Here is a 62,260-nt window from a genome sequence, read left to right on the forward strand (position 1 = left end):
TATCCCGTAGGAGACACCCTCCCCTTTCCGGGGGTATATGATTTGTCCTGGCCCAGAGCAGATTTTGGGGCGTGTACCCCCAGTTACTTATTTTTTCCTGTTTTTGTCCAGTTTGATTTTGGATAGATGCCCTCCCATGTGCCCTGCACCCAGCAGAGGCTCTGGGCCAGGCAGGACGCAGTGGCATCTGGTAGGGGACACCCTCCCCTTTCCTGGGGTATATGATTTGTCCTGGCCCAGAGCAGATTTGGGGGCGTGTACCCCCAGTTACTTATTTTTTCCTGCATGTTTTTGTCTGCTTTGGTTTTGCATAGATGCCCTCGTGAGTGACTGGTGCCCAGCAGAAGCTCTGGGCCAGACGGGACTCAGTGGCATCTCGTAGGGGACACCCTCCCCTTTCCTGGGGTGTATGATTTGTCCTGGCCCAGAGCAGATTTTGAGGTGTGTATCCCCAGTTACTTATGATTTATGATTTTATGACATCATTATGTATTTATGATATCGGAATCCTGATGATTTTGATTGTATAAATTTATTGTCAGTCTTGACGGCAAGAGTCTCCTGATTACAGCGATATATCATACAGGGTACCCCATTATTTATTTTGGGGTTCAGGGGCATTTTAAATTTGGCTTGACGTTGCTGTAGCTGTCAACTTTTCTTCTTTGTTAGTGACTGAAATTTCACACAAATAAGGAACTGGGAACTAGGAACCAACTTCAGCGTCGTGAAAAATGGATGGTGGAGGATGAAAGGCACAGGGCAAGGATGACGGAGAAGGCAGCAGCAGAATGGAGGTGAGTGACGGTGATGTGTGTGTGTGTGCGTGTGTCTGCGTGTTCCCGCCCCCCGCTGTCTCCCGCTGCCTGCTCTTTCCGCTGGCTCAATCGCCCTGCCACCCCCTACCCCCTATCCTTAAATGGATTTATAAATGACAAAAGCTCAAATACTTTTTGTTTGCAGTTTGTGTGGCTGTTTGACCTGTGGTCATAACATTGTTGTAGTTATTTTGAGATTGTATGAGACTCTTTGTTTGTAACACTTTAATCCTGAATTTAGCTCTTGGATCTTAAATCTCTCACTCACTCTCTCTCTCTCTCTCTCTCTCTCACACACACACACACACACATCATTCGTATATGCATAGTGGAGCAGTGGGGAGGGGTGGATATAGTGCTGGAGAATGCATAGGTTGAGTTAGGTTTTATTATTATTGTTGAGATTTTTAATGTTTTAATGTATTTGTATGTTTTTATTTTGTACATCGCCCAGAGTGGTTGGACAGCCAGCCAGATGGGCGACTAATAAATTTAATAAATAAATAAATAAATAAATAGGTTACAGCAGCCCTGCAAAGTAGCCTAGTGTGGCTGTACAGATATTGGGGGGTGGGCTGAGAGGGAGTTGTGTATGACAACCCTGAAGTGTAGTCCAGTGTTGTTCAGTCTCTTGGTTTTGTGTTTTTTCTTTTTCTTTTTTGAAAAGAACTTTTAAATTGACTGTAGCAGCAGATTTATTTCTTTAATTTATTAAATTTATATCCCACCATTCCTCCCAGAAGGAGCCCAGGGCAGCAATGGGTAGAGGGATCATTGCTTTCCCACTCATGGGAGAAAAATAGAGGCTTCTTGTATTTCGGTTGATGCTGGTGGTATAAATCCTTAAATGGGTTTATAAATGACAAACGCTCAAATACTTTTTGTTTGAAGTGTGTGTGGCTGTTTGACCTGTGCCCATAACATTGCAGTGGTTATTTTGAGATTTGATGCGACTCTTTGTTTTCAACACTTTAATCTTGAATTTAGCTCTTGCTTGTTTAATCTTAAATCTCTTTCACTCACTCACTATCTGAAATTAGTCCTGTGTTGGCGACTGCTTTCCACTTTTGTGAAAGCCTTTGCTGTATAGGGAAGAGGCATTTTCATCTTTTGCAGAAAACAGAAGGTCTTCATCAAACATTTGCAGGGGCAGCGAACATTTGCAGTTAGTGTAATACCATATTACACTAATGAGGTGGCCAAGTGGTTTTTCTGTTTGTGACCAGTAGTGTAGCAAATTAAAAAGGGCAAGGTCTCTTCATGATAGTCACAGCCATGCCCCTCCTTCTTTTTTTGCTGCTGCGTTGAGAATAAGATCCTTTTAATGCCTTCTCCTATAACAATAGACATCTCTAGCTCAGTGCTGACTGACAAGGTTTCAGATAAGGATCTCTCCCAACCCTAATTGCTGGGTATTGAATGTGGGGACTTTTGCATGCAAAGCATGTTCTCTGCCATTAAGCCATGACCCTCTTGTAAAGGTAAAGGCATTCTTGATGGTAATATAACATTTAAAATACACTGCTGAACTATTTCTGTTACTGCTGGTGCTAATTTGCACAGGATCCCATCTCTTACCTCCCGGTTTAAAAAGCAGGGAAATTCACTAATAGGCAAAAAACCTTGCGGTTTAAGAATGTACCTATAGCCCACAGCCATTTCTATCAAACTTTAAAAAGCAGGGAAATTGGGCAGCTATAGTGAATGCACCAGGGGAGCAGGAGACCTGAACTCCTCTCTGAGATATTGGACTGCCCTACAAATTGGTCAAAATGCAAACACCATTTGGGTTGGTCTTTCACAGTCCAATCCACTTCCTGTGTAGCTTGGAAGAATTTGGTAACATGTGCCTCTGAGCATATGGTGACTGGTGGCAACACCTACAATCAGCCCAAAGAATAGAAAGAAGACATGTGCTGTGCTGATCTTGTTTTAGCAGGGAGGATGCAACATTATTCAGACAGTTGATATAGTTCAGATGGTCACTTTGAATATGTCTGATTTCCTTTGCAATTTTAATGAAGTTTCCTATAGGAAATCATTTTCTTTTGTTTCTATTTCTGTGAATATGTGAAGTACAGCAACACTTTGCAAAAGTTACACTAAAAAAACTCCAAACATAACAATGGCACTGACTTCTGCAGAATAGTCTCCTGTGGACCTCAGGAGTGTGTCAATTTGCACAAGATAAAACAGTGGGAGGTGAAATATATTCTAGCAGAATGCTAGGTGTGCTCTATGTTTTTAATTGACCGTGCCCATCTTGTCTTAAATGAAGTGGTTTAAACATAGCAGGATGAAAACATGCATCCTTTTTTTCCCAACAGCTAGAGTAATTGCTGACATAACAACATATTGGAATCAGTCTGATTTTACATCAAACTGCAGTTTCAGATTCAACTGTTAGGGCATCCAAAATAGAAATAGAACATAACCTCCAGTCTGAAACACAAAAGGCTGTCTTCACCATCATATGACACTGACCACTAAAAAGGCTTTGAAATTAATAAAAATAAATTTGACACAGATTTCTGGGATGAATAATGAGGAAAATAAAATGTTCTAGTTTAGTTTCTCTGTACAAACATTAGTAAGACAGGAAAGAAGCAAAGTAAGAAGAACACCAACAAACATAGAAATATATAATTCTCTATCTTTGAAGATGGCAGGTGTTGCCACCACTCACCATATGCTCAGAGGCACATGTTACCAAATTCTTCCAAGCTACACAGGAAGTGGATTGGACTGTGAAAGACCAACCCAAATTGTGTTTGCATTTTGACCAACTTGTAGGGCAGTACAATATCTCAGAGAGGAGTTCAGGTCTCCTGCTCCCCTGGTGCATTCACTATAGCTGCCCAATTTCCCTGCTTTTTAAAGTTTGATAGAAATGGCTGTGGGCTATAGGTACATTCTTAAACCGCAAGGTTTTTTGCCTATTAGTGAATAATAATATACTACCTTTCCCCGTCTTATTTACAAATCTTACCCTGCCCCGAATCTATGGCTGCACCTGACTGAAAATGGTTTTCACTTTCAGGATCTGGAGGACACCTTTAAATCGATGCTGAGGGGCCTGCTATCAGAGGCCCCAACTACTGGGTGATGTGCCACTTCATACAAGGATTCAAGCACAAGAGTGATATTACAGACAAAAACGTAGCAGTCCAGAGGCTCCGCACAGCCATGTCTCATTTTGGCAGGTACTGGCAGGGAGAACAAGCGAGGGATCTCCCTCTCCAAGCGGGAGAGACTCTGTGGCGGGGGCTGCCAGTCTGTGTCGGTGGCCCAGATCAGCCGCTTGATTCTGAGGTGCTCTTTCCCTCCAGAGGAGCTGAGTTTTTACATCATGTCGGAGAAAGAGGAGGAAGAGGATCTGGCTGCCAGCAGCATCAAGGCTGCTGGCGTACGCCATGAGGCTGCCCAACCTGACTGTAAGTATGTCACCTTTTTTCATCTATTTTGAGTATTTATATCCTCCTTTATGGCCCTGAGAAGCTCTCAGAGCAGTTTAAAAACATGCTGACCAGAAAAAAGACATTCACGGCTTCTGTCAGGAACAGAAATGAATATCCTGGTCTTCCTTTGGAGCCAGGATGACTCAGGTGCCATTTCCTGCCCTCTTCCTTGGGGTTGCCCTTTGCCCTCCGCCTACTAGGCAGCAGAGCCCACAGAGGTCCATTGAGGCAAGGGAGTGAGCTGAGCAGCCTGACTTTCCTTAGTTCTGAGGCAGCGTTTTCTTTCCTCTGCAGGTGTCCATCCATGATGCCCTCTCTGCTTCTGCTCTGCGAAAAGAGAGAAGGTAACATCTCTATCCTGGAGCCGCAGAATGAGGCCACTGACCTCACTTTCCAAATGAAATCCATGATCTGTAGCCTGGGGATGGGTCACCTCATTGCTGTACCACACTTGCCTCAGGCCATTCCTCCTAGCCACTGTGTCTTGAAATCCCTGCCCTGGACAGAGGCCACAAAATAGGGGGTGGGGTGAGAGGAGTGTGTGGCGGGCCTCAAGTGGGAGGGGCCAATGGCCACTGCAGGAGGAGCCAAATGATCTGACAACGGTAGTGATGAGGGTGATGGACAGCAGTCCCATCTGGCTGTACCAGGGCATTGGGCCCCCATCAACAACCTAAGTGTGCCGGGTGCCAGGTCCAGGTGCGGCTAAATCAACAATTCTATATAAGCTTATTTACTTACTTATATGTTTAATTTATGATTGATGTTGTGATGGTTATTGCATCCTGAATGTGAGATGATGTGGGGTTGTTTTTTCCTCTCCTTCGCTTTTTTCCTTTTTCTTTTATTCCTTCTTTCTTAAATTTGTTATTTAAAAAAATAATAAACATTTGAAAAGATCAAATACAGCAGCTGTAATGAAGACTTCACTCGTTTTACTTTCTCTTCCACCCAGAGGAACTCCAGATAGAGGACCTGGAATAACAAAACGTAAGGGACAAGCCCCCAGAGAGGAGTTCCTCTTTTCAAACCTTGATCCAGACATTTTGTGGACAGCGATGATGGAGAGACCCTTGTGCGTGGGTTTTATTGAGGTTTTGCTGTGTGTTGTTACGTTATCATGCATACTACATTTTCCCTATGAGTCCGGCCATCACAATGGGTTTTAGCTCCACCTATCGTGCGAAGGCAAGAATGTCTTTGAAGTCAAGACTAGGGGCGTCAGGCCCCTCCCACTCTCCAGTTCATTCTTGCCTTCGTACGAACAAGATTGGAATTATAGCATAGCATTGAGCTAAGTCTCTCATATTTGTTTGTGTTTTTGTCTTCAAATCCTTCCTTTTTTCTGTTTTGTGTGTAGCTCACTTAGGGTCCCCACAGAGACCGCGGCTGCGGCTCTCTTCGCTATTTTCCCAACCCTGAGCTATTCATTTCGATTTTCTTTCCTTCCTTGACTGGGGGCTCCCTCTGAGACCACGGCTGCGGTTCTCTTGTTTTTGGCCGTTTTTGAGATCCCCCCCCCCGGCTCTGTTGCATCCAGTGTCTGGGGGCTACCTCAGAGACCACGGCTGCGGTTCTCTTTGTTTTTGATAGTTGTTGAGCTTCCCCCCCCCGGCTTTGTTGCCGCGGCTGCGGCTCTTCCGATCTCAGCGGGAGCTTGCGGCTGCAGCTCCCGCCGTTCCCCGTCACCCGATTTAGCCTGCCCGGGTCCGTTTTTCTCCCCCTTTAACCTGTGGCTGCGGCTACTCCATTAGTTCCGTTACCTCAGCTCACCCTCGCTACGTGGCTTTAATTTCCCACTGCGAAGGGCTTTTCAGACGGCGACGGCGGCTCTCTCTGTGGCAGCTGCCGCTTTTCCCTTACTGCACTGTTCCCTCCTGGGGGTTTTTTAGAGCCGCTAGTGCGGTTTTCGGCCCCGCGGTTCCTCCTGCGAGACAGCGCTGGGCAGACCTTCCCCCAGTTCGCTTCCAGACGGCCGCCATTGCTTCTTCTCTCTCCGTCATTTTTTCCTGCTCTTTTTTTCCGGGCGCCATTTTTGGAATTCAAATTTCCCGCCTTTTTTGTTACCCTTATTAACCATCGGATACCTCCCTTGCAGGCTATCTATCCGTATGTGTGTTGTATACGTGCTGCAGACAGACTTACACAGGGCTGATTTTCACACTATTTTACTGTGGCTGTAATCCTAGTGGCTGGATTATATTATCAAGGCTGGAGCCCCAATCCTAGTGGGCTGGATTATTTTATCAAGGCTGGAGCTTTTATCCTAGTGGCTGGATGGTATTATCAAGGCTGGAGCTTTACTCTTAGTGGCTGATTTGTACTAAATCTGATTTATATTGGTCCTGCCCCCTCTGAGGTCGTGAACCAAACCTGAAACCCAGCCTACAGCACTAATCTGAGTGTACCAACTCTAAAACAGCCTATATTATATTAACGCTGATACCTCAGTGCATTCTGCCCCCTCTGTGGCAGTGCACTTCGCCATCTGCCAGTGTATCCTACCCCCTCCGTGGTAGTACGCTGTGCCAGTTCGGGTCTTTACATTCTGCCCCCTCCGTGGCAGTGTACTGCACCCAAGTTAATATAAGATGGCAGAACAGCCAGGCATGTCGCCATCAACCCATATGGTGCCAGGCATGCACCACAATCAGCCAAGCCACAACATCCTAACACGACTAAGACCAGACATACCAAAGCACTGGCTAAGACAAAACATCTTTCCAGCCATAGTAAACCAAAGCGCCCACGTTATGTCTCTGTGCCAACCACCACCACAGCACAGGCACACATAAGCGATATTCTCCATTCCCCTGCTGCTGCCTCTGACGAGGAAGAGTTTGTTGGCTTTCCCCCGTGTTCGCCTAACGAACCTCCCTCCGTTTTACCGCCCCAAACATCTGTTCCAATAGTTCCTCAGGCACATACATCTGCCACATCCGGTCTGCAGCTGTCTCCTGATTTCCTCTCCCAACTTCAAGCCATGCTGGCACTTTTCACCCAAATGCAGTCACTACCACAAGTTCCTGCCATACCTCCACTTAACATGGTCCAACGTGCGTGCCATGAAGCTCATTCTTCCGGTTCACCAGATCCCTTTGATGTAGCCAGAGGCAGATGTACGGACGAAGCCTCGTATGCGGAGGAGTCAACCTTCACTGACCATGTTGAAGGAGACGACTGGAGCGACTATTCAGATCATGAGGAGGATACATCGTATCGCTTGTTTAATACCTCAGACTATCAGCCGCTAGCACGCAGGGTAGTTAATACCCTTAGTCTCCAAACTGCGCCTTCAACTTCGCCCGCCCCAGCTATCAAAGGGGCCAAGGTTCTCAAATCCCCTGCACCTACTGAACACTACATCCCGGTGCCGGACCTAATTACCAAATTAGCCTCTGAAGAATGGGCCCATCCACTCAAAGCTCGACGCTTCAAGAACCTGGCTGACAGACTTTACGCCCTAGCCCCGGACTTTGCCACCAAGTTAGATGTCCCTGGCATAGATGAACCTATCGCTCGCCTCGTTTCACGATCGCTTTTGCCCAGGGAAGGGGAATCCCACCTAAAAGACACTACTGAGCGACAAACAGACTTCGCCCTCCGCAAGAATCACGAGGCCACTGCCCTAGCCATGCGTGCCTCCGCTTCAGCCTCCATCTTCTCCAGAGCATCTATGATGTGGCTGGATGACCTTCTAGAGGATGCTAACCCTGATCCTGTCACCCTCAGAAGAGCACTATTGAAATTGCGCAAGACAGCAGCTTTTGTGGCCGATGCCACTCTGGATGCCACTCAATTAGGGGCACGAGCCATGACGGCTCAAATAGTCGCTCGTCGCACCCTCTGACTTTGCCACTGGCAAGCTGATTCAGCGGCCAGATTGAATCTGTCCAGGGCTCCTTACTCCGGATCTCTACTGTTCGGCGAGGAAGCTCTAAAGGCAGTGCTGGTTGATCCAAAAGACGCCCACAAACCGGTTCTGGCCACAGTCAAGAACAGCGACCACAGGCCTTTCAGGCGATTCCGTTCTAACCAGCCCTTTCGAGGAACGCGGCCAGGAGGACGAGGCCGCGACTTCAGACCATATGACCCCAACGCATTCAGGGGCTCCTGGAACCGACGCTTCCAGGGCAGAGGTCAGTACCAAGGGCGCAGGGGCAACTCATCGTCCTCATATAAGGGAGGCCCTCGCCTACGCAAGTAGTCTTAACGCCCTCCCCATAGGTGGCAGATTACTTAATTTTGGAGATCGATGGCTGCGCCTTACTACGGTCTCCTGGATCAGGGACCTTTTCAGTTATGGCTATGCCATAGAGTTCTGGGCAACCCCTTCAGACAGATTCCATCCGTCCCCTTGCCCAAGGGCACCAGCCAGGCACAACATTATGCAGACAGCTATACACCACCTCTTGGACATAGCGGCGATAGAGCCAGTTCCCACAACTGAGAGGGCGGAAGGGGTGTACTCCCTCCTATTTGCTGTGCCAAAACGAGATTTATCATGGAGGGCGGTATTGGACCTCAAGTTTGTCAACCGTTTTGTAACATATCGCAGGTTCAAACTGGAATCACTCCACTCCATTACGGAGAGTCTGCATGAAGGAGACTTCCTGGCTTCTATCGACCTTAAGGAAGTGTATCTCCATGTGCCCATTTGCATAGCCCACAGAAAGTTTCTTCGATTTGATTTTGGCCACCAGCATTTTCAATATAGAGCGATGCCATTCGGCCTCTCCTCTGCTCCAAGAGTGTTTACCAAGGTGCTACTCATCCTAGTGGCTTACCTCCGGACCCAAGGGGTTCATATCTACCCATATTTGGATGATTTGCTAATACGGGCCAAGTCGGAGGAACTGGCTCATCATCATTTAATGATCACCCTCAATGTTTTGCAGGCCTACGGCTGGCTTGTCAACTTCGACAAAAGCCATCTCCAACCAACCCAACGCCTACTACATCTAGGGGCAATGTTGGACACCCTGCAGGCAATGGTCTTCTTGGCTCCAGATCGCATCACTGCCATCACAAGCATCGCAAGGTCCCTGATGCAACAAACATCCGCAGACGTCATGCTTCTCGCCAGAGCGCTCGGGATGTTTATATCTACAATCCACATTGTGCCATGGGCTCAAGCCCACACTCGGCCCCTTCAATGGATTCTGTTGCCTTTTCAAAAAGACATTGCCAGCTCCAACCATCGCAAAGTTCGCTTGAGCCCCGCTCTGCGCCTCTCCTTCCGCTGGTGGACCAAGGTTCAACACCTCTCCAAGGGCACGTCGTTCAGAGAACCCCGCAGAACCGTTGTAACCACAGATGCCAGCCTCATAGGTTGGGGAGCCCACTGCAACTCCCAGTACATTCAGGGGGTTTGGTCCAACACAGAGCAATCCCAAAGCATCAACTGGCTGGAACTAAAGGCTGTCCACTTAGCTCTATGTCATTTTCAGTCTCTGTTCCCTTTGCATCATGTGCTCATTCGAACAGACAACACGTGTGTAAAATCACATTTGAACAGACAGGGGGGCACCAGGTCTCGTCCTCTGCAGGACTTAGCCTCCCTCATCTTTGTCTGGGCAGAACAACATCTACAATCCCTGAAAGCAGAGCACCTCAGAGGGATTTGGAATGTGACAGCAGACTGGCTCAGCAGACAACAGGTCTTTCCGGGAGAATGGAAACTTCATCCAGCCATTTTCCATCGTCTCCAGTGTCGGTTCGGCGCCCTATCAGTCGACCTGTTTGCCTCCAGTCGCAATTGCCAGCTTCCCAGGTACTTTGCCCGATACCTGGACTCAACAGCAGAAGCAGTGGATGCTCTGACAACACCGTGGCCAGACGGTCTATTGTACGCCTTTCCTCCCATACCATTGTTAGCCAAAACCTTGAGGAAGGCGCGAACCGAAAGGGCACAGCTGGTTCTGATAGCACCATTTTGGCCACGCCGACCGTGGTTCTCAGACCTTCTGGCAATGTCAATGATGGATCCTTGGACACTTCCAGTAAGGCCAGACCTTCTATCCCAGGGTCCAGTACTGCACCAGGACCCTACTTGGTTCAATCTAACAGCGTGGCGTTTGAACGGGGACATTTGAGGTCAGCTGGACTGTCTGACGCTGTGATTGATATTATTTTGGCCTCGAGAAGACCATCTACCACCCGTATTTATCAACATACCTGGGTGGCTTTCGCCAAGTGGTGTCAGTCCCACCACCATGATCCATCCCAAGCCACTGTGCATCAGGTGCTGCAATTTCTCCATAGCGGCTTTATGATGGGACTTCGACCCAACACTCTACGTCGACATGCGTCCACTCTGTCGTCCATTCTCTCAGTGTCCTCTCCTGGAGATCATATTTCCTCACATCCGTTCATCAAACGTTTTTTGAGGGGAGTCGCCCTACGCTCTCCGGCTGTTGTCCATCGGTTTCCCTCATGGAGTTTGCCGAAGGTTCTGCAGGCTTTGCAACGCCCTCCGTTTGAACCCATCAGGGCTGTGCCTCTTCGTATACTGTCCTTCAAAGTCTTGTTCCTGATCGCAATCACATCTGCTAGACAAGTTTCGGAGTTGGGCGCATTGTCTTCCGCTCGCCATCTCTGCGTCTTCCATACGGACTCTGTTGTACTGAAAACTGATCCTTCCTTCCGTCCCAAGGTTGATTCAGTGTTCCATTGCAACCAGGACATTGTTTTACCTTCCTTTTGCCCGAATCCTACCCATCCTCTCGAGAAGGCTTGGCATTCATTAGATGTCCGGAGGGCTCTCAAGACCTACCTGTCTAGGACCCAGGATATACGACGAACTGAGTCTCTGTTTGTATCCTTTCATCCAAGGTCTATGGGGCATAAAGTTTCCAATCCTACCTTATCCCGTTGGTTAAGGGCATGTATTACTTTAGCATATGAGTCTCTGAAGCTGTCAGTTCCAGCTAGTATAACGGCTCATTCTACCAGGTCAGCTGCCACTTCGGCTGCTTTTGCCACTAATGCTCCTGTTGCCGATATTTGTAGGGCTGCAGTCTAGTCTACCCCACACTCGTTTATAAGGCGTTATAAAATTGATCGCTATGCCTCTGCTGACGCTTCTTTTGGCAGACGAGTGTTGCAACAGGTTCTTAATGACGATTAACACGTGGGTGGTCCCTCCCTGTTTGGGCTGCTGGGGTACATCCCGTTGTGATGGCCGGACTCATAGGGAAAATGGACCATTGGTCTCACCTGAAGGGTGATTTTCCTATGAGGACGGACATCACGACCCTCCCAGTTGGAGGATGACTATATATTTTCTAATGTGTCCTATATTACTGTTACGCTATTATATTTAAATTTAAAAGTGAAGTCAAGACTTCTAGTTCTGTTATACCGCTATGTTGGAGTCATGTTACTATGCATGGTACTATTGTGTTATTTTCCTGCTGCGAGGCCTGTTGGCCTTGTTCTTGTATTTTTAGATATCTCTCCTTAGACTCGCTACGAATGAACTGGAGAGTGGGAGGGGCCTGACGCCCCTAGTCTTGACTTCAAAGACATTCTTGCCTTCGCACGATAGGTGGAGCTAAAACCCGTTGTGATGTCCGTCCTCATAGGAAAATCACCCTTCAGGTGAGACCAATGGTCCATTTTATATAATAAAATTTATAAACAGTTCTGAGTGTGCATTTAATGTTTCTTAGAATATAGGACCATAGAATTGTAGAGTTGGAAGGGGCTTGTAAGGCCATTGAGTCCAACCCCCTGCTCAGTGCAGGAATCCAAGTTAAAGAATCCCCAACAGGCGGTTCTCCAGTTGCCTCTTGAGTGCCTCCAGCGTCGGAGAGCCTACCACCTCCATAGGTAAACATGTCCGGTTCCTTCCGTCTCTCCTCAGAGGGCTTTGTTTCCAGTCCCTGATCATCCTTGCTGCTCTCCTTTGAACCTCTTCCAGTTTGTCTGCCTCCTTCTTCAAGTGCAGTGACAAAACGGGAAGCAATACTCAAGATGAGGCCTAAGCAGTACTAAATAAAGGGGAACTAGTACTTCACGTGATTTGGAAACTACTATTCAGTCTTTTTTTGTGTAATGTGCTGGAACTCGTATCTTGATAAATGTTAAATCTTGATAATGGTAACTCGTCTCCCATCCCTCCCTGGAGGCGGCAGAGAGTCATTGGACCAGGTGGGACTGCTGGGATGTCATAGATGGGTGGGCAATGAGTAGGGAAGGAAAGATCTGTCCATCTCAGTTCTCTCATTTTCTCACTTTTCTAATGTTAAATTCAGTCTTCAACATTTCTGCAGCAATCTGTGAATTTTTTTAAAAAAATCCTCATGAAAGTCACCATTTTAGTGTGAATTTCTCCAAATAAACACATTTTTGTAGGCAGTTTTGACAAAGGTACACATTTTTTTGCAAGCCATTTGTCATCACATGCCTTTTTGCATGTTATTTCCACGCATATATTCATTTTTATGCAAACTTTCCCCTAATATATGCATTTTTGCAAATGTTTAGTTGGAACTGCATCCCCAAAATTCTAATAAAGATGAATTTCAAAGGATGGCTGTGTTTGTTCTCATATTGTTTTGGAAAGTGTGAATTTGATCAATTCTGCTTGAAATGTGAACTGAAATTCTCACCCTTCCCTAGCAATGAGTAACGCAGGGGGGCATAGCCAGTTGTCCCAGTTTTCTCCCCATCTTCCTCACTTGCAAAGATACCGTGGACACTTCAGCATTGCAGTTGTACAAACACTGAGCACCTAAGTAATCTGAAACATGTGTGGAAGGGGTCCCTGATGTCCCAGTTGCTTCTCTGCAGGGAGAAAAGGTATGTACCCCTCTTCCTTTGCACCTAAACACTGCTGTTCTATTAAAATTTAACACCTAGGTATCTTCCCTTGCTGTCACCATTGCTAGTATGGATTCATGCCACACTAACTATCAATTACTCAAGAGCCCCACTGAATTCCATGGGGAATGCTCCCGGAGCAGGATTGCAGCCTGAATAGGTTAGTTGACTCGGCCGCATAGGCGACTCAGAAATAAATATTATTATTATTATTATTAGTCTACAATGTGTCACACCGGACTGTTAACAAGGGAATGCATAAATTTCAAGACCTAAGGAAACAAGATTATTCCCCTACCACAGAAAATTAAAGAAAAAAGATCTGATATACAAGCAGGATATTAAAGCCTACAAATATTGGACTTGCCGGAAGCCTGAGGAGGGGAGAGTGTTCTTGCACTCGGGTCCTGCTTGCGGGCTTCCCCCAGGCACCTGGTTGGCCACTGTGAGAACAGGATGCTGGACTAGATGGGCCACTGGCCTGATCCAGCAGGCTCTTCTTATGTTCTTATGTTCTTATGTACAGTTCTGGTCGCCTCATCTCAAAAAGGATATTCTAGAGTTGGAAAAGGTTCAGAAGAGGGCAACCAGAATGATCAAGGGGATGGAGCGACTCCCTTACGAGGAAAGGTTGCAGCATTTGGGGCTTTTTAGTTTAGAGAAAAGGCGGGTCAGAGGAGACATGATAGAAGTGTATAAAATTATGCATGGCATTGAGAAAGTGGATAGAGAAAAGTTCTTCTCCCTCTCATAATACTAGAACTCGTGGACATTCAAAGAAGCTGAATGTTGGAAGATTCAGGACAGACAAAAGGAAGTACTTCTTTACTCAGCGCATAGTTAAACTATGGAATTTGCTCCCACAAGATGCAGTAATGGCCACCAGCTTGGATGGCTTTAAAAGAAGATTAGACAAATTCATGGAGGACAGGGCTATCAATGGCTACTAGCCGTGATGGCTGTGCTCTGCCATCCTAGTCAGAGGCAGCATGCTTCTGAAAACCAGTTGCCAGAAGCCTCAGGAGGGGAGAGTGTTCTTGCACTCGGGTCCTGCTTGTGGGCTTCCCCCAGGCACCTGGTTGGCCACTGTGAGAACAGGATGCTGGACTAGATGGGCCACTGGCCTGATCCAGCAGGCTCTTCTTATGTTCTTATGTTCTTATGTTCTTATGTACAGTTCTGGTCGCCTCATCTCAAAAAGGATATTCTAGAGTTGGAAAAGGTTCAGAAGAGGGCAACCAGAATGATCAAGGGGATGGAGCGACTCCCTTACGAGGAAAGGTTGCAGCATTTGGGGCTTTTTAGTTTAGAGAAAAGGCGGGTCAGAGGAGACATGATAGAAGTGTATAAAATTATGCATGGCATTGAGAAAGTGGATAGAGAAAAGTTCTTCTCCCTCTCATAATACTAGAACTCGTGGACATTCAAAGAAGCTGAATGTTGGAAGATTCAGGACAGACAAAAGGAAGTACTTCTTTACTCAGCGCATAGTTAAACTATGGAATTTGCTCCCACAAGATGCAGTAATGGCCACCAGCTTGGATGGCTTTACAAGAAGATTAGACAAATTCATGGAGGACAGGGCTATCAATGGCTACTAGCCATGATGGCTGTGCTCTGCCACCCTAGTCAGAGGCAGCATGCTTCTGAAAACCAGTTGCCGGAAGCCTCAGGAGGGGAGAGTGTTCTTGCACTCGGGTCCTGCTTGTGGGCTTCCCCCAGGCACCTGGTTGGCCGCTGTGAGAACAGGATGCTGGACTAGATGGGCCACTGGCCTGATCCAGCAGGCTCTTCTTGTTCTTATGACTTTACATGTAGGTCCTCTATGAATCCAATGTGTGCCTGTCTGCCAGGAAGGACTGCCCTGGTGGGGTGCAATCCATGCTCCTGTACTACACATAGGCTGTGTACATTGAATTGTCATGTGTACCACCCCCAGCACCATCCTACATTCCGAAATAGCATTTTGAAGTTGACAAAGTGTTTTAACGCTCTTTTTAGCTTCATAACAATCCTGTAAAGTAGATCATAGTGCAATTTTAGTGAAATGTGATAATAAGACAGCCTTTGAAGTGCCACAGAACTATTGCATTGTTTCTGCTGCAAACCATGGCTAGTTCGCTCCCCTTAATTTAAAAGTGAACCAGAGGAATATACACCCAGTAGCATGCAATGAGTCTGTGGCAGAGAGAATGGATGTTAAATTAGGCCTCCAGATATTCTGGACGATTGGGTTGACAATGTTTTTGCTAATTGGTTTACTGAGTAGGGAAATGTGCAGGGATTATAGCCTCAGAAATAAATGGGAAGAGCATGTACAAAGTGCACCTGCCTCACCAATGAGGAATCTCTACTTGCATTTAATAAGGTAATTCTACAACATCCATGTTCTTCTGCCTGGAGATGGATGGGAGATGGATAGTTTTGGATTGGGATTGGCTGAGCAGTGAACATAAGAACATCAGGGCCTGTGAGATCAGGCTCACCTAGTCCAGCTCACAGCCTGAACCCCACAAATTGGTTCTAATAGTGAGGAGACCGGGGCCAGAGCCAGAAAGAGAAAGGCACCACAAGTCATGAGACAGCTGCCAGGTAGCCTGATATTTTCCACAGGTCGCTCCTCATGCTGTGAATGACACAGGGGTTTTGTAAAACAGGCTTTCAGGGCCTGACTGCTGTTTGTTTATAGAAGAAACAGGACAACTGACACCATAAGGTTTGGGTATTTGTGGGTTCAGGGGTGAGGAGCATGCAAACGGGTAAAAAAGCACAAGAAATCAGAATAGCTACTCCCGCCATTTTGTTCTTGACTGAAAATATCCCTTAGACTAAAAATAATCCAAAATGGGTTGCGGTCAGTAATTTAAATATTTAATAGTCATGAAGTAAAATAAATGCAACTACTAACAAGAAAACACTCCAATGCCCTTACGAGGCACGTATCTGTTTAAGATCAGTGCTCCTGGAGTAGATAGGCCAGATGCGTTTCCACCTTTTAGTTTTCTTCAGGGGCCAAAGAAGGAAAATAATCAAGAAACAGCGTATGAATCACAGTGGATAATACCTCAGATAGCCTCTCAAAATCACAATATATGTGGTTTTAATGGCACTCACAGAAAGGCTTTAATGCAGCCATTCTCAACTAGAACATGAATCAGGCTTGTCCAAATACAAGACTCTATCAATCCTCCACAAAACATACAAAATAATCTTCATCTTGCACATTCCAGAAAGATCTGTGGGCCTATCAAGAAAACCAAAGTTTACAGTTGGAGGAAGCATAACCAGGAGCATATATAGAAAATCTGTCATCTTCTTCAGAGATTAGGAGGGTAGGACAGTCCAGGGCAAGGAACAAGCTGGCGCTTTGTCTATTTTGTTGGTGGGTTTTATTTAGTTGGTCACTGAAGAAGCCCAAAAGGCAGAAACGTGTCTGGCCTACCTGCTCCAGGAGCATCAGGGTAGAGCAGGGCTTTGTGATTAGTTTTTGTGTTTATATTTAAAATGAAATGGCCTGCCTTCAAGTTGATCCCAACGTATGCCAAGTTCCTTCACTTTCTTCTCATTCTCAGTCATCTCCTCCTGAAGTTTGGCAATATTGCCTTCCATTTCCTTTAGCACATCAGCAGCGTGTGTCTTGGTTTCTTCAGCTAGCACAAATTGATACGCAACATACAGGCGACTCAGATGTTCTGTCTCTCGCATGACCTTTTGGTATTCCCAATATGAAGATCGCTCCTGCACAGGATAACCGGTAAGATAAGCTATCATTCAGAGCTATGATAAAACAGTGTGCTAAGACTATAAAGCATGGGCAACAATGCTTAAACAAAATTAATGAATTTGTACAGCAGTTCAATGAAAATCACTAGACTCCAAGAATATATTCCTCCAGTCTAAGTTGGGTATATCAGAATTCCAGAGGAAAGCGAGAGTAATGAAGCACATAGACAGAAACCATTTCGAACAGGACGAAACAGAAATGATTCAATGTCTGGGTTAAAAAGATATTTGCAAGCTATTTTTTAAAAATTAATATATATGAATGCCATTATTCATCAAAATTGGTTCTTGTGAGGTTCACACAATTAAAATATCAAAACAATAAAATCACATATTTGCAACTTTCTCTGCATTTTCTTATCACAGCTAGCGTTCACTTCAGAAAGAGGTTTTCCACATCATCTCCTCCTTTCTACACGCCCACGTTCAGTTTTACTCCAATGAATCTGCTGCACTGCCCTGCTCTCTGTACAAAGGCACTCAACACATCCATGCCTATGGCAATTAAAACACATGAACATTTTTTTAACATAACCTGGCTCTTCAAGCAGGCTTTTGGGCTGGGTTAGGTTTTATTATCTTTGTTTGAGATTTTAATATTTCAATGTATTTGTATGTTTTTATTTTGTACGTTGCCCAGAGTGGCTGGATAACCAGCCAGATGGGCAACTAATAAATTTAATAAATAAATAAATAAATAAATAAGGTATTCTTATGCATTCACCTGAACACAGGAACTCTTAAACTGTGGATGGGGACACCAAATGCTCTTAGGAACCATTTGCAGACCTCCACGCTAATTGTGTGAAGATCTAAAGAGAAGCCCACACCCCTGCTCCCATCTATGGTTTAAGACCGTGCATGTTCTGACAAACACCTTAACACACCTAGAGTGAAATTCTCATCCAAATTAACTAGTTAGTTTTCTCAGCAAAGTACTTCAGCTTAACTTCACTTCAAGTTCTGAAATGAAGCAAAAAAGCTTCAGGCTGCAGTCCTTAACACATGTACCTGAGAGTAACTGAACAAAGTGGATCTTACTTTTGAGTAAACATGCCCAGAATTGCAATGTAAAACTTTTTTTTAGTTTCAATAGGAAGTACCTCTTTCAGTTTCTGCAACGTGGGTGTGATTTCTTCCTCTACAATCTGTAAACAAAATAAAGAATAAACTTAATTTTGAATTTCCCATATGTGTCTCCATCCTACTTTCAGCAGACGATGTAACTGTGATGGACATTGAGGAAAATTTCAATTAAAAATGGAAGGGTAAATAAAACAAGGAACAAGTAAGTCATTAAGATAAGGGGCGAGGTGGGAAGCACCAGCGCTAACGTACATTTCATTCCTCTTAATCAACAGCAAAAGTATAACTAATACAGAACCAAAGAAAATTGATTGATTATAACAATCATGTACCATGCAAATTTCTTTAAGTTTTGCCTCTTTTTCTCAATGGTTTTCTGGGCAACTATTTTCTTGCATTCATACATCCTAGTGCCATCAGCTTCCTCAATCACAGCCAAAATCTAGAACAAAAAAAAATGCAATCTCAGCCAATATAAAGAAGCAATTCCAAAAAGTATAAAGGATATAACAAACAGGGGGAAAAACACCTCTAGCATATTTACCTCTGGAGGCTTCATATTGAAAATTTTGGAAATTTGTCCCTAAAGAAGAAGCAAAACAAACCATTAATATCTGATATACTTTTAAATATTGTTTTTATTACTTATGTAGTACCATCTAAATATACAGCAGACTTTTATAAATTGCACCCAAGTGGTGTCACAGAGCCACTGACTTGAAACTAGCAAACGCTAACGCAGATCTCTAGGGTGTGGGGCGAGAGGATGTGCAAAGATATAGGCAAAAACAGGATTCTGAACCAAGTAGTGTTGTCACCTGTCCTCACTAGAGTCAAGATCTCGGTGGGCCGAATATCCCTGGTGGAGGACCTCCATTGATTCATTAATGCACGGGTCACCTATGTAGTTTCTCTGGGTGCATGTAGTCCTTCCTTGGCATCCACAGGTTCACATGCCCTGCTGAAATTAGGCTTAAAAGAAGCTTTCCTTACCTAAGGCTTTCCCCAAGCTTAATTTGCCATGTAGGAATGATTGGGGGGGGATCCAAGTGGTCCCACAAGAGTTTCTTCGGGTTGCAAATACCTGTATGCCCCAAAAGGTTGGGTATTTCTACTAACAGATTAGTGGAGGTGACCTAACTCTCACTGCCTCATGATCTCAAAGAGACCCACTCTTTGTATTTCTTCAGCAGCTTTAAAAGAGGATCAGAGTGATCTGTTCTGTTTCTTCTAATGCAGAGTTGGGATTAGATCCCCATTCACATATCTTTGAACAAACATGAATCAACCATGAACAAGAATTACTGCACTACTCATGAAACAGTTGACTGACTGGATCCTGGATTGAATGGGGGCAAAAGCTAGAATGAGAGGACAAACAGCAAAGAAGCATTTGTATTAAATAGAAGTTAATCTCAAATCAAATATTAAGGGTTTGAGTTTAGTATCTTTGTTGTCAAAACTTTGCATTCATTTCTGAACTAAACTTGATCTCAACTACATTTGATAGTTTTTCTTATGTTTATCTGGCAATAGACAGAATACCAGCCATCAACAAACAACATGCTTTTCAAATGTCTTCTAGTCAGTAATGCTCAATTCTCGGCATAAAGCCTAGTTTCAAGAAAACAAGTAGTTTTATGTGCAGTTACAGCCACTTTAGTGTCGTAGTAGGTGCACATTCAGAACTACTTATTCAAATAGCTCAGCTTCATGCATATTTATTTGTGAGTCCAGCTAATTCCGATAGCGTTTAATTATCTTAAGATGTGAAGGCCGTGGCTTAAAGAGCAAAGTATTCTTAAGGAACAAAGGCCGCTCTTCGACAGCATTCAAAGCTTAGATTCAAAGCACTACATTTTTAATAGTAAACCAAAAGGAGAATAGGTGCAGTACACAGTTTTTAAAAAGAAAAAGTCCCCGCCTGCAAACATATTGTCTAAAATAACCAATACAATAAGTGGGGAAAAAAGAGAACAAGGATATATTTATAAAGATATATACCTACCTGCATGCAAGTAAAGTAATGCTCATGATTCTACAACAAAGGCTCTTACCATATATGGAGCGAGAAATGCCAGATGTCCAAGCTGGATTTAGAAAGGGAAGAGGCACCAGAGATCATATCACAAACATACATTGGATAATGGAACGGAGCAAGGAATTTCAGAAGAAAATCACCCTGTGCTTTATAGACTACAGCAAAGCCTTTGACTGTGTAGATCATGAAAAACTATGGAATGCTTTAAAAGAAATGGGGGTAACACAGCATCTCATTGTCCTGATGCGCAACCTATACTCTGGAAAAGAGGCTACTGTAAGGACAGAATATGGAGAAACAGATTGGTTCCCCATCGGAAAGGGTGTGAGACAGGGGTGTATTTTATCACCCTATTTGTTTAATCTGTATGCAGAAGATATCATATGGAAAGCGGGATTGGACCAAGATGAAGGAGGTGTGAAAACTGGAGGAAGAAACATCAATAATTTAAGATACGCAGACGATACCATACTACTAGCAGAAACCAGTAATGATTTGAAATGAATGTTGATGAAAGTTAAAGAGGAAAGCACAAAAGCAGGACTACAGCTGAACATCAAAAAGACTAAAGTAATGACAACAGAAGTTTTATGTAACTTTAAAGTTGACAATGAGGACATTGAACTTGTCAAGGATTAACAATACCTCAGCACAGTCATTAACCAAAATGGAGACAATAGTCAAGAAATCAGAAGAAGGCTAGGACTGGGGAGGGCAGCTGTGAGAGAACTATAAAAGGTCCTCAAATGCAAAGATGTATCACTGAACACCAAAGTCAGGATCATTCAAACCATGGTATTCCCGATTTCTATGTATGGATGTGAAAGTTGGACAGTGAAAAAAGCAGATAAGAGAAAAATCAACTCATTTGAAATGTGGTGTTGGAGGAGAGCTTTGTGGATACCATGGACTGCGAAAAAGACCAATAGTTGGGTGTTAGAACAAATTAAACCAGAACAGTCACTAGAAGCTAAAATGATGAAACTGAGGTTATCATACTTTGGACACATAATGAGAAGACCTGATTCACTCGGAAAGACCATAATGCTGGGAAAAACAGCAGGAAGTAGAAAAAGAGGAAGGCCAAAGAAGAGATGGATTGATTCCATAAAGGAAGCCACAGACCTGAACTTACAAGATCTGAACAGGGTGATTCTTGACAGATGCTCTTGGAGATCACCGATTCATAAGGTCGCCATAAATCGTAGTCGACTTGAAGGCACATAACAACAACAAAATTGTTTGCATTCACACAATTGATTAGATACTTATTCCTGCCTCCAATCACCACCTTGAGAAGGAAGAAACAAGGGCCTATTATATATCATAGCTTTTTTTGTAGTCTGATGTTACAGTACTTAGGCAAGTAAAGTACTTGGCATGTGCCAAAATAAAGGATTTCAGAATATACTGGTCTATTTACAGTTCTGTTAAAAGATATAAAATACTTAGAAACTCATGGAATCCATCAGTAGCTCATCTGCCTTGTGACTGTTATCTCATCATGCTTCTCAAATCCTAGGGGACTCCGCTTCTTGTCAAAATTATCAAAGGTGATTGATACAGTAGCTTCAGTAATCCCAGCCTGGCCATTTTTATAAACAAGACCTTGCAAGTTGGAAGCTCGCACCTGAAACATATTAAAAGATCAATAAATTCCTGTATTTATTGCAGTGGAAAACAAATGGGCATGCTTGAGCTATAGGGCTGTGTCTAATGGTAACTTTATTAACATGCTATGATTCTACATACATTTAGGCTTCAATGCAGTACACACTTACCTGGAAGTAAGTCCCATTGAACCCAGTGGACAGCCAGCCAGATGGGCGACTAATAAATTCTATAAATAAATAAATAAAATAAATGGCTATTCAACATTCTTTTAACATATGAGTCAGTCAGCCCTGCTTTGAACAATCCTCGGAGCAAAGCCATGTTATTTGGGCCATCGGGGTTCATTCCCCCCCCCCACGGCGTATCGCTTCTTTAACCCTTTGGCAATAATCTCCTGGATGTTCTTCTGGTTTCTGCTTCACTTCCCCTACTTTTTGCCAAACTCACTTGTCGTTTCCCTGCTTCTTCCATCCCTTGTAAAAAGGCCTGTTTGTATTTTTCCAGTGCTCAGTGGTGATGTGCGTTATTAATGTCCCAGCTGGGATTTTGTGTAAACAAAAGATGGGTCAATTCTGGGACTTGTGCAGTGGTTGGGTCGCCCTGTCCTCGTACTTGTATTTGGGTTAAAATTAGCCCTGCTTTTCCCATTTATTTCTGCTACCTCTGCATCTGTTAAAAGGGCTTTAATCAGAGCTTGAATGTCAGTCCATGAGGGCCTGTGTGTCATGAATATAAGGTACGCTTTACTCCATCAGGGTCATCTCAGAACCTAGGAGTCTGAGATTTCCAGTTTAACAAATCTGAAGTGGAGAAAGGGACATGGACCCACCAGCTCTCGGTCTGCTCTGCTCCATGAACAGGGATTTCCCGCAGAGGGAACATTCCTGCTTCTTCAACACCATTAGGAGCTGTTGGGGAGATCGGGGCTCTGGCCACTTCTCTAGAAGGCGGTTGTGAGGGAGGGGTGAGTCCCCATGTTCTCCATCCTTCATACAGAAGATTGCCTGGGGTTGTTGGATGTTTTCGCAAGTTGTAGGGAGATCTCTGTCTCTGTCGCTCTTTTTCCTCATGCAACGTTACTGCTTTTCCTCCTACCGCGCCCTCTAAAGGGCATGTTCTGGGGTAATCTAGGATATAATCCCGGAGGCTGGAGTGAGGGATCATCTAAGATATCCTTCTCACCAGCTCCCTTATAGGGAGGGGGAATGGCTGCAGCCAAGGCCAATTGAGCAGGGGTAGTTTTACATCCTTGGGGCCCATTGTAGAATAAAAGCAAATATTGGACTTGTCCTGGAAATTCATCCTCTAATTGGAGTGTCAATTTCTTCAATTTATTTTTATCAAAGCTTCCTGCTTCTGGCCACTGATCCTCAGGACCCCAGGAGGCAGTGTATATTGGCCATTGATTTTGGCACAACTTTATCAGTTTCTGTTTTGAAAGGCCTGCGTCTCCTCCAGGCTTCTGCCAGTTTGCTAAAGTGCAGGCTAGGGGAGTGCCAGGCTTTGGCTTACTCGTGCTACTTCCCATGGTTCGGGAGTCTGTTGTGTGTGGGTGTGCAAGCCTTCTTTGCCTTGCCTCGCAAGGACTTACGCAGGGAGTACTTTCCAACTATGTGGAGCTTCAACAATCAATCACTTCTCACGCACCTCCACGTCCCACTGGTCTGGGAGCAGCTTGCCACGAGGGGCTACGCTACCCACATTGGCAGTCAGACAGGCTCAGACAGGCTCAGACAGACCAGGCGTCGTACACCGTGCAAGGGTCAACAGACGTTAGCCCTAGCCAGGCACGTGACTCATCTTCCGGCCACAAACACACCATTCAAATTGTCATTCTCACAGCTCCAGAGTTCCCAGACACAGCACAACCTATCTAGTACCCTCCCAGGTACTTTCTTTCTTAATTACAGTCCCGCACACATACACACACACACCGGGGGGGGGGCAGGGCAAGCTGATGCCCAAGGGCCCCCGCACGCCTGGAGCCGGCCCTGGGCTCAAGAGTGCCACGGAAGAGGTCAGCGTTCATTTCCTCAAAGCACTCACGGGTGATGTGTTGGAAGTGGGGCAAGAGCAACTCCTGTTTTGTTCTTTTTGTTTAAGCTCCAGAGGGAAGATAGAGCTAGGGTCCTCCAGATGGATAGGCTTTGTTTACCTTTTACCTGTGATGCTCTGACTGACTTCCTTTTGTCGCTAGACTGTGACGCCTTTAGGGAAGCTTACCTGCCCCTCCTCCTTCCGCCCTTTCCCTTTTTTTGTCCTCCGGCTGACCAGGAGAGAGGAGACATCCATTTGTCTCTGCTCTGTCTCTTAGCATGGGGCTAACTCCCACACCTGGGCGTTATGCCTCCAGCTTAGCTAGTTAGTTAGAATTACGTGGGAGGGGTGTGAGTGTATGTGATTTGGCTAAACTGGACGGAGGCAGGGAGTGGGTTTTGTAGATTTCATTAAGCCCTCCCGCCGCCCCTCTCATTTGAGCCGTGCCCCGGATGAGTCCAAAGGGAGCGGCTTGCAAGCACTACAGCTTTTGCACCTTCAGAGGCTGTCACCCCAACCCCGTAACTCCTCCTCTCTAATTATTATTAATAAGCGGGCCAGGCAAGCGGTGAAGTTTCGGGACGTAAACTCCAGGGGGAGCCGCTGAGCTCTCTGGTATGGCCTACCTGGTCCGAGCCAGGGGCTTCTACCTGGCATATGATTAAACTAGTTCCGCCCGGCCAGAGGGCGCTGCTTCCTTTGAGCGCATGCGCAGCTGCTCCCAACCCTGCCGCTTGCTCTTGTTATCGGGAACTGGCAGCGGCCAAGGAAAGGACTATTGCCAGCAGTTGTTGCTCCTGTTGCCGCTGCCACCGCCTTCGTCAGGGAACGGTCTCGCTGGGCTTGGCAGGTAAACCTTGATATCCTCTCCCTCCTCAGAGAGATTGGCTTGTCTGGGCACCCAGCACCTGTGGCACCTTCTTACCACGGAGCTGGAGCATCCCTGTGGCTGTGGCTGTGCCCCCCCCCCGGCTCCTCTCCTGCATTACCTTTGAGAAACACATAGCTACTGAGCAGCCAAGACGCCTCTTTAGGGCCTTTCCTGTAGACTTCGCCTCCTTTATTCTCTGTTTGCAAGGCACCCAGGATTAATATGCTCTATATGGCCAGGGGCTCTTTTCTTTCCTCCCTCCCTCAGAAATCTTTTTCCACCCCCTCCCCAGGTTTTTAACCACCACCCCTTTTGGCGGGCTGATTGCACATTCAAGATCACTTTCAGGCTCTGAGTTATTCTTTAACTGGCCGGAGTTACCTTGCCCACCTAAGGTCAGGAGTGACTCCTCTCTGTCTCCTCCCTCCCCATGCATTAATGAGGGTATTCAGCAGCCATTTAATGATGGCACAAAATATGTGGAAGAGCAGGTTGAATATGGTGTGATCCGGATAGTATTTACACTACTATACTACATAGCACAGAATTCCATAGACTATCCCTACTCTTGTATAGGGGAGGGCTGGACATCAAGTATCGATTGCTCTTTTTTAGTTTTGAAACCCTTGGCACTCTAAGTAGCTTTGCATTCAACTAGATACTGATAAGTGCCTATCGGGTTCCTAGCACTCATAGCCTTCCCAATGGGTGGCCCAGACATCTACAGACCCTCACATTTGTCAGGCTTTCCCTTGCTTTCCAGAAAGCCAGAACTTGCACACGTAAAGCCTGTAAACATGCAGAGTAATACTTGTGTCTTAATAATGTCTGGCCAACCCGAGTCTACTACTGTATTCCTCAACAACACTTGCGGTTTTTAGTCCTTGCCTTCCTGACACCACCAGTTATTTATTTGATGCTATTTCGAACTCCCTTCATTGTCTGCCCCTATATTCCATCTTGAAGCCAGAATAAATTCTACAAGAGAAATATATACAAACTTAATTAGCATAACCTTATTCCCTGCTTAACCTTGACTGATGGAGAACTAGAATTTGGGAAGATGATGGAGAGGACTTTGCATAAAAAAAGTCAAATGAATTTAAGAGACAGATTTCGTAAGTGAATATGCGTATATCAGTGATAGTTGCTAAAAAATTGTGGAGAGTTGAGAGTAAAGGTTTGTTCCTTGAAGTAAATATTGTCAGTTTGTCATTAAAACACTGTCTTCAAAGTTTTTATGTGAACATGGCAGTTTTGCTGGATATAATGCAGAATGTATGCATCATTTTTAAACTTAAAGTGTTCACTGTAATAATTTATTTATTCATAGGAGCCCTATTTTCGATAGCATGTTAATACCTTGTAACTAGAAATTTCAAATACTGTTAAGTACTACAGATTTAAGATAATATTATTATGAAAGTGAGGTTAAGTTGGGTGAGGGAAAAATGGAGTTTTGTGTTCCTTCACAAGTGATGTTAAGAGTTCAGAGTGGTGGCTAGTGTGGAACTATTTTCTGAAGTAGCGTTTGATTTGGAAAAGTTGTGAAAGCAACTTTTATTTTTGTAGACTTTCTCTTTTGTTTTGCACCAGAAAATAAAAATGTAATTTCCATGGGAAACTAGATGTGAAACACTAAGAGACCCTGATACAACTTTGATATCTTCTACCTTCAAGAACTGGAGTGCCATAAATACCAGTTTTGGGACATTTCCCATCATTTCAGTTTGCAGTAATTTTAAATTCTTCCTTGTCTGCTTTATTAATAAATTCTGGAACAATATAAAATAAGGAGAAAGAAATCTTGTATAGCTGTAAAATTACTTCTAACATAGATGGAAGGTTGATAATGCATGCATTTGAATATCATTACCTCATGAGCTTAATCTATTATACGTGAAACTGGAGGTTTGGTTTGCAAAAACTGAAGCACAATTATGCTTTTTTAACTTCTGGCAGTTCATATATGTTTTATGTCTTCTGTCCATGGATACATCAAGCCCTTTGTCTCTTCCCTCCCCTCCCTCCCATTTAGTAGTGCTAAAGTTCTGTTATGCTAGGTTAACATTACCTTGAGAATAAAGAGGGATAAATAATTTATCCTAGTCATTACGCTTTTAATAAATAACTAATGTGTGTGCAACTTGCATCTGATACTTAATACTTAAATCTCATTTTAAAGGGACCATTTTTGGTGGAGTATAGTCAAGTGTACCTCAGAATTTTCCTTTTCATTACAGGAAAAATATTGTGAATGTTATGAGATCTCCTTGGCATCCTGCAAACCAATGTCTTTTAATGATTTCGGAATTACCTAGAAACATTTTAATGGATATTTGAGAGCACACTATAAAGTAGTATTCTACTATGCACAAATTGTTATGGACACAGGTATGCAAATTTAATTTGCCCAACGCAAGAGGTAGACAGTATTACTCCTAGCTTGGTTAGGAAACTATTCCTGCTTCATTGTCCTAGTGCCATGAACATTCCCTCTTGACAGCTCCTTCAGTTAATCTCCAGTCCTGGTTGCCATGTTCTTTGGATACATAGGCTACTGCCACATTTCTTTACCTGAAGTAGCTGATCTTCATACTGTGTCCTGGTTGGACTGAAGAACTGTAATGTTAGATTGAGCAGAGAGGTTTAGGGGTAATGGTTATAATGGGGAAAAAGGGAGAAGTTTCATGGCTGTCATTTGGACTTTGGCCCTATACCACTATTTTCTCTTAGTCTGTGAAAGAGATTTTATTTTATTACTACGCTTAAGTTCCACTTTACTTCAAAGGAGCATAAGATGGCATACGTGGTTCTCTTCACAATAGCCCTGTGAGGTAGGTTAGGCTGGGAGACAGTGACTTGGCCCAAGGATGGCCAATGAACGTCATGGTTGAGTGGAGATTTGAACCTGGTCTCCCAAGTTCTAGTCCAACACTCTAACTGCTAAGTTATACCACACTAACTCTTACATGCTTGGCCATAGTGGAAACTTGAGTTTTAACATCAAAAGTGCAGAAGGCAACAGGAATAATAGAACATTTCCTACCAAAAACACATTAACTCAAAGGAAAATTGCCCTTTACTCAGAGTAAAAAACATACCTTTGAGCTTGGCAAAGTAATGTGTCTATTCTAGCAGATGGCAATGATTAAAAGAATTTTGTTAGGGAAGTTACATTTAAAGTATTGAAGGAAAAATACATTCTTTGAAATTCAAGGTAGGCAAGATTCTAAGCTTTAAACCTTTAAACAGCTTAGGAAACAGTTAAAATGTGGAGTTCTTTCCAGAAATAGTCCATTGCTGTTCCTGCATCCTAAAGTAAACTTATTCTGCAGTTCTGTTATATTCTCTACAATAAAAGTGCTTCAAGTCACACTTTTCAAAATGCTGAGTTACACGTTAATGCTTTAAAAAAAAAAAACTGACAGAAATGGGCATTAGGGTCGCAGACAAGATTAGAAACCTCATTACTAACAGAAACACTAAACTGGGATTAATGCACTTTCACTGGCAATGCGCACTTGTTCCCTCAAAACATTCTTATTTTAAAAAGCTGAAGTGCTCACTTTCATTATACAATGTTTCTTAAATTTGTGGTAACCCAGTGCAATTTAGCAGTTGGAATTAGATTTTTTTTTAAATAATCCATTGCAAACAGGGCAAGCATTCACGAGGCAGATTTTCATGCAAGCAGTGAAGGTATTCTGTGCTGGTTGGATGCAAGGGCCAGTGATGCCAAAAATTTGAGGGATCTTAGCAAACTTCCGGAATCATCACTGAAGACTTAATTCCTTTGCCTATAACATTTTTTTAAAAAAAATTTCTACTGATTTGATGATACCTTGCCTTGCTTTATTGGGATAAATGAGGCTGTCTTGCAGGGTTTTCATGTGAGAGGACTGATCTAAATATGGTGGTCTCTGGTATCTGTATATATGGGCACCTGCACAGAGTGGGTGTATTGTTGGAAGAAATCTGTGAATCTTAAAATAGCAAAAACAGCTCTAAATCAGAAAGGCCTCTTGAGAAGTCCCATGTGTTTACCAGTTTATGCTATGTTCTTAATCCCTTGTATATATGCATCCCTTGTACAGTATCTGTGAGCCTTAAATTGAATGCCTCTGTTTAAATAAGTTGGGGATTTTTGTGTCTGTGGCCCTGCCCATACAGAACAAAGCACAAACCCTTATAAATCTGATGCTAGTGGGCAAGACATTGGAAGACAAGCAGGGCCAGCTCCAAGGCTGATGGGGTCCTGGGAAAAGTGCGTTCTGGTCAACCCCTCACTCTTTTGGCCCTGACAGCAGTGGCAGGCAGTTGCAGCATGTTTTGATATATCTATTTCTGAAAAGAGATGTGAAGGTCCAGAAAAAAAATGGATTTTTTTTTTTAAATCCCCATTTCCCCCCAAAAAATGGAAAAAAAGGAAACAGAACAACAACCACCCTCCTGTTTTTCCCCTGAATTTTTCTGGTTTTTTTGCACACTTTCACATTTCTATTTCTGATATATAAATTAACATTCTGATGTACTGAAAAAATTAATAATATATATCTGGAATGGTCATTATTTTTTTTAAAAGTTCCAATGTATATATTAAATAGAATATGATGTCATAGTCTCTTCCTATTATTTGATTTTAAAGAGTTTTATTTTAGAAACTTAAAAGGTTGCGTGACTTTAGGATGCAGATGGAAGATTACTAGTTGGAATGCTCCATCATGACAAAAGCACCCCACCTGCAGAAAGCTATCTGAAGGAGAAATGATCCAGCCTGGTCTCCTCAATGATTCCTCTGTTTCATATGTCGGGAAAATATTAAAGTGTACATTTCTTTCTCTTACCTTACCATTGTATTCGGAAGTGGTACCCTCTTAAAGAGGGTTCTGTTACATGCATTTTCTGAAAGTGTGGACAGGCTCCTTGCTTGCATGTTGTTATCTTTGGATCACTATGTCTATCACTCCAATGCCTGGTGCTTACCAAACTAATGCCCATAACATAATTTAATAGGCACTTATCCAGAAATTATACAGAGACCAGTCCAAAACTGTTTGTATTCAGAGCCTCTTTCATTTAGTTTATTTCAGGTTTTGGCAAAATTGAGACTGAATCATGTTTTAAGGCATCTTCAGGGGCTAATAGATTGTTTAAGTAAACCTTGAGTGATGTGCTATCATTTTCACCTTGTTTATAGAACTAAAACATAAATACACTTTAAATGGCAGTTTGTTTTTGAAAGGTTTTTACAACTTTCTGTCACTGTTTTAATTGGGATTTAAATAGTGAATTTCCTTGTTTCTTAGAATGTCTCCACGCATGAGGCTTAAACCGGCTTTTCTGTGAGAATGTAAAACTACCCTGGCAATAACAGACACCATATTTCTCTTCTGCCCTGCATTAATGGTGTTGACATATGACACAACTCTCTCTGCAGAAGTTCTAAGGTCCTTTTTACTTAAGAAATCCCAAGGCCAAAGTAAGAATGTAATGTTCAGTAGCAACACAAGGCATTTTTTAAAAAAATCAGAATGTGCCCAAAACTGCTTCTTGTATCCATTTTTTTGGGTTGCATCAAAGTGTAAATCGCTCCTCCTTATAGGTAATTTTGGTTACAGGATTGTAGTCAAAATGGGGCCACCGAAGCGAGAGGGAATGATTGCCTGTTTCCCAAAAGTACAAAAAAGATTTAAGAAGAAATACGCTAAGCCCCCCCCCCAAAAAAAACCCCAGCTTAATTCAGACTGAGCATGCTGAGTGGACTTGGAGGGACAAATGGAAAAGGGGGAGGGAATGTAATGGAGTATCCTGGAAGAGGACATGACTTGGTGAAGCAGACTTGCTGAAACAGAGTCAGCATGGCTTCTGCAAGGGAAAGTCCTGTCTCAGTAACCTATTAGAATTCTTTGAGAGTGTCAACAGGCATATAGATAGAGGTGATCCAGTGGACATAGTGTACTTAGACTTTCAAAAAGCGTTTGACAAGGTACCTCACCAAAGGCTTCTGAGGAAGCTTAGCAGTCATGGAATAAGAGGAGAGGTCCTCTTGTGGATAAGGAATTGGTTAAGAAGCAGAAAGCAGAGAGTAGGAATAAACGGACAGTTCTCCCAATGGAGGGCTGTAGAAAGTGGAGTCCCTCAAGGATCGGTATTGGGACCTGTACTTTTCAACTTGTTCATTAATGACCTAGAATTAGGAGTGAGCAGTGAAGTGGCCAAGTTTGCTGACGACACTAAATTGTTCAGGGTTGTTAAAACAAAAAGGGATTGCGAAGAGCTCCAAAAAGACCTCTCCAAACTGAGTGAATGGGCGGGAAAATGGCAAATGCAATTCAATATAAACAAGTGTAAAATTATGCATATTGGAGCAAAAAATCTGAATTTCACATATACGCTCATGGGGTCTGAACTGGCGGTGACCGACCAGGAGAGAGACCTCGGGGTTGTAGTGGACAGCACGATGAAAATGTCGACCCAGTGTGCGGCAGCTGTGAAAAAGGCAAATTCCATGCTAGCGATAATTAGGAAAGGTATTGAAAATAAAACAGCCGATATCATAATGCCGTTGTATAAATCTATGGTGCGGCCGCATTTGGAATACTGTGTACAGTTCTGGTCGCCTCATCTCAAAAAGGATATTATAGAGTTGGAAAAGGTTCAGAAGAGGGCAACCAGAATGATCAAGGGGATGGAGCGACTCCCTTACGAGGAAAGGTTGCAGCATTTGGGGCTTTTTAGTTTAGAGAAAAGGCGGGTCAGAGGAGACATGATAGAAGTGTATAAAATTATGCATGGCATTGAGAAAGTGGATAGAGAAAAGTTCTTCTCCCTCTCATAATAATAGAACTCGTGGACATTCAAAGAAGCTGAATGTTGGAAGATTCAGGACAGACAAAAGGAAGTACTTCTTTACTCAGCGCATAGTTAAACTATGGAATTTGCTCCCACAAGATGCAGTAATGGCCACCAGCTTGGATGGCTTTAAAAGAAGATTAGACAAATTCATGGAGGACAGGGCTATCAATGGCTACTAGCCGTGATGGCTGTGCTCTGCCACCCTAGTCAGAGGCAGCATGCTTCTGAAAACCAGTTGCCGGAAGCCTCAGGAGGGGAGAGTGTTCTTGCACTCGGGTCCTGCTTGCGGGCTTCCCCCAGGCACCTGGTTGGCCACTGTGAGAACAGGATGCTGGACTAGATGGGCCACTGGCCTGATCCAGCAGGCTCTTCTTATGTTCTTAAGCAGACGTTTTGCTGCATTTGTACTTTATGATTTCATCTTTTCACAACTAAGGACATTGCAGTCTACTTACATTAATTAATGCTATAGAAACACCAAATACTAGGATCAGATTGTGTTTAATCTGACCTGCTTGGATGTCATTGTAAACCATAGTTTCTTATTAGTTTATTATGGCAGGAACAATCTGTACCAATTTGGGCTTGCATGCTCCCCCTCACTTATCCTCCTCTGGCATGGCTGCGAAGAGGAAATAAAAAGCTTCTCTTTTTTAGATTAACCACAGTTTAGCATTTTATCCAAACTAAATAAACTTTTTAACCCATGATTTTGAAGTTGGCTTGTTTCGAATAAACCATCGTTCAACCTTACAAACTGAATAATCATGATGATATTCGAATCAGCTTAATGCTGCTTTTTTGTGAAGATAAAATGAATATCTTAAGATGCCTGCCCCTCAAACTGTACTGTTTGCACTGCTACAATTTACAATCTGTACTGTCACAATAGTCCTGTTACAGTAGTTTTGGAGTAGTTCTTTTCCCTCACTATTTGTTTTGCTGGCAGCTGAATTAGAACAATGCATAGCTGTAAAATACAGATACAGGTTTATGTGCAATGCTGTGTCTAGAAACATTAAATCATTACTGTAATTTGTTTACATCCTCTTCAGTGTCAGTTATGTACATTCCAAATCCTTTGTCTAAATGCAGCTGTCTCTGTTGTTGAAAATGCCTGAAGCCTCAATATGTGCTTGATGGGAGAGGAGAACGGAGAGGAGAAGTTGCATCAGGTGGCAGCTAACTCTCTTGGGCCCCATACGCTAGAAGGGTTTGGATTACTGGCTATATAAAATAAAGCTTTCGAAGTGCAGTGTCTTGGGAGGCTTTGATCATAATAATCTTTATTTTATGTACTGATTATTATTAAAGATATTTATAAGCTGTTTTTTTAGGAAGAAAGCCTGACTGAATACAGTGGGATTTCACTTCTGAGTAAATGTGCATAGAATTGTGCTGTAAGGAAGTATTTGCCTCTAAATAATATTTTGCATGACACATGCACAACCATGACGATATCTGAGCTGTTGGGTTTGGGCCAGTTTTGTCTTTAAACCTTCAGGGTGATAAATTGTCTTGCAGTTTCCAGCTCACGTAAGTTCTGTATATTTGAGTTGTGATTTATAGAAATATGTCTTTTCAAGTAGACTATACAGAAAACTGAGGTTCAGACACGAATACAAAACAGGATTCATTTTAACAAGTATAAGAAGCTTTAATACTCATTTGTGTAGGCACTGAGAAATGGGGAACCCTGTATGTCTGCCTTTGTGAAATGTAGTAGAACATTGTTTCTGTTGTAGACTAGAATGAAAAGTGTTGATACAATTTCACCATGAAGCAGTGTGCTGTACATTACTTTGGTAGTTTTACCCTCTGCCCCTTTGTCCTTGTCTGCCTAAGTGGACTTAGTGTGGTACAAAAACTGAGCATTTTACAGTTAAGCACAACTGTAGAAGTGCATCTTTTTAAAATGAGGTATGCAGGTTTGTTGAAACTGTAGGTTTAGACTTGCTTCTTCCTTCCAAAGCAAACATTTGAGATTGGATTGGATGTATTTGGTTATACCTGTAGAAAACCAGCAGGACTACCAGGAAGTCCCTGTTTACTGCACAGACTTGGTGGGGGGTTTCTTGGCAGAACACTTTGGAAGTCAGGAGATGCATCATTCCATAGAAAATTACAGTGTTTCTTTTGTGTTCATGTTTCTAGGGTTATTTTCTTGACAGCCAAGCTGGAGTACAGTTGTCAGGGTAGTAATTTACTGCGCACGACATCTGCATGCAGAGTATGTAACAGGAGTGAGATTAACATTTTGAACAGAACTAAGACACAGTATACTTTTGAAAAAAATTAATAAATGACTGAAATATATTTTAAGTTTTTACCTTAATATTAGTAAGCAGCGAAGTCTCCCCGTTTTCTTTTTTAACAAACATATATTTGCCATAGTGGTAACTTTTACAATTTGTCCTGCTTAAAAGTAGCTGGAAGGTCATTGCTATCACTAAATAGTTCTCCTATTTTTGGTTTAAGCATACTACTTTTATTAGTATTTTATGTATTGGTTATATTAGTATCCTATCCTTTCTGTAAGGATCTCAGAGTCTCATCTTGCCTTAATAGCATCCTTGTGAGGTAGGTTGTCCAAAGGCACCAGTGGACTTTATGGCTAAACAGGGATGTGAATCTGGGTTTCCCAACCCAGCACTCCAGCTACTGCACTATGTTGATTCCCCACACTGGTGTTATGTTGTTACATCAGTGAGGGCACATGTGTTTCCCAAATCTGCCTTTCTCTCTCTTTTCCTTTTGCTGTTTTCATACTATAACAACTTCTCTTCCCATACTGCTGCTGAGTGCTACAGAACTGAAACATAAGTGCAGGAATAAGTATTGGCCACCAAGAAGTTGCAGATTTTTAAAAAATATGGGCTCAAAAATCCTAATCTGTTGGTACTTTTATCTTGGAATATCAGTTTCTAAAAATATCTTATATCTGACATGATACAGTCTTCCTGCAGATATTTTAAACCTCAGTGCATATGGGGAATTGCTTGTTTCAAAACAACCGTGCTTTTTGATTTCTCTACCAGAATGGAGTAAAAACCAATGATATCTGTTATGTGAATTAGATAATTTCCTTTTTTTAAAAATAAATAAATACAACCCCCCTTTTAAAATAATAGTCTGGTTAAAATAAAAGATGAATACAAGCACTGAATAGTGATGCTAGGTTGGGCCCAAAGCCCATCTGCTAATCCAGCATTCTGTTATCACAGTTGCCTATGGGAAACCCATAAGGAGGCCATGAGGGCAATACCCTCCTGCTGTTGTTCCCCCAGTGACTGCCAGGTATTCATCGAAATGCTGCCTCTGATTATAGAGGCAGTATATAGGCATTATAATTGGAGCCACGATACCTTCAACGAATTTGTCTAATCCACTAGACAAAGTCCAGAGTTTAACTACATCATGTCTATACACAGCATTCCATGTGTAGTCACATCATAAAGGCGTTATGATATTGGCCATTTTTATTGTTGACTTTAACAGTGTTTAGCAATATGCTCCTCAAATTATTTTTTGCATCTTTTATTGTCTGCTCATATGGCTTTTGCCAAAGTTTGTCCTGTTTTGCTCTCATTTGGACAAGACTTCCGTTTTCTGAAGGAAGCCTTCTTGCCCCTAGCAGCTTCCTTCGGCCTGTTAACCATGCTGGCATCTTCTTCGCCTTGGTAGGACCTTTCCTCATATGTGGTATACCTTCTAGCTGTGCTTCTGTTGTGGTTTTGAATAGGTCCAAATACTCTGGAATGATCTGGCCTTCTTCCCTTTCAACATCCTTTTTACCAACCCCCTCACTTTTTTACTTTTGAAGTCAAATGTGTTGGAGATTCTTGGCTGTGTTGGAGGTCCTTCGCAACTGTCCAGACACATATTTTGAATGTGATAGTACTGTTTCCAATATGTTTAACAGCACTTTCCAGGTCATGGGTGTTACTTAAGATTTGGTTATTCTGGGCCTTGGTATGCCTGAGAGAGCATCCACTTCAGCAGACTGTAGAGCAGCCATGATGGACTAAAAGGGATGACAAGAATAGAAAAATTGAACTTTGTACTTTGTGCAGGCAGGAACTTTTTGCTGAATTTTGCTAATAGTTATGTGGGACTTTGGCATCTTGAGATTATGATGACCTAATAAGGTTAAAGAAAACATCGTGCCATCAGCCTAGTAGGATGCTAAAGAATGTGAGAAGAATTGCCATAGACACAGAATTATAAGTGTTTGGAATGTTTCAAAAGAATGTGCTAGAATGTGTCAGGGTGAACATGACCTTGTGGAGGAAGTGGTGGAGCAGCAGGGGTTGCAGTTGCATTTTCCCTCAAAGATATTATGGATTGGGGTCCCAATCCCCCTAAACAGATTGTGGATATTCATAATCTAAATTTTAAATACATTTGCCTACATGAGTAATGAAATTGTCATAAAAGGTGAGAAATTATCTTGGTCTGTAGTTCCTGACTGGTATAAAGGTGTTCGACAAATCATTCTGTCGTTATGCTTGGTACCTATCTTATTCTTCACATGCTGTCACCCAGCTGAACACAAAAGGATCCTTGCCACAGCTCTGGCTGGGTAACTATGAACTTTATTTCAATATGTTAGGACACTTATTTAGGTCATGCTGTGGAACTTAGAAATTCTGTTTAGTATGTGGTCTGGACAATGTTAGGAGACCAAATTTTCCGTTAGGATTGGTATTACACTTTGAATGAAGCATTGTAAATTGATTCGTTTTGGCTACAATCTTGAGTCTGTAATCTTTGCTTTACCCTTTGGCCCACTGGGATGTTAATGAGCAAATTTGAACCCTGACTAGATGACCAAATTAACAAAGTTCAAGGCTGCTTCTGTTCTGATTGGTTTCATGACCAACTGTTCTAAGACACAGTAATTTAGGCTATCTAGAAATGTTACCTCTCGCAACGGAGTGTACCCAGTATGTATAAGAGTAATTGAAGCCATTCATCACTACAATACTTCCTCCTTTGGATGCCTCATTGATTTCCTTCTCCATCCCAGGATCAACCTGAGTATTTTGGTCAGGGGACTGATGATATGGCCCTCATCTTAAAACGGTTTGTGGACATGGTGTTGTCACCCGCAGCAGTTCTATGGAAGAGTCTGTCTGTATATGTCATTTGATATACAGAGTGGTACTGTCCATAGAATGCCCTACTCCCTGTCCTTTCTAAAGAGCAGGGGTGGACAACCTGTGGCCCTCCAGATATTGGATTACAGTTCCCATAATCACTGACCATTGGCCATGTTGGCTGGGGCTGATGGGACAGCAACATCTGTGGGGCCACAGATTGCCCTCCTGTAGAGTTCTCTCCATCCCACCAGTTCCATTGTGTCCACTATGTTTATATTCTCCTTTTAAAAAAAAAAAGTATTTCAGCTTGCTCATATAGTACTTGGCGTGTAGCGCTAGCAAATGCACATGTATATATGATATCCCTCTGCAAATGTCTCTAGAATGTGCTTTTCTCCCTACAGCCCTTCTGTCTCTTCAACTGCCTGTCATGTCCCCCTAACCTTATTAAACTGAATCAGTGGGCGTCACCTTGAGCTCCTTTCTGTGTAATGAAGATAACTATGGGGAAAATCTTCGTGCATTATAAATATGGCATAGTACTATAATGTCGTGTTTGATCCTTTTAGTTTCTGAGTGTCATATACATTGATGACTCAGTATGAAAATTTGGGATATCCAATGTTAGTCATAATTAGAGTAGGCTCAATGAAATCAATGGACTTAAGTAACTTATTTCAGTAGGTCTACTCTGAGTATGACTTAGTTGGCTATCACCCAGTGTAGCTATAGCTAACTACACCATTTGCCTCTCATTTCCTAAGTGCGATCTCAATTAAACAAGCAATCAGTTATGTGAACATGCATATTAAATAGGCCATTAGAGTGTGTGTTCAGTAAAATGAACATAGGAGAAAACAATATACTTTTAATTATGTCCTCTTAGTTTTTGTAAATGCATAACTAAACCTTTGAATATCAATGTGTTCATTTACATCCTCCTGCGGAAGTTAAAGAAAGCGGAGTAATGCTTGATTACTTTCTTAGGCTGTTAGTCTCTTCTTCCACCTCAAAATAAAATATGTGATTGGAGCCGCAGTTGACAGAACTAGCAAAATGAGAATTTCTACTCTAATGTAAAGCAAGCATGGCTTGGATGCTAACTTTCCTTGTGAATAGAGTTCCAGCTGATGGAACTGGGCTTTCCTGCTCCTCCTCCTATCTGCCTGCATGCCCATCTGCTTCTGGGCCTTGAAGGATATTGGGAATGGAGTGAGGTGTGATGCAGGAAGACTGCAGATGGAGGAGTTGGCAGAAATGGCCTCTCTTGTGTGAATGGAGGATCCAAGCCTTTGTCTTCTAATGGCTTCAACTTACTTAGCCCCAGAATATGTGTGTAATGTTTGATTCCTTAACCTCAGCATGGTTGGGTATGTTTCTTGCTTGTATGAAGTTCAGGGATGGGTGACATAGTACAGTACAGTAATTCAAACATTCTTTGTCTTATTTTAGGACATCATGTGATGAATCTTTTACTATGGCCAATGACACTTTGGAAGGTTTTCATGAAGTGAATCTAGCATCACCCACTACTCCAGATCTTTTAGGAGTGAATGAATCTAACACTTCTGACCAAACTACCTCACCTACTGTGATCTACCGGCTTCATCCCTCAGCTGTGTGCTCCACGCCTATTCAGCCGAGTGCCCTGGATGTTTCTGATCTTCCTACACAACCTGTCTATTCATCTCCCAGGCACCTAAATTGTGCCGAAACATCAGGTATCAGGTTGGTTGTGAGAAACTTCTATTGCTGATCTAAACAAGCTTTGCAATGAGTTACTTTATTATTATGTGTGTCTCTGTGTGTTTTGGATTTCAAAGCAGTATTCTACTTTTTATGCAGCAATAAATTGCTAAAATATATATGCCCTTTTCTTTCAGCATCAATGTTACAGAAACTGTACCTTGTTCTACCTCGGGACTCCAGGGTGGGTCGTCCAAATACAATAATTCTAGAAAGGAATGCAGTAATGCAGAGAGAGAATTTTTGCAGGGAGCAACGGTAACAGACTCCATTGAAGGAAGTGATGATGTTTTGGGGCTGAGCACAGATAGTCTGTCTCGCATGCGGAGCCCATCGGTACTGGAAGTGAGAGAAAAGGGCTATGAAAGATTGAAAGAGGAACTTGCTAAAGCTCAGAGGGTAAGATTAATTTATATTGTATATTTTGCAGTTCTGTGCAAGTGCAATTTAGTGGTGGAACAAGATTCAGCATCCTGAAAATCCTGGATTTCATCCATTCCCACCTCTCATTACAAAACAACAAAATACTCCCTGCCAGAAAACTTCTGTACTTCTTTATTTATTCTGAACGTTATTGGTATATTAGCAATTGTTCATGAAGCACCCAACAAAAATAAAACGGGCAAAATCAGGCCATCAGTTTGGCAAAAGATCTAAAATAAAACCAGACGGATCTCCACACTTCAGTCTTGGTAAAGAGACCTTACACTCAAAAGTTGTGGTGGGGAAAAAAATATTTGCTTGACTTTGGAAGGAAGCAAGCAACAAGGCCATATGCAAAGCTCTCCCATGGAGGCTTGTAATATTGTGATGATTACTGTAAATGTCCTGTTCTTTGTGGAATCTAATATTGCATCTGAACAGAGCATCATGTGTAGATGTTGGGGTTAAGTAGGACTTCATATGGAAGACATTCCATGAGATACTCATGGCCCAGAGTGTCAAAACCAGTACCTTTAATGGGCCCCAGAAACAGACTAGTAAGTGGCAGAGATGCTGCTAGATAGGTATAATATGATTCTCTCTGCTTGTGCCATCGAAGGCCAGGCTGCTAAATTTTAAACTAACGGAAATTTCTGAAGGGCAACTGTACATAAAGTCCATTGCAGTAGTCATATCTAGAAGTTACTGATGCAGAGGAACGACAGTGGCCAAGTCTCTGTGATCATAGAGACCGGCAGGAAACTGCATGGGCAATATTTGGTGAAATCTCAAAGGTTGTGGGATAAGATATCAAGATGGCTTTTAGTATTTATGGGGCAGTGGTCCTGTACCACCTTCTCACAAATAGCTGAAACGATCTAAACAATAAATATTTGCTAATTCAGTGATTTATACAGGTTCAAAAACAGCTTTTGGGTACAGGGTGTTTTCAGCATTAAAGTACTTAATTATGAATAGCTGGGTTACAAATAGCCATCTTGCAAAGTTTTCACTGCTCTCTCTTACTTTGTAACAGTTTTCTAAGAAACAGTCCTGTTAAATGCTTCCCCCTGCCCCAACTTTTCTTGATAATTACAAACAGCTATTCAGCCCAAGTCTTTCCATTCAAATGAAGAATATTTTTGCACCAGGATCTTGATGCTATATATTCCTGTTCTGCAATCCTGAATCTGTAACTTGTACTTCTGTTGATTGATTTTAGTTTGAAAAAGCATCTGTAAGTGGATGCAAATCTTTGGTTTTCCTTCTCATAAAAATTACATATGGCCATAGTCACCCTGGGCTCCTGCTGAGAGGAAGGGCTGGATGTAAATCAAATAATAAATAAATAAACAAACAAATAAACAAGTCAGATGTAGAAATGCTGTACATTACAGGCATTGGTGTCTTAGTAAAAGGCAAAGGTGTCCCCGCACTTGTAGTGCGAGTCGTTTCCGACTCTTAGGGTGACGTCTTGCGATGTTTACTAGGCAGACCATATATATGGGGTGGGATTGCCAGTTCCTTCCCCGGCCTTTCTTTCCCCCCCAGCATATGCCGGGTACTCATTGTACCGACCACGGATGGATGGAAGGCTGAGTGGACCTCGACCCCTTTTACCGGAGATTCAACTTCCTCCTTCCGTTGGAATCGAACTCCGGCATCCGTAAAATAGACGTTAGAAGTAACAATCCTCTTGCTTGTGTGTTTGATGTTGGGTTTTTTGCTACTTTGCAGTTCTGCTGAGTTGTATTTGAGTGAGCTTTGCAATCTTTTGATGGAAGGTAATATAATAATGCTGAACAGTATTGCTTGTTGTGATATTACCTTCATCATCCCAAAAGTATCCTTTTACCCTCTTATGGATGGAACTCCTCTCTATTCTGTGAACTTGGAAGTCCTTGTCTTATGCATATCTTCTAACTATTGGCTGCCCCCTAGTGCTGTAAACTGTAATGGCTGTTTGTACCTCTTTATTTACACTGGTAATGGTAGATGAAAATGTTAATGGGCATTTTACTATCCCCCCCCCCATTCTGATTGTCTGCAGAGAGGCAAGAGTTGCTTGGCTGTATTTCCTGTTTTGCCTGAAACTACTGGCTATACACCATTAGTATTTACTATGAAAAGCTGCATTTAGCTGCATTGCGCTTTTTAAATAAGTGCTGTGATGCTATCGATTTTTACTGGTGTTTAAATGTTCTTAAACAGAAATTGAGTGTGACTGGTTCTATGGCTTAGTTGGTTTTTTTTATGGTTGTGAATTGTTTTTTATGATTTTTGTGATTGGTGTGTAATTTTCATGTAGTTTTATAGAAGCTAATTTGTGAGGACATTTGTCCTAAAAAGCACATTATATTTAAAATACAATGTAAATTGTTTCCTGTAAAGTTCCCGATCTAGCAACCTTCACTTATCTGGCATTAAAGGTTCAATTTAATTTAGGTCACTCTGCCTTGATTTGATTTGTTTTGAAAAATAGAATACTTGGATATATAAGTTTGAATAATATGTTTCTATTGTGTGAATAAGTTTTTATTTGAAGAGTAATTTCAGAACAAAATTGTCTGCTCTGATAGATTTTTGCTTGTAGGTTTATAGTTTGTTTTAATAACATTTCTTAATGACTTTATGTGCATAGTGGAAGAGGATTTCAATCTGGCTTGGAGAAAATTAAATCCAGTTTTGGGCCAGGGTGTATAGTTAACTACAGTCTACTCAGGATTTTTGCATTGCATTCTTAAATGGACTTACATTCTTCAGGACATTAATAATTACCTCTTTCTACTGCAGACAATATAAAATGGCATAGTATCCATTATTTGAGATTGTGATCTTTAGCATCTTGATTAAACTCTGCCTCTGCTTTCAGTGAGTGAAAAATAATTTGGGTAGAAGTGTAAAATTACCTCAGGCTAGCTTTATGTTATTTTGCATGTGAACAATGGTATAAAGTGGTACCTGTTGCCTATTCTTTATCCCTTTTCTCCCCAATACCAGGACAATAGCTTGGAGAGTTAATTTTGTTCCAGACTCATGTATAAAAACACTAACATTGTGTATTTCATTGCTAGGCTAAATTTTCAGAAGTTCATGATGAGTGTAATCATTCAGTCCGGATTTCCCAAGTTCAGTAGTAATAAATGGGGGAGTAAAAACCTTTTAAAACTCAGCTATAAACAGCTGGCCTGTATTTTTGTCACAGTTAAGGCTGCAGGCCTATACATACTTACCTAGGAGTAAGTCCCGTTGAATTCAGTGTGGCTTTATTAGTTCTGAGTAGACATATAAAGGATTGCACTGAAAGAAATGGAATACATGGTTTTTTTTAAATGCAAAGACTTACAATATTTTGTTTTTATTTTCAGGTATTGTGCGTGTGCATGGAGTGGGGGAGGGATACATAGATGGACCATTTTAGATTTTGACTAATCTGAAGCCGTACCTAATTCCCTGTGGTGGGTAAGAGTCTCGTGCAAGCAACCAAGCCTGGATGTTTTTTTCCAGAGAATTGGTTCTTTTCCTCCTTGTACCATCAGGCTGGTACAAATTACTAAAATAGGTATCTGTGGGTTAGTAAATCTTTGTACAGGACATGGAATGATGGGCTCAAGTTACAGGAAGCCAGATTTCAGCCGAACATCAGGGAAAACTTCCAGACTGTTAGAGCTGTATAACAATGGAGCCAATTGTCTGAGGAGGTGGTGGGCTCTCCAAGCACTGGAAGCAGCTGGACAGCCACCTGTCGGGTTTGCTTTAACCTGGATTCCTGCACTGAGCAGGGGATTGGACTCAATGGCCTTATAGGCCCCTTCCAACTCTGCTATTCTATGATTCTAGTAAGGTTTCTGTTCCACTGAGAGGTAAGCAAATGCAATAGGGCAGCCATGTGTATTTTAGCAAAGTGTCTGCCCCATTCACATAAAGCAGCGGGGCCCACTTTTTAAAAACATGCAATAGAGCAAGCAAATGAAAGGTGGCAAAAGCCTCTCCTCTCTTGCCTTGCTGCTTCCCATTGCCTCAGGCAGTTTTGTCCCCACCGCTCCTTGCGTCTGGTATCAGAGCTGGGCTGGAAGAAATGTGCTTCAAGAAACAGTGGAGTGAGTTAAATCAGGTGTGAGGAGGTTAGTCCCTCCCTGCACGTCTTGCGTGTGTATTCCATTTCATAATGAACAGAGACACATTGGTAAAATACAGATGGCTACTATGTTGTCTAGTTTGGTTCAGCCTTTACTATTCTGCCAAGTTTGAAAAGTTATAACTCTCAATCAATTTTCCTTAGGAACTGAAACTAAAAGATGAAGAATGTGAGAGACTTTCTAAAGTGCGTGACCAACTTGGACAGGAATTGGAAGAACTTACTGCTAGCCTGTTTGAGGTTTGTTTGACAATTTTGCTGCAGTAATACTCTTTGGAATGGGGTGATTATTTCATGATATACTTGGATGTCCACCCTCCCTTCAAACTGGGAAATTTGGGAAGCAGTTAATTCTTGTGAGCTTTGCATATTAAAAATGAAACAACTTCCTTCACAGGAGTGACTGCAAGCACATCAGATCAAATGTGTATACTGTGAATGAGGTTATGTAGTTAAAATTGCCCAAACCATGCTGCTTCAAATAGCTGGAGGAATAGTACCCATACTGTTGCCTTTTAAAAGTTCATCAGACCGCAGTATAACTGTCTGTCCTGATTGGACCTTGGACTCGTGTATTACATTTCCAACACTATGGTTTGCTTATCTTAAGGCATGGACAACTCCCCTGACAATGCACTTAAGACTTTCAAAAGTAATGTGACAAGCAGCTGCTTGGTCAAACAGCTCCAAAAGGATGTTCCTGTCATATTATTTGTATAAAGGAAAAGACGTCATAGGTACTGTTTTCATATGGCAGGTGATGTGCTGTGCAAAGCATTTTTGCCTCACCAACGTTTGTTTTTATAGGAAGCCCACAAAATGGTGAGAGAAGCTAATATAAAGCAGGCCACAGCTGAAAAACAATTGAAAGAAGCACAAGGAAAAGTGAGTGAGTTGTTAATGTTATGCTTGTGATCCAAAGGGGTTTGTGTGTTGTTGTGTGTGCGTGCACTGCATTTTTCAGAGTTTCTCTAAGAAAACAACACTCTTGGGTTGCCGACTGCTCTTTGAGCTCGTGGAATCAAGCAAGGGGGTTAGATGTCACAACAGTTTAAAGTGGGTTGGGACCCACCAGTGGGCCTTGGGCTACTTTCAGGTGGGCCTCAATGCTACAGACTGTCCTATGCCTCCTACCTGTGCTATAGCCTTTTGGCTGGACCAGTGCTGGCACCAGCAACCCCCCTTGCATGCTAAGCAAGGGTGGCTGGGAGGCAGAAAGTCAAGGGAGAAAGGAGGGAAATCAGATCTTCTTCCTCTGAGGAGGTATTGAAGGAAATTTGAAAGTGAGACAATATTAAATACATACATGCAGACATACACACACTGGGAATCGAAAGGAAAGAGGTAATAGGAAAGGTGTTATAGGAAACAGAAGTGACTGTAAAAGGATGAGGGATGAAATAAACTTGCGAGGGGTATTCAAGGTACAACTTGAGTGTGAATGAAGAATGGAAGAAGAAATTACAGAAGATGTGTAAAAATATTTTGAGAGGCATATGAGGGTGGGAAGGGAAACATATATTAAAAAAGCCCTTTCCACTTGGAGCCCCTGGATCAGCAAATGATGTCTAAAATGGGGGGGGTGAGTTATAGTACCTCCAGAGGAAGTGTGTGTACTTATTTTAAGGGAAGCTTAACTATGGGACCCCTTGCTATAAGGAAAACGCTATGCCATAAATTTAGTAAATTCTAAAGATGGATTAGATTTCCTGTAGAAAATGATGGTTATGGAAACCCCTGCCTCCATCTGACACCATTTAGTGATTGGTGGGCCTCTGTAATTTTCAGCCACGTTAAGTGAGCCCTGGAGGTAGAAAGTTTGAGAACTCCAGGTCTAAAGGAAAGCTCCTACAACTGATCAGTGTAGTTCTAATTTTTTCCCTGGGTCCTCACTTTCAAAGAACAATGCTGTACCAGTCCTCAAGAATTTGTTTCACATTAAAGATTCTCACCTACAAATATATATGCAAATATTTGTTCAACTACATAAACAAAGATATGAGCCAGTTCTTGCTAGAGGCCTAATTTACACTACCCTCTTAGAGTTGTGTCATTTTCCTTTGACTAGTCTGGACTATGTTATAGACTTCAGTTGGAACATTTTTGTCACTTCATTGACTATAATTCTGTTTTTCTAGTTAATGGAGAGCTGAGGTAATGGACTTTGTCGCGTACTTCAAGATATATAATATCCTCAAAGATGAATAATGCCCACAAAGATTAGCTTTTTGTGGTTAGTTTTTTAATTTTATGGCCATGTGGGCCAAATGAAAGAATGGCCATGAGAGGTAAATGTAAAGATCTGGAACTAGAGTATATAAAGTTGATAATTCTTGCTTTTGCGGAAAACAACTTTGCCTGTGCAATCCTGGGACACCCAGGAGTCTTTCTTTCTCCTGGTTATTAACAAACAGGTCTTTCAAGCAGTTCAAAGGGCACTGAATGAAACTCAAAGTTATGGAAGTATGAGAGTGCTTAAGGAATGGTATTGGACACCATTTTATACTAGGGATTCCATTTATGTCCAAGTCAGTTTTGCTGCATAATAAACTTCCTGGTAGAACTACTGAACCCCTCAGCCTCATTGTGCTGTAGGATTTTAATATACTCTTACAGGTGATCTGAAGTCAATGTGTACTACAGTCTTGCCTGTTTTACAGTTGGATTACACTCATAAAAGCTGTTCAGGGCTTATGATGGTCTGCCCTCTGACAAGTTTAAATAGTTTAACACCCCTCTCCCCAGAACTCTGGGATTTACATTAGAATGAAGGCTTGCTTTGTAAACCAGTGCAGTGACATCTAGGTACATTCTCCCTCTGCTTTGGTGACATCTCTTCTAGTTTTGTGGAGGAGTCTTTTAAGTCTGTGAGGCAGCAGGGAAAATGGCTGGAGCATAAGTACCAGAGAATCTCTCGAATCTTGCTGAACGCAGCATGGTACTTGTTTAAAGGGCATCCCTCTGGCAGCAAAGGGTTTTCTTCTCTGCCACCAACATGTTTGCATAGTGCCATCCATCGTATCTGTTAAGAGGCTCTTCTGTGGTGGCCCCCAGCCTCTGGAACTAGCTCATTACTGAGATTTTACTTTCAACCCTGCCAATATTCCATATATTACGCAAGTATATTTTCTTACTCAAAAATGCTCCAGTATACAAAAAACAATACCAAATTTTACCAAGACTGCTAATGTATAGTTGGTATTCTGACTCGGTACCCTTGCATCTGCCTTCTTACTGGTGAGTGAAATCCTGGGTCTCTGGGGCTAGGTACTCTTGTCACTTCATATCGTACTGGCTATGAAATGTAAGCTTGGACCCTGCTTCTTTCCATGAAATATCTTGCCACAAACGCAACTACAATAGAAACTACATTCTTTCCTATGAATGATTTGCCACCTCCAAGTTTGGTCTCCCCTTTTTTAATCTATATTTATTTAGATTGATGTCCTTCAGGCTGAAGTAGCAGCCCTGAAAACATTAGTGCTGTCCACTTCACCAACCTCACCAACAAAAGAGCTTCAATCTAGTGGAAAGACACCCTTCAAAAAAGGTCATACAAGGAACAAGAGTACAAGCAGCGCAATGGGTGTCAGTAACCAGGATCTTGCTATGATGCAGCCAATTGTGAAAGACTGCAAAGAGGTATTTCACGTTTTTTGTATTATAGGTGTACATTGGAACACCTCCAAAGAACTAGGAGAACACTTCTGTACTTGGAAGCTGTCATAAGACAATGCTGTTCATGGAGGCAACAGAATGATGTGGATTCAAGTTTCTCCTCCAAATAACACTTTGTTAATTCTACTGTGTAACTGCAACCAGATCAACCTGCTCCCTTCAAAAATGTGCACAAATTATGTCTAAAGCAGTGGTTCCCAAACATTTTCCCCTATAGAGCACTTGAAAATTGCTGAGGATCTTGGCAGACCACTCAGTGACTTTTCTCCCTGCTGTATCGCTGTATTGTAATGCGCTGTGCTAGATGCTGTGTGGTTTTTAGTTAATATTTTATTGCTTCTTTTATTTTTGTATATTGTATTATATTACAATTTGAATTTCATAGAATTAAAATTATAATGCAATAAAATACAACATACAAGAAATAAAAGGAGCAATAAAATACAATTCAAAATCAATATGAGTGCTTGATGTGATGGATGATGGATGTGCTATCTTCAACCACAAATCCACAGATGAGCAATGGGTCACCTGAAAGAAGCTCATGGGCCACACTTTGGGAACCACTGGTCTAAAGGTTTCTCAGCAAACACCACCTTTTGATCCCAGTCATTTTAAAGTCATTTCCTTTATCCAGTTAAACAGGTATGTTGAATGATATGTCTGTGTTAACTTGTCCACCCTCCAGCCCTGATAAGGGAGACATTTCTTAATGGAATCCAATGTTGCATGAGCACTCTTTTGCTCATGCAACAGGACTTCACTTTACTTTGGTAGCGAATAGTTACTTCATTTGGAACTAAGTATGATGCTTTAACAATGTGTTTCAAATGTGCTTTTATGCATCAGTTCTTTCTGGGCAAATGCCCACTGGACTGAAGCATGGAAAGGAAATAGAAGGTGTTCTGAAATATTAAAATTATAAATTAATGAGCATGTTTAGAAAAGAGTTAAGGTAATGTATATTAGATCTTTGTCTTGTCTGGGCTAAACCTCTTACTGTGGGCTATGCCCAAACATATGGCCTATGAGTAAGATCTTCCTCCTTCTCCTTCATCTCCACCTCCTCTAATGAATTATTGCTGTTTTTGGCTGTCTTTTCTCCCTTCCCTGTGGTGGCATAAAAAAAGGTTTAATGTTTCTTATTGTTGTAAACTTAAAAACGCTAAATCATGACCTGTAGGGTATATTCAATATTTCTTCCATCTGTGCGTTCAAAGAAAATCATGGGTGTAAAAGTTAAGATCTGCACATTTAGGTAAGTCAGTTTTGAGAGCATGAGTTGAGATTAAGAAACCAAAGTCCAGATGCTGGCAGATAACAAATGCCCAAGTTGGTGACTGTACAGGAAGAAAGTGTAGCCTCCGTGCACATTTATGCCTACAAGCAAACTGATGCCTTCAAGGTATTAGGGCACAATCTACCTTCATTAAATATGTGCAAATCAGTGGGGACTTGTGGGTTCTTACTGCTGTCTGTATTGTCCTTTCAGCTTCATGTAGATACTGTATTCAAGGTGCTGTGGGTGTCATCTATAATACGTTGTTTTAGTATGAACTTTGGACTGTTAATTTTGTTTTTGTTTTGTCTTAATTTTTTAATGTTAGGCTGACTTTGCTCTGTATAATGAATTCAGATCTTGGAAGGATGATCCCACTATGGACAGAGCATGCCCTTTCCTGGATAAAATCTATCAGGAAGATATCTTGCCATGTTTAACCTTCTCAAAAAGTGAGGTAACGCTTTGCCATATATTGTTGTATAATCTGATTACATAACATGGAGGACTTTTCTAATTGACCGCCTTGATTCGAGGATCCAAGCAATCCCTTGTGTGAGTAGGAAATCGCTTCTGCACGTGCTTGGGAAAACATGATTTCCTTTGCATTAGCTCTGCCCTGGATAATCCTCTAACCTTCAGGAGCACTGTTTTGAAGGTGGTGATAGGCTGCAGTTGGGAAGCAGGGAACACACTATTTTATTTATTTATTTATTGGATTTATATCCCGCCCTTCCTCCCCGTAGGAGCCCAGGGCGGCAAAGAAAAACACTAAAAACACTCTAAAACATCATAAAAACAGATTTTAAAAATATATTAAAACAAAACATCCTTAAAAACATATTAAAACGAAACATCTTTAAAAACATCTTTTTAAAAAGCTTTAAAAACATCTTTGTTTAAAAAAGCTTTAAAAACATCTTTTTTAAAAAAAGCTTTAAAAACATATTTTTTTTAAAAAAAGCTTTAAAAACATCTTTTAAAACAAAGCATTAGAAAGCAATTCCAACACAGACGTAGACTAGGATAAGGCCTCTACTTAAAAGGCTTGTTGAAAGAGGAAGGTCTTCAGTAGGCGCTGAAAAGGTAACAGAAAAAGTCCTTCAAGTGTGCTTGGAAGTCCTGTGCGTGATTATGCCATCCTGGGCTCCTGCTAGGAGGAAGGGCGGGATATACATCAAATAATAAATAAATATATGGATGATCATATGGATATTCTATGTAGATCATTTGGATTATTTATGTTGTAGTGTTAAACTACTGTTGTGTTAAAATAGTACATGCCATCTTATACTCATGGTACTGCATTTAGTTGTTTAAATTGTAATATTCCAGCTCCTCTATGTTGTATTTTACTTTACTTCAGAACTTGCTGCTTCTAGTAGCATGGCTCCAAATGGACCTTACCAGTTCTAGTAGTAGCTTTCTGCCAAGTGCCCCCTCCATCTCAGCACCTCTTTTTCATTTTCCTCTCCTTCTCATTGAACTCAAGAACTGATATTTGTAGGTGTTTTCCCAAACTGAGAGCTGTATACTGAGATTTATTACGCACACACACTTTGTGTTGAATTCCTTAACCTTAAATTATTCAAACCAAGGACTGGTTCTTGGGTTGACAGGAATAATGTAGGTATTGCTCAGATCTCTTTACCTGCCTTTCTTTGTTCATCTGCCCATTTCCAACTCAGCTTCCCTTTTTTTATGGGCTGCCTTGGTAGAATGGATTTTGTGTCCCAGAATATGGCTTTACCTGTTGGACTTCCTAGTGGCCCTGATCTCAAACCGTATGTCTGTCCCTAACACACACACAGGATTTCCTTTTTGAGGTTCCTGTTGAGTTGGTGTCCATTCTTTCATTACAAGTGTGTGACTTTTTGTCATGTTTTTTAGACTACTTTCCTAACTGCTTAGCTGTCATCATACACTCTCTCTAGTTTTACAAAGCAGACCAAATGCTATTAATACAGGGATAATGAAGGGGATAGTGAAGGGCAGACTGAGGCTCAGGCTTTTCAAGTTCATGGCTGAGCACGGATTTGAATCAGGTTCTTCACAAAATAGATTCTTAATTACTGCACTACACCAGAGCCCTTATTCTGGATAACTTGCAATACATTTATTTTTGTTATCCAGAGACGGTATGTGCATCTGAGTAACATGCTCTGTATTTATATCCATAGGCAACTTTGTGGTCCAAACTACTCTTAACCTCTCTGTGGTCCATTTTCAGTTGGCGTCTGCTGTCCTGGAAGCTGTGGAAAATAATACCTTAAGCATTGAACCAGTTGGTTTACAACCTGTGCGATTTGTGAAAGCTTCTGCAGTTGAATGTGGAGGACCAAAGTATGTTTGAACTCATGGAATCCTGTCATGCAATAGAGATAGGACAATTGTTTAATTGTAGATAACTGTACAAGAACTCAATTTTCCTATAGATTAAATGATAAAATCTTTTTTTTTTTTAAAAAAGTTTCCATTCTGTCCATACAGGAAATGTGCTCTTAGTGGACAAAGCAAAACGTGCAAGCATAGAATAAAGTTGGGGGACTCGAGCAACTATTACTATATTTCTCCTTTCTGTAGGTATAGGGTAAGTATTTTGCTTCCCTGTGCTTTGACTCGTTTGGAGAGCATACATCTCTGTAATACTTGGAATTAAACATATTATAACTCCTGTCATTTTTGCACAGATCACATCTGTATGTAACTTCTTCACATACATTCGATATATTCAACAGGGGCTTGTGAAGCAGCAAGATGGTAAGTGAAGATTTGTGTCTGATATAAATATAGAGAATGAAAGAAATACTGTGTTTCCTAGCATTTCTGGTGAAGCTATTTTAGGAAGAATCTGTGTCTGTCCATAGTTCAGATTTTCTAGGCCCCTCAGATTCCCTACTACTTACTGGTAACCAAGAATTCTACAGCAGACTTCTCCAACATGTTCTGTTGATGTTTCCAACTACAACTTCCATTGTAGTCCCTGACCATTGGCCAGGCTGATAGGAGGTGAAGTCATACAACATCTGGAGTACCACAGCTTCCCCTTCCCTGCTCTACAACCTCTGGAGCTATATCTTAAACCATCTGCTTTCCTTTGGGGATATGCTAAAGAACCATACATCCTGTGAGAAAAAAAAGTCTTCATAACAAGCTAACAGTTGCCTGAATAAACTTCAGTACAAGAGTTATACTAACTAACTACTGGTAAGATATTGGAAGTGTCCTGAGAAACACTGTAATTGAAATCTGGGGACAGTGACATATATGGACACAATGTATAGGTGTAATTTATAGGTCACTAGTGTGATCCCTATAGGTGCAATGGCACCCTTAAGGTCTTCGCCTAGTGCCCACAAAGCCTCCGAGCCCCCCCAAATCGCTTGATCATAAGGTGGTGAGGGTGGTTACTTTTTTCTCCCTTGAAAAGTACATAGCCAAAGGAAGAAATTGGAAGAGTGACACGCTTTCTCACCTCCTCTTTCAGCTCTATGCGCTTTTCAAGGGTTGCTTTAATTCTGCAGGATCTGACGTCTACCCAGTTCCCTTGGGAAAGTGTTGTATGCACACTCTTCTCTTTCTATCTCTGGGGGGCGGGGAGCAATATCTGGGGGCGGGGAAGAGAAGTGACCAGAGGGATTGGTGCTCATGGCAATTGCTGAGAAATCCAAATGTTCCCACGGGCCTAAAGAGGTTGATGACCCCTGTTGAACAAAGTCCTGCCCTCCCAAGCATTAAATTTGTAATAAAAACAAATCCTTGGTAGTTAAAGGAGGCAGGACCACCCTTAGCATGTGCGGGACCTGGGGCAAAAGCATAGTTGGGGGGCCCCCACATTCTTTCTCTCTCTATATTATATATATATATATTTAGAGAGAGATTTTATTTACGAATATATGTAATTATAATATTTAATTTACATATGAGGCTAACAACCTATTAAATACAAATATGATTACCTTCACTTCAGGGAATAGGCCTCTAGTATTTATATAATTTATATCCCACTTTTTCAGATGAATGTGCAAAAGCAGCTCATAAATTTCTAAAGTAAGACATTAAACGGAAACATTTTTTCAAAACTGAAACAGATTTAAAAGCAGTTATAGGGTAAAAACACATCACCGATGCAGTTCTAAACACACATAAGCCCCACGGAGGTAAATGGGACTTACAGCTGAGTCAAACCTGCTTTAGGTTTCTATTTCCATCCATGTTAGTCTGCTTGCACCAAGTCAGACTATTGGCCCATCTTCTTCTGTATCATCCACACTGACCAGCAACAGCTGTCCAGGATTCAGGCAGGAAGTCTCCCCAGCCCTACCCAGAGATGGGAAGCATTGCACCCAAGGCCTTCTGCATGCAAAGCAGGTGCTTGATCTCACTGCACTACATTTTTATTTCTTTACACTGGATTTCACAATGATGATTTATTTCATTAGTCATCTCTTTATTATTTATATTTCCAACCCACCTTTCACAGAATGGTCCCAGGGTGTGCTACATAAAATGATTAAGGATCATGATAAAATCACCACCACCAGACATGAACATGCTGCAGTCTAGCTCTGCCTTCCTCAGTCTGGTGCCCTCCTGATTTTTTGGGGACTCCAGCTCCCATCGCCATGCTTAGCCACTGGCAGTACTGGCTCCTGGGAGTCCAACAATATATGGAAAGCATTTATTTTATTTTTATTTATAATTTAATTTATATCCCGCCCTTCCTCCTAGCCGGAGGCCAGGGCGGCAATCAGCATCAGGCTCAGGGAGGCTGGTCTAGCTACTCGATTATTAGCAACAACAACAACAGCTTTGAGGATGAACTCCTGAGGAGCCGATGCCAGTCAGGGTAGACAAAAATAAGCCAGATGGACCAGAGGTCTGACTTGGGATAAGGCAGCTTCCCATGTCAGCTTTTTTACTTGGTTATTTATTTGGGGAAGAGCGGTATCTCAGTGGTTAGAACACCTGCCTGGGTGGCGGTGAGCAACACGATGACCACCCTCCACCTCAGCCCAGCTTGGAGGGAGGTCGGGGGGCGTTTCTGTTCCCTTCCCCCACCCGGGCCCCTGCTCGATCCTTACTGGACAGTGCCACCTGCTCCTTCTTCCTTCTCTCTGAGGGGAGACAGGGAAAAGAGGGGAAGGGGAGGGAAGAGGATGCACGTCTTGCGGCAGCGGCGGTGACAACAACAGCCGGGTCTGCAGCTTCTCCTCTTCCCTCAGAATGCCAGATGCTGCAACTGCGCAGGCGCTGAGCTGTGGCAGCACTGCGCAGGCGCCAGATTCAGGAACGCTGAGAGGGTCAGCAGTGCGTCGGTCAGCATTCCCGGTGCGGTGGTGGTGTCCTTCAGGGTTTCCAGCAGGGGCTGGAGGCTCGAACTCAGGCAAAGTGGGATATAATATGCAGATCGCCATGCACGGGGCCCCCTAAAGTGCGGGGCCCGGGGCAACTGCCCCGCTTCCCGGTGCCTAGGGGCGGTACTGAAAGGTGGTCTCCTTTTGGGAGGGAGGGCAGAATATAAATGTAATAATTAAATAAATAAATAAAATGAGAGACTAGTAGCATTTCTAATGCAAAATACATTAGCTGTCTACTTCATAGCAATGTATCTTTTGATGTTCTCAGTAGCTGCATTATTTTTATGTATTGATTTTTTAAATCTGAAAACTCCAGACCTCTTTTTTTAGAGCCTCTGTTCCTGATGAACAATGGGTGATATCCAACATTAGTATGTTGATTTTCATTGGCTGTACTGCAAGTGTGACCTAAGTAGGTATCACCCAGTGTAATTCCTGAACCGTTGCTTACTTTATAAATTGCTAACCATGTTTTCTGGAATGTATGTATCTGGCTGGTGTGATTTTCTGTCCATGAGGAAACTGTTCTGTGCATTCTAAAAGGGAAGGAATCACTTGACAAGCATACCATGCAAGAAACGTTGAATGAAACATGTTTCCACAACAGATCTGCTTTTTGTCTTGTGCAGCGGATCAGATGTTTTGGGAGGTTATGCAGCTGAGGAAAGAGATGTCACTGGCAAAACTTGGATATTACAAGGAAGAGCTGTAACGTCGACACTTCTGGTGCTTGCATGAACTTCCATAGATGTACATATCTTAAAAGTGATTCAGAATCCTTGTAACTCGATATTTATTTTGAAAAAGGTCCAAGGCTTCTCCTGTGCAAATTGCACTATGTATTCTTGTAATTTAACAAAATTATTTTATTTAAGGGTAAACATTATTGATCCATTTGTAATGAAGGCAAGAAGATGTTCAGATGTACTAGTGATTGTAACTGAACAGTTGAGAAATACAGGTTTAATGCTATTCAGATATTGTGTTCATTTTTGTGTTCTGGAGAGCTTGTAATGTAGGATTTCAATTTAATAAAAGTTAACTCAAATTTGGGCCCTATGATGTCAAACTTTTTTTAAAAGTGTGCTGCAAATTGCATTTGCAATGTTTCTGTACTGTTTCAGTAATTTATTTCTGTTTCTGTACTATTTCTGTACTGTTTCAGTAATATTCCCATTACTGTAGTTAATCTGGGGTCAATAGTTTGGGGTAAATATATAAAGCAATCCCAACCAAAAACTAGGGCTTTGAAGTCGTTTTGTGATTGCAAACTTTCAGTCTTAAATTACCAAGGTAGGTATTGCAAGGGGGGGCGGGGATAGCTTTATGTGATAACAGAATGGCCTTAGCTTGGGAGTGGAGAACATAAGAAGAGCTCTGTTGGATCAGGCCAAAAGCCCCTCTGGTCCAGCATCCTTTTCTCACAGTGGCTAACCAAATGCCCGTGGAAAGGCTGCAACCGAGTCTGAGTGAACGGCTGTCTCTCCACCCAGCAACTGGTATTCCAAGGCATACTGCCTCCAACAATGGAGTTAGAATGTAGCCATTGTTGCTAGTAGCCATCCATAGTCTTATCCTCCATTAATATGTATAATCTTTTAAGGCTATCCAGTTTTGTAACCTTCACCACATCTTGTGGGAGTGAAATCCGTAGTTTAACTATGTGCTGTGTGAAGAAGTACCCCCTTTTGTCTGTCAATCTTCCAGCGTTCGGCTTCACTGGACAGCCCTTCAGATTTTACTGGACCACAACTCCCATCATGCATGGCCATTGACCATGCTGGTTGAGGGTGATGGGAGTTAAAGTCCAACAACATCTGGAGAGCCACAGGTTTCCTGTTGCTAGCTTAAGTGCTCATGTGGCTAATCTCTGATCACAGGTGTCCCATAAAGTCTTTATCAAGGTGAAATAAACTGCAAACAGGAGGGAATTCCTCTTTCAGGCCTTTTATTTGGCTTGAATTTTTTTTTTTAAGTTTTATCTTCTTTCCCCTCCTACCTTGCACTATTCTGCGTGTCTCCCCTCCTTTTTTTCCTATACGAGCTACCAAGGAGTGACGATCTACACATCAGTTCTATTTTCTTCCATAACCTAAATGAAACGCTTTATTAAATATGATCTCTGCCAACTGTTCCATGTTTTAAAGAGAAAATAGTTCTCTGACAAATATCGGAGCACCATTTCTACTCTCCCTGTATGCTGGATTTTCATGGTGTCTGAGTTTTTAGCATATGACTTACCATGGTATAGTCATAAGCATACTTAAAATGCCTTAAGAGTCCTAGTCACATAACCATTCTGCCACTCTAAATGCTGTTTTTCATTCAATCTGGATTGTATGATAAAACAGGTGATCAACCTATTTTGCGCCTTTACTGATAGTCTACAAATATCATTGTGATGGGTATTCAGCCAGCCGTTCCATAATATACATAATCCAGACTGAGTTACATTACTATGAATTTTTTTTTTGCATTACCTATAACAGAGTAAGGGGTTATGGTGTCAGTGGATGTTGGTGGAAAGCAGCTGCTCCCATAAATTTACACCAAGGCAGAGTCCCAGGTTGCCTAAAGGAGGCAGTTGTAAGGCCTTTGTTAAGAAAGCTCTCCCTGGACCCCTCCATAATGGATAATTACCGGCCAGTGTCCAATATTCCATTTTTGGATAAGGTAATAGAGCGTGTGGTGGCCTCCCAGCTCCAGGGATTCTTGGATGAAACATTATCTGGATCCATTTCAGTCTGGTTTCAGGCCTGGTTATGGGACCGAGATGGCTTTGGTCGCCTTGGTGGACGACCTATGCAGAGAACTGGACAGGGGGAGTGTGTCCCTGTTGGTTCTGCTGGACCTCTCAGCGGCTTTCGATACCATCGACCATGGTATTCTTCTGGGCCACCTTGCTGGGATGGGACTTGGGGGCACTGTTTTGCAGTGGCTCCATTGCTTCCTGGAGGGACGAACCCAGAAAGTGGTGCTGGGGGATTCCTGTTTGACCCCTTGGCCATTGGCCTGCGGGGTCCCTCAGGGCTCAGTTTTGTCCCCTATGCTATTTAACATCTACATGAAAACGGTGGGAGAGGTTGTCCGGGGGTTTGGGGTTCACTGCTATCAGTATGCTGAGGACACCTAACTCTATTTCTCCTTTCCACCTAATTCCAAGGAAGCTGTCTCGGTTTTAAACCAATGTCTGGCGTCAGTGGTGGACTGGATGAGGGTGAACAAATTGAAGCTTAATCCAGACAAGACAGAGGTGCTCCTGGTCAGTCGTAAGGCAAATCAGGGAATAGGGATACAGCCTGTGCTGGATGTTGTTACACTCCCTCTGAAGACACAGGTTCGCAGTTTGGGTGTGCTGCTGGACTCAGCCTTAAACCTGGAGGCCCAGGTTTCTGCAGTGGCCAGGAGTGCTTTTGCACAGTTAAGATTAGTGCGCCAACTGCGCCCGTTCCTTGAGCCGTCTGATCTGGCCACGGTGACATGCCTTTGTTACATCCCGTTTAGATTACCGTAACGTGCTCTACGTGGGCCTGCCTCTGAAGACTGTTCAGAAACTTCAGTTGGTACAACGTGCTGCAGCCAGAATGTTAACTGGGGCTGGTTACAGGGACCGTACTACCCCACTCTTAAAAAAGCTCCACTGGTTGCCAGTCTGTTTCCGGACACAATTCAAAGTGCTGGTGATGACCTATAAAGCCCTATATGGCTTGGGTCCAGGCTATTTATCAGACTGTATCTCCCTGTATGAGCCTGCCCGGGCCCTGAGATCCTCAGGAGAGGCCCTTCTCTCAATACCCACATCTTCTCAAGTACAACTAGTGGGGACGCATGAGAGGGCCTTCTCGGTGGCTGCCCCTAGGCTTTGGAATTCCCTTCCTAGGGAGGTAAGAATGACCCCCCTCCTTGCAGTCCTTCTGCTGACAAGCAAAGACCTTATTCCAATGTAGTTTTGAACTGTTTTAGCTATATGTGTGTATGCTTTTAATATTTGAAATAGTTTAATTCTATTTTAATGTGGACTTCGTATGTTTTTAATTAAATGTATTTTTATCTGGAAGCCGCCGTGAGAAAGTGCTGGATATGGAGAGCCCTTTTCCAATGCTGGGTAAGAGTTCTGGGGTGTTGGGATCACTCACACTTTGCTATATCTGGAGCCCTGATGGTCCCATCAGGTTCCCTTCTGAGTCATCCCTTTAGGCTCAAACGGCAAAGCTTGAAACACAGAAGAAATGGTTGAGTAACGTGAACTAGGCCAGCCATCTCCACAGGTTACTCACGTGTGGGAATGCAGGAAGGTGCCTTATGTCAGAGCAACGGTCCATCTCTCTCAGTATCGTCTACACTGACTGGCAGCGGCTTTCCAGGGGATTGAACCTGGGACCTTCTGCATGCCAAGTGGATGTTCTGTCACAGCCCTTCCCCATTTTTTGCACTGACTATGGAGCTGGGGCGTGTTTTTAGCCCCACCCTTGGCATTGCAACATCTTCCTGCAATAACCACCTGTAGTGCATGATTGTCTGTGCAGAAATCCCAACATGCAAGCTCCTGTGGGTGTGTAGGGATTTTGCACGAGGAGGTCAGCCTCAGAACGTCTACGCCGCTTAATTTCAATAGTACAAAATGCTTCACAACCATTTCCATGATTGCCCTTCCAAAGGTCCTGTGAGGTAGGCTAGGACAGAGCAGGAAAGAGTCACGCACTGAAGGCCTCCAGATAAGCGTTACAATTTAAGGAGACTTTGCATTTCAGCTTCCTGTACCAAATGGTTTTGAAGCTACGTCTGCCACATTCAAAGCAGATATTTTCTCCACTACAGTCCATGGGACTGCCCTGGAATGTGGGTTCATTTGGACACAAGCAGGAGCCACCTGGAGCCTGAATTGTTTTAAGTTCTGTTTAAGCCTAAATGTAAGCCATGACTACTAACAGCCTGTCTGCATTTCTTGGCACAGACCACCTACATGGTGGCTTTTTGCAGAGAGCAGAAGAGACCATTGTTGTCCAAGGGCATGCTCCACTAAGCTGGCTTCCTGAAGCCAGGGCCGGAGCTGGCATGTTCCCCCTGCAAATTATAAATCGGCACCCTTACTTTTATAATTTTTTTTGTTCATTTTTCAATTCAAATGTTATAAAAAATGTAACAAGGCAAATAAGGACAAATAAGAAAATCATTATGGAGTAGGAAAATGTTTTGTGTACATAGTAAAATAAAGGAAAAAGAAAACGACCTTTTTGTATTGCCTTTATTTAGCAAAAAGATACATAGTTACACGAATTTAGCCTTAAGTGCTTTCATGTTTGCGAACTTATGAATTAGTTCACTAATGTTTAATTGGGAACACACATCATGCCCGGGCAGCCATTTGTGTCCCCTGCCCGGCCCTCAAGCAGCATTGACCAAGCCATTCCTCTGGCTTCTATTCTTAGTCACAGCTGGCCAGCAAGAGAGATCCCTCCCTTCAGTCCAAGCAGAAGGGCAAAATTACCACAGGCCAAACCAAAAGTGCCAAAGACACTTGAAGAGAGACATTGCTTACAAGTGCCTGTACGCTAATGCTAGGAGCCTCTGAACCAAGATGGGAGAACTGGAGTGCTTGGTCTTAGAGAAGAGCATTGATATAGTGAGCATAACGGAGACCTGGTGGATTGGAGAAAACCAGTGGGATACGGTTATCCCTGGATATAAGCTATATCGGAAGGACAGGGAAGGACGTATTGGTGGCGGAGTCGCTCTATACGTGAAAGAAGGCGTTGAATCCAGCAAGCTCGAAACCCCAAAAGAGGCGGACTCCTCCACAGAATCGTTGTGGGTGGTGATACCATGCCCCAGGAGGGATTTAATACTGGGAATGATCTATTGTCCCCCTGATCAAAATGCTCAGGGAGACCTTGAGATGAGATATGAAATTGAGGAAGCATCCAAACTAGGAAATGTGGTAGTAATGGGTGACTTCAACTACTCGGACATAGCCTGGCCGCATATGTGTTCCAGTCACGACAAAGAAGCAAAATTTCTAGATATTCTAAATGACTATGCCCTAGACCAGTTGGTCATGGAACTGATTGGGAGCAGTGACCATAGTGCTATTAAATTAAACATACATGCAAATGGCCAATTACCAAGAAAATCCAACACGGTCACATTTGACTTCAAAAGAGGAAACTTTAAAAAAATGAGGGGATTGATAAAAAGAAAGCTGAAAAACAAAGTCTAGAGGGTCACATCACACGAAAATGCTTGGAAGTTGTTTAAAAACACTATATTAGAAGTGCAACTGGAGCCACGGCCAAGAAGATGCCAGCATGGTTAAGGAACAAAGTCAAGGAAGCTCTTAGAGGCAAAAAGTCTTCCTTCAGAAAATGGAAGTCTTGTCCCAATGAGGAAAATAAAAAGGAACACAAACTCTGGCAAAAGAAATGCAAGAAGACAATAAGGGATGCTAAAAAAGAATTTGAGGAGCACATTGCTAAGAACATAAAAACCAACAACAAAAAATTCTATAAATACATTCAAAGCAGGAGACCATCTAGGGAGGCGACTGGACCCTTGGATGATAAGGGAGTCAAAGGTGTACTAAAGAACGATAAGGAGATTGCAGAGAAACTAAATGAATTTTTTGCATCTGTCTTCACAGTGGAAGATATAGGGCAGATCCCTGAACCTGAACTAACATTTGCAGGAAGGGATTCTGAGGAACTGAGACAAATAGTGGTAACGAGAGAGGAAGTTCTAGGCTTAATGGACAATATAAAAACTGACAAATCACCAGGCCCGGATGGCATCCACCCGAGAGTTCTCAAAGAACTCAAATGTGAAATTGCTGATCTGCTAACTAAAATATGTAACTTGTCCCTCAGGTCCTCCTCCGTGCCTGAGGACTGGAAAGTGGCAAATGTAACGCCAATCTTCAAAAAGGGATCCAGGGGGGATCCCGGAAATTACAGGCCAGTTAGCTTAACTTCTGTCCCTGGAAAACTGGTAGAACATATTATTAAAGCTAGATTAACTAAGCACATAGAAGAACAAGCCTTGCTGAAGCAGAGCCAGCATGGCTTCTGCAAGGGAAAGTCCTGTCTCAGTAACCTACTAGAATTCTTTGAGAGTGTCAACAAGCATATAGATAGAGATGATCCAGTGCACATAGTGTACTTAGACTTTCAAAAAGCTTTTGACAAGGTACCTCACCAAAGACTTCTGAGGAAGCTTAGCAGTGATGGAATAAGAGGAGAGGTCCTCTTTGGGAGACAACACTCTTGTGGATAAGGAATTGGTTAAGAAGCAGAAGCATCAGTGTTGATGTCCATCTCACTCCTAAAGCTTTTTATACATGCTACTAGGAAGGTTTAAAAAGTATTCTGTGTGAACTGGTGGCAGTGAAGAGTTAAGGAAGACTGTTTTTATATCAGGTGAGGCTGAGGGACCTGGAGGGTCTCTGACAGAGACACGCAACCAAAAGCAACACTTCTTTCGTCCTCCCTGTCTCTTTTCTTTCTAATGTCCCAAACTCAGGCCTCATGAAGAGACCACAGTAACTATCCGATAGCCAAGTAACACTCATGGCATTTTGGGTACTGTAATGTATATTAACTACAACTACAGAATTCTTAATAGTTATAACTGAAAACTGAAAATTATATTAGTTTGTGTTAGGGTTGTATTGCATTGGCAAGGACCATTTCTCAGCCTTTTCAGCCCTTCTCAACTCAGATGTTTTGGCTATAGCATTAAATACTATGCTAATATGCTACTTTCTTTAAAAAGAGCATCCATAAGGTATTTTAAAAAACAAAAACAGAAGAACCCAGCATTCCTCTAAAAGTATAGACATCACATCTAGAAGCAGTTTCTGGTACTTATCTCTTTGTGCTCAGAAAATATTGTAAACTGGACTTTACATCTCCTCCAGAGCAGAAGATTAAATTTTAGATCACCAAAGATCTGAAATTACACATGGGGATGAAAAGCAAGCAACCATTGCTCCACACATCTATCTCTACTGTTTGGGAAACATGTTCTTTACTGCACAACAAGAAGGTATGGAAAACCAATGCAGATAATCAAGCTTCCCAAAGTGAGTTTATTTCACAACTAATTTACTTAAGAGACTATATAGCAGTGCACTAATATCTGCTCGAATATGGTTAACCCTTTAGATCCTTTCTTTGGTTTTTTAGTGTAAATTTTGCAAAGTGTTATTGTACTTCACATATTCACAGAAAAAGAAGCAACAGAAAATGATTTCCTATAGGAAACTTCACTAAAATTGCCAAGTAAATCAAATATGCTTAAAGCGACTATCTGAACTATATTGTCTTAATATTGTTGCTTCCTCTCTGCTAAAACAAGATCACTGCAGCACATGTCTTGTTTCTGTCATTTGGGCTGATTGCAGGTGTTGCCACCACTCGCCATATGCTTAGAGGCACATGTTATCAAATGCTTCCAAGCTACACAGGAAGTGGATTGGACTGTGAAAGAACAACCCAAATTGTGTTTGCATTTTGACCAATTTGTAGGGCAGTCCAATATCTTAGAGAGGTCAGGTCTCCTGCTCCGCTGGTGCATTCACTATAGCTGCCCGATTTCCCTGCTTTTTAAAGTCTGATAGAAATATCTGTGGGCTATAGGCACATTCTTAAACTGCAAGGTTTTTTGCCTATTTGTGAATAAACCTAACTAAGCTGAACAAACCCTTTCTAATGTCCTTCAAGGATTACTCCTAAATGGGTTAGTTTCCTCCTCATTCCTATTCCCTACGTCTGGAGAGCCACAGTTCCCCATCCTGGCCCTCCTCCAAAATATAATTTCCCCAACTAATATAGAAGACACAGTCCTAGTCCTCTAAAGTGGAGTATTTAAGTCTAGGTGCACTGGGGGCTGGTTCATTTGGGTGAATGAGGCACTGCTCCAACTTCAGTCTGCACTCAACCAGCCCGCACGTGCCTGCCTTAAACCTAAAAGGTGGCATTGCCTGTCAGGTTCCTTCTCCTCAGCCTCAGTGTTGCCCCTCTACTCAGCAGGGAGCAGAATGGGAACAAAGCTAGAATTAGTTGACTCTGCCTATGATTGTGCCTGTCATAGGCTCTGGATCCACCTACTGCTGGCCTGCTTGCCTTCTGCCCTACCATTCCCAATGGGC

General features: G+C 42.4%; 1 protein-coding gene and 1 long non-coding RNA gene across 6 annotated transcripts; one reads left to right on the top strand and one right to left on the bottom strand.

The window, feature by feature from the left end:
• Nucleotides 1-15,963: 15,963 nt before the first annotated feature.
• LOC133387004 (uncharacterized) lies at nucleotides 15,964-24,337 on the bottom strand. Of its 5 annotated transcripts, none has more exons than XR_009763339.1 (7): nucleotides 24,290-24,337; nucleotides 21,794-21,852; nucleotides 21,461-21,642; nucleotides 18,516-18,554; nucleotides 18,304-18,413; nucleotides 17,989-18,033; nucleotides 15,964-16,840 (listed from the first exon to the last, which is right to left on the bottom strand). It is a non-coding gene; the product is annotated as an uncharacterized LOC133387004 (long non-coding RNA). The 5 variants fall into 5 exon arrangements; XR_009763338.1 differs by lacking the exon at nucleotides 24,290-24,337 and adding an exon at nucleotides 23,850-24,018; XR_009763337.1 differs by lacking the exon at nucleotides 24,290-24,337 and adding an exon at nucleotides 23,673-23,787.
• On the top strand, nucleotides 23,884-54,166 carry LOC133387003 (rab-3A-interacting protein-like). Its single transcript, XM_061630890.1, has 11 exons — nucleotides 23,884-24,513; nucleotides 37,947-38,222; nucleotides 38,378-38,639; nucleotides 42,946-43,041; nucleotides 43,609-43,686; nucleotides 46,240-46,443; nucleotides 48,087-48,215; nucleotides 49,989-50,101; nucleotides 50,249-50,348; nucleotides 50,449-50,518; nucleotides 53,748-54,166. The coding sequence occupies exons 1-11, from the start codon at nucleotides 24,371-24,373 to the stop codon at nucleotides 53,828-53,830; spliced, it is 1,554 nt and encodes a 517-aa protein (XP_061486874.1). The 5' UTR covers nucleotides 23,884-24,370; the 3' UTR covers nucleotides 53,831-54,166.
• Nucleotides 54,167-62,260: the final 8,094 nt, after the last annotated feature.

This window comes from Rhineura floridana, chromosome 6 (genome assembly GCF_030035675.1).
Source record: "Rhineura floridana isolate rRhiFlo1 chromosome 6, rRhiFlo1.hap2, whole genome shotgun sequence".
NCBI classification, from domain to species: Eukaryota; Metazoa; Chordata; class Lepidosauria; order Squamata; family Rhineuridae; genus Rhineura; species Rhineura floridana.

Bases quoted from the DNA above. Each gene is read 5' to 3' on its own strand.
- LOC133387003 (XM_061630890.1), top strand. From the start codon at position 24,371: ATGCGCAGCTGCTCCCAACCCTGCCGCTTGCTCTTGTTATCGGGAACT. The intron at 43,687-46,239 runs GTGAGTGAGTTG...ATATTTATTTAG, and splicing joins TGAAAGAAGCACAAGGAAAA to ATTGATGTCCTTCAGGCTGA. The intron at 50,519-53,747 runs GTAAGTGAAGAT...TGTCTTGTGCAG, and splicing joins GCTTGTGAAGCAGCAAGATG to CGGATCAGATGTTTTGGGAG.